This window comes from Bos grunniens, chromosome X, assembly GCF_055505025.1.
Source record: "Bos grunniens cultivar Pamir isolate PY7600 chromosome X, Bosgru_T2T1.0, whole genome shotgun sequence".
NCBI lineage: Eukaryota > Metazoa > Chordata > Mammalia > Artiodactyla > Bovidae > Bos > Bos grunniens.
Window position 1 is genome coordinate 50,088,618 of NC_141194.1, and position 72,089 is coordinate 50,160,706.

Sequence of the window (72,089 nt, forward strand, 5' to 3'; positions counted from 1 at the left end):
TACCTACAACAGGAAGAACAACCATCTGAAGGATCTAAATCTGAGCACCAAGTGCCTGCTCTATGCAAATTATGATACCATGCTGCTACTGCTGCTGCTGCTGCTAAGTCGCTTCAGTCGTGTCCGACTCTGTGCGACCCCATAGACGGGAGCCCACCAGGCTCATACCTAATATTTCAGCTCTGCTTTGAAACTTACTATCTCTGTGACCTTGGACATGACACCTAACAACCTCTGAGCCTGAGTATTCTCACTTGCAGTAAGGCAATGACATGTCAGTTGTAAGTATTAAATGATTCAAATAAAGTGTTTGCACATTAATACAGGCTTCAGAATGTTCATGCATGAACCACAGACTGCTCTGCACACAGCCTACCCCAGACAGTGGCACCCCATGCTCTTGGTATGCCAAGCTTGGGCAGTTCTCCAATTACCTTGCAGGCAAACTTGAGGACTTTCATTTTGCTGGTTTCATAATAAGAGCGCAGGCCCCAGAAGAACTCATATTCAGGGGGATTGCTATTAGGGACTCTGACATAGTCCAGGTACCTTGAAAAGAGAGGGTCAAAGCCTTTATGTCTATAAGACCACTAATGGCCCATTCATGCATTTAGGTGGCAAACTCCCCCACTGACTACTGCAGCTTTTCTTCCAATCTTCAGCCCTATCTCACTGACCCTACCCAGCAGCCATGTGGAGGTACAAGGGGCCTGTATAGAGTATTTCTTCATAGGAAGGCCACAAGTTTTGTGCCCCTGTCACAATAACCCAGATTCCTATTGGGTGTATTGCAAATAGAGAAGCCAGTTCTTTAGGCCCCCTGCTCTGAACACACCCCACCAATGGGCTCATCCGTGGCCTGGCTGAACCCTGGTACAGTCCATCCTAGGAAATGACTGTATGGGACAAAACAGTCAACCAAGAGCAGCGGATTCAATGCATACTCTCGAACATTTGTGTGTGAGCATACAGGTATGTGGGCTGGTACAGCTGCGTGAGTGCACACATGTTCTCCAAGGACCAAGAACAGGGTGGGACCTGGCCAGAAAAGTCAGGAGGACTGGGCTTCAGATCCAAATGGGTCCTTTACCAGCCAGGGCCATGTTCAGACTTCTACTCTCTGAGCCCCAGGCTCCTCAACTGATACTGGGGTTGGGATGATGGCAGCTATTCTGCAGAGTAGCTATGAAAATGAAATGAGATGTTCAAGTCAAGACTCCAGGACAGTACATTGCTGCCTAAAGCTACCATTCTATGGCATTTCTTTATGGAAATTAATTTCTATGAATCCCCAGCTAGCATAGTAAAAAGAATCAAGGTATTGAAGTCAGGATTTAAATACAACTCTTCTATCTGCTGCCTGTATAACCCTGAGCAAATTACTTCACCTCTGTCAGTTTCAGTTTCCTCACACATACAATACTGGTGATGACAATCCTTCCCCTGAAGAACTGCTCCAAAGGCATATATGAGAGCACAAGTAGGTCGGTAAACGTGTACTCATGTTCTCTGCCACTACCTCAGGAATAAGCTACCACTTGCATATGCACTTATATAACATGCACAGGCACATGCACATGCACCATAGCTTTATCACTCATTTCGAAGACAGGCAAAATGCATGGAACACAGCAACACCATACAGACTTACTTCTGCTTCACAAACTCATCAGTAATGAGCTTCTTCACATCTCCAAAAAGCGAATGATGTATCCTTACAGTAGAGAATGATAAAATAAATAAATACATACATAACTATATACACAGATAAATATAACTGGGGCTACAGCACTTCCCAGATATGGACAGAGACATTTCCCACATGGAAAAGAAGCTTCCAGCATAAGATGGAAATTCCATAGAAACCCAAGAGTCAGTGACATAGAGCAGAGTTCAGGACCATTTCCCCATCCACCTAGGTCAGAACCCTGGACCCAATCCAGCACCCCCGCCCACCCCACCAGACCACCAGGCTGATGCAATCCTGGGACCATCCTCTCTTGCCAAAGGACAACACGGACAGCAAGTGCTGACAGAGTCCAATCATACCCAGGGCGCAGCCCCAACTTGCGTAGCACCTCCCAGATGACAGCTGCAAGGGGAGGAAAAAGGAAACAGGGATAGAAAATGAACATGTGCAATTCTGACCATGACCCCCCCATCCAGCTGCCAACCCAGCCACTCACCCTCACTGGATCGATTTCCATTCATGAAGATGATGCTAAGAAGCACCATGAGGAGACCGAGCTTTGGTGAGTCCTTGGTCCTAGGAGAATAATGGGACAGAGAGAAGGTTTACATCCGGCAGCCATCTGCAAAAAAAAACTCACTAGCCAGCTCACTAGGCTAGCTTTTCCCAGATTCTTCAAATATGGGAGAATTCTGCCCAGTCTATGCTTCAAGCTCTATGTATCCTGGGTAAGGCACTTAAGATTTTGAGCCTAGTCTCCTATTCATAAAATGGGAAAAACACATCCTTCTCTTCCTGTGTTGCTGAGAGAATAGAAGAATGGTATGATCTGAGCACCCAGTCAACTCTGAGTCCCTTCTTACTCCCCTAGACCCATCAGTTTCAAGAAAATTCTAGGCATAGCCCCACTGATGCCCCTGCCCATCGAGCACCATGATCCACTCATACCAGGAAGCCCTCCTGTGAGAACTATTCTACCAAGGCCAATATGAAGAGACAAGTTATGACAAGTCTGCTTTCTTGGAAAGCTTCTGGAAAACCAGAAAATCTTACAGTAAGAGTGCTTCTACCCGAGGCTTCTACACGCTACAATCATAATCAGGTACCACTCCTGTGTGCAGGGCTCCAACTATGTGTGGATGATAGAAAAGGGGTCTGGGGTTCTGTCCTTCCTATTTCTTAAGGGGGTATAGGGAGAAGATAGGGATGAACTAGTACCATGAACGAAAGCAGATGCCTCCCTCCCATCCCAGCCCTATCCCAGCTTACGTTCCCAGTATGCCTGCATCAGTGGGCTCTAAGGTGCTGAGAAGAATGTACAAGTGATCATTCTTATCAATCTCCTTTAATTGGATCCCAAAAACCTGTGGATGGGGAGAACAGTTTGTGAGACCACAGAATTCAGCTTCCTTGGCATCCCATAGCTCCCCATGTACTCAGGAGTCTGTGTGTGTGTGTATGCTTGTATGTGTGTGTGTATGTGTGTGTGCATGTGAAATCAGTGAGATAATGCACATAAAGCACTTAGCTGAGTGGCCAGCACACAGCAAACAGACAACAAATGCATTACTGTTATTGTCATCTTTGTGATCAGTGGAATCCAGGGAGCCAGAGAGTGGGTAAAGAAATTGAGAAGTGAGTATCTGAAGTACATTACAGGACTGTCCAGCAGTGGACAGAGCCAAGACTAAGCTGGGTAGCTTGGGTTCTAGCTGTGCTTTTACCATGGACTTGCTGTGTGACCTCAAGCTAGTCTATGCCCCTTGCTAGGCCACTGTCTTCCCATCTGCACAGTGATGGGGCTGGATTAGTCTCTGTGGTGCCCCCCAGAAGAGACATGTACACCTTTGTTTGATTCAAGGTTTTCCCATTGCACCCATCCCCCAGGTCTGCCCCTTCACCTTCTCCAAGGAATAGCCTGCTCGTTCAATGATTTCAGGGTACACATCAGTGTATTCTTTGATGATGTCCTTCAGCATGTCTGCAAGGGGAGAGTGTTGCGAGCACCTGGGCTGAAGTGAAGCCAAGTGGCCCCCATACCCAAACTATACACCCTTTACCAACCCTGCTGTGGGTAGCACAAACAGGTTCTGAGCTAGTGAACAGAGATGCTACTACTGCCAAATTAGAACTTTGAGAGGGCATAAGTGGAAGCAAGAGAGCAAGAAATGCCCTCAGCATGTGGGGGACAGGGCAATGGAGGGCAGAGCTGGAGGAAGGAAGGGGTTAGTAGGACTCTACCTGAGCGTTTGATGGGAATCTTTGTCTGGTCTTTAACCAACAGGTACTTCACCAAATCGTTTGCCTGGGAGAAGTGGAAAAGATGGAAAGATCAAAATGTGTTTGCAAAAAACTTGACACAATGGCAGAGAAGAAGGCAGGCAAAGCAGAGAATAATGCAGAGTGGAGAGGACAGGGTTCTTACCCTCCCTTGCAAAAGGGCCACATCCCGGGGTGGTGGTGCTTCAGGCTCTTGGGATGACTGGAGCTTGGCAGCTCTGCGGCGAGCCTTGCCCCTACGGGCCTTGGGTGATCTCAGAGAAAGCAATGCTCTCCGGGCCCAAGCAGCCAACCGAGTCCTTGATGCCCTGCGGGCCCAAAATGCTATGGGGCCCCTTGAAGCCCTGCGGGCCATTGAAGCCATTAGGGCCTTTGAGATCCTTCGGCCACTTGTGGTTCCAGAAGCCTGACTCTGATCACTGCTGCCGTCCTCTTCCCCATTCAGATGCTTCACCTGCATCAACAGAGAGCAAACACAACATTGCCAGATGAAACAGATGGTCCTTTTTCCTTCATCTTCTCTCTTCCAGAAGTCCCCTCTAATCCCACCCTTGTAGTAACAGCCCGACTCACTAGATATTGGCCATGTTGAGTCTTGGATTCATCTTTCACTGGTTTCCAAGTAGGAGTTTCATCTTCCCACCAGGACAGGAGCAACCCAAGTGTAAAGCCTGAGGCTTCTCCTCTTCCTGTGTCCACCACTGATTCTGTTTATATCACCCTGGACAAGTCACTCCACCTCTCTGGGACTCAACTTCCTTCTCTACAAAACTAGATCACTTTCAGGATTTAATGAGATAACCTGTGTGAATATGCCTAGCTCAAGCCCTTGACATATGGTAAGCTACTACGTAAACATAAACTGCATTTTGTTTAGATTTCAGCTATGTGTATTCCTATCTCATGTCCAGTCTATGAGCTTTCTGAAGACAGGAATTATAACAAATTCCTCTTTGTGTCCCCCCACAGCTATTATCAGGAGAGGGAACCAACCTTCTAAAGGTTTACAGAACCAGGAACCAACTAAGAGAAGTAGAAAAGCAAAGATCTTACCTTTCGGGCTTTCTTGGCCTTGATCTTGGGCCGGGTATCCTGATTCTCCTGAGCCTGACCAGCTGCACCCTCAGGCTCAGGTTCATCTGCCAGAGCCTGAGAGGCAGTAGACTCAGTCTCCAGGGTCTTTGTATTGACCTTTGTATCAGCCACAGAGCTAACCTTTTTGGTCTCAGTAGCAGGCACTGTCACAGCCTGAGGGTCAGTATGCTGCATGTTGGTGTCAGCTGCCAGACTCTTCTTTTTGGCTGCTAGAAACTGGGTATCGGTCAGCTTAGTGGTAGGTGAAGCCTGAGTGGCAGATACCTCCTGAGCCTCAGTGGCCTTTGAGACACCTGCAGCATTTGAGATCTTCGTGGCCTTTGAGACCTCTGGTGTCTTTGAGCCCTTCGGTGTTTCTGAGGCCTCTAAGTTCTGGGTCACTGTCAGTACGGTCTGCATCTTCAAGCCAGGGTCCTCTTCTGAAGCTTCAGCCTGCAAGATGAAGCAGGGAAGCTCACAAACTTTCTCCCCACCCCTAGTTAAGCAAATGGCTCCAAAATTCCAGGGCCTCACTTCTCTTACCTATACTAATTCCTATTTGCGGTGTGCTCTGACCACCTCTGCCCAACAAGGCCTCTCCTGAGCAGAAAAGGGGCGGGCCCACTCTCCCTCTAGCGTTGCTTCCTCCCTCCTTCCTTCCCTCCTCCTTCCCTCTACTTGGGGGAGGGGGGCAGCACCCAAGCAAGGAGGTAGGTGGAGAAGGATTAGGATGGGAGGGGAGGTGCCAAGGGATTGGGGGCAGCAACAAGAGCTGGAGAGCAAAAGCAGCTAGGGAGAGGGCAGAAGGGCTTACCTGGAAGCGGGTTGGACCCGTACCACTCTCGCTTGTGTCAGACATGTCTCAAGTCGGCCTGGCAAGAGCTGAGCCTGAAGGGGAGAAAGCCTGGGTCAAGAGGCAAACCCACTGAACGTCTTCTCTCCCGCTCTGCCTGGAGGCTGATCCCCATCCAATCCCAAACCCTCCCACGCCCCCCACCCCCACCCAAAGACTTCGTTCTCAAATTCAGTATTCCAGAACGTCTAGGTCTCAATTCTCTGCAGCCGCACCCTCCCCTTCTCCAGGAAGATGTGCCAGCGCGGCAGCCCTGAGGACCCCGCCCCCTTCCCCAGTGCACCCCCCTCCCCAGCCGCAAGTCGACAATGCGCATGCGCATCCGTTGCAGGGCCCATCTCAGCCCCACCCGCTTTCCCAGCAGAAGCCCTTTCTTTGATGTCCACCCTGCACATGCGCACTCTGCAGCTGGTGTCTCTCCAAGCTGGCCCTTCTCTACACGCCCCTTTCTAGCGATCCATAGTGCGCATGCGTAATAGTCGAGGACTCAGTCCAACACCTTTTTTCCAACACGCCCCTCTCCAAGTTCATAGTATCATTCGGTCCCGCCCCCTCCCCAACAAACCTCACTCTCAAATTGTCGCAGTGTCCGTTAGTCCTGACTCCTCCCCTACTGAATACACCCCAAGTCCAGAACACCGCCTGGTCCCGCCCTTTTTCATAATATGCCCCCCCTCCAAACAGTGCCCAAGTGCATCTTGGTTCTTCCCCGTCCCTAATACACCCCCTCCTCAAATCAGTACTGAGCTAGTGATTCCATCTTTAGGCCCAGCCAAACAGGGTCCGGTCCCCTCCCTTCCTGACTGGATGGATCCGGTACGATCCGGTCCTTTAGAGTAGGATTTCTGCATATCCCAGAGGGTGGGGCAGATCCCTCCCGGGCTCAGATCCAGGGCTGCTCACCTCGTCCTTCTACAATTCCTGAGTGCGTCCACTCCCTCTGAGCCCCTCATAAACTCAGAGACTTCCCTCTCCGCTCCAGGCCGGAAGTGGCCCCGCCCCTTTCCGCCTCCCTAGGGGGGCCTCTGTCTGCCCTTCCCCCGCTCCCTACTCCTCATTCCTTATCCCCCACTTCGTACCAGTCCGTATTCCCTCTGCCTTGATCCCCGCTCCCTAGTTCTCCATTGACTTTCCTATTTACCCCACAGGATTCCTTATTTCCATTCCTCACACCATCCTCCTTCATGTTACTACTGCACTCCCTCCCCTAGTATTCCTTAACCATTCTCTACACTCCCCTATTTTCTTTTCTGAATTTCCAGTTCCCCTCAGCATTCCCCTTCCCCCTCATATTCCCCATTCACCATTCAACACGCCCAGTTCCCAGTTTTTCTCCCCTCCCTTCCTCAACTACTCTCTGCTCTCCAGTCCATAAACCTACTACTCTCTTGGTCGTCTTCGTTGCCTAAATCCCACTCCAAGTAACCTCTCCCCTAGCTGCAGTGGTGCAGTAAAAATTGCCCACCTGCCTGGCTCTATGTTCGAGAGGACTGGAACTACTGTCTGGAAAACCTCAATCTCAACGTCCCTCACCTTGTCCTCCAGCGAGTCCGGAATTTGTCTTCCGTCTCTTAGTCCCTCTGGAAGTCAGCGTCCTGGACTAGAGCTGCAGACAGCCCAGCCCAGCCCCTTTCCGCAGCCCCCTGCCACCCCCCTTCTCCTTCCTCGGGGGGTGGGGCAATGGGGCCCAGCTCAGGGCTGTCTGACGCCAAAGCCCGTGTTTATGCCACTGTACCAGGCTCGATCTGAAGCCATTCCAAACCAAAACCACCGCCTCAAAGCGATTCATTCATTGAATATATTTATTTTTATATCTTTATTTTTGTTTATTGCAAAAGTAATGTAGTTGTGAAATTTCAAATAATACAGAAATTTGTAACATACTTAGCTCATGCCCCAGAAATAGCCACTATTAATATTTTGATATACATTCTTCCAGATTTGTTTCTATTCATATACTGATTATTTGAGTTTTCTCCCCACAAATGGTACACTGTATCTGTTACTCTGTGACCTGGGTTTTTTTCCCAGTTGTATATTCTTTAGAATTAAGCTGTTTACAGCTTTCCATAGTGTACGTTTTTCTTAACTGCTCCATAATCTTTTTTTTTAAATATAAATTTATTTATTTTAGTTGGAGGTTAATTACTTTACAATATTGTATTGGTTTTGCCATACATCAACATGAATCCGCCACATGTATACACGTGTTCCCCATCCTGAACACCCCTCCCACCTCCCTCCCAGTACCATCCCTCTGGGTCGTCTCAGTGCACTAGCCCCTAATTTTTTCTGTATAAATGTCCCATAATGTATTTAACCAGTCCAGGGGTACATAGACATTTAGATTGTTTCCATTTTTTATTTACTGTTACAAGCAGAGCTGACTCCATTTTGATACACGAACTTGTCAGCTTACTCTAAAAAGATACACAGAATAACATTTCCACAAGCAATGTCTCTTGCACATTTGTGTGCTGCATATATTACAAATATCTTTCATGTTATTTATAATATTCTTAGCTGTACAAAAAGGTTTAATTATTATGTAGTGAAATGTATCAGGTTTTCCTTTATCGTGACTGATTCTGCTTCATGCTTACAGATGCTTTATAGACTTCTACTGTATAATAATCAGTTTTTTCCAGTTTTATGGCTCTATTATTTACATTTAAAAGTTTGATCACTCCAGCATTTGTATAAGGATTATTTTCAAAAAAAAAAAAAATGCAGCTTCTTCCCTACACCATGTGCAGATTCATCCATCGTTCCCCCAAATGATTTGAAATGGTACTTCTACCACATAACAGATTCATATAAGTAATTGAATCTATTCAGGAGAACAGAATAAGATGTATAAAAAATGGAAAGACAACATTATTATTAATTACAGAGTATATGAATGTAGAGCTGGACAACCTGAGAGCATCAACTGATATTATTAGAAACCATAAAAATTTCAACATAGTGGTCAGTTATAGAATTAATATTCAATGCCTTTCCTACATCCAAAAATAATTTAAATGGTTATGCCTTCTGCTTTATGAAGTCACCCTTTCCTCATTTAAGCAAATGAAATGTGAATCCCTATGTTCTGTGAACAATTCAACATATGTATACACATATACACACTTTATAGATATTCACAGTGGGTTTCTATTCTCCTGGTTTTTTCTCTAAATTGTTGCTTCCTCCAAGTTTGTGACATCAGCTCACGACTTTTCTGTCTCCTAGGTTCTCTCCCCCAGCTACTGCTGCTGCTGCTAAGTCACTTCAGTCGTGTCCGACTCTGTGCAACCACATAGACGGCAGCCCACCAGGCTCTCCCGTCCCTGGGATTCTCCAGGCAAGAATACTGGAGTGGGTTGCCATTTCCCTCTCCAATGTATGAAAGTGAAAAGTGAAAGTGAAGTTGCTCAGTCATGTCTGACCCTCAGCGATCCCATGGACTGCAGCCTACCAGGCTCCTTCATCCATGGAGCTACAGGGCTTTATTTTGCACTAGACACAGCCCTTCCATTCTTCCAGTTCCAGTACTCTAAATCCCCATTCCTTTCAAATCACGGCAAGCCTTGAATGCCAAGGTAAGGACTTTGTTCTTGATCTTGAGAACACCAAGAGGTTATTGAAGGGTTCTAGGCTTGGATACAGCATAGATTTGTTTTAAAGAAAGAACACCATTCTAGTTGCCTAGCCCATTAGAAGTATGAATTAGATGTCTTCCTGGAAAAATGGAGAGTAGTCATCCAGCTAAGCAGTGACTGTGGTTAGGCCTAGAATGGTAGCAGTGGAGGTGGTGAGAAATGGCTGAATTCAGAAATATTAAATTAAAAATGACAAGACCTTATGAATAATTGGATGTAGGAAAAGAAGTGAGGAGGAGGGAAGTGTCAAAGGGCACTCTTGGGAATCTAATTTGAGAGATCAAATGTGTAGAAGGTAACCCCTTTCAGTAATACATGGAATACTAATGGAGGGGACCATTGATTTTGAGGTACTTGCGCAACAGCCAAATGGAAATGACCCACATGCAGGTGAATATACATATCTGAAGCTTATAAATGAGGTCTGGACTGAGGTTACAGATCTATAATATGAACAATTCTTTAATCCATGGGAAAGAGCAAGAGCACCTGGGAAGAATGAAAACCTTAAGAAGAGAAGGAGGCCAGGGAAGAGCCCTGGAGGCCAGCAGTGACCTCAGCATATGCAAAGGAAGAGGAGCCCAGGAGAGAGACAGATAAGTAATGACAAAGGAGACTGAAAAGCAGGAGAAAGTAATGTCACAAAAGCAAGGGAAGAGAATATTTCAAAGGGAGGGAGGGGTCAATAGCATTGAATGCTACCCAGAGGTCAAGAAAAGGCCTGAAAAAATGGTTAGGGATTGTAGCAGTCAGGTGGTGGTCTGGTCTCTGGTGACCTTGGAGGGGATAGGTTCAGTACAGACACTTGTGGCATAGATTTCTAATTATTTACCTCAATATACACTCCCGTCTCCTTCCCTAGTGATAGAACATCTGATTTTTACCTGGACACAGGATGTCTTCTGGAATAAAGGCTCTGAGGACAAAGGTCATCACCCTAAGGATAGTGGAGGAGTAAACTAAAAAGAATAGGGACCTCTAACAATTTCAAATTGCCAACATCCGCTGGATCATGGAAAAAGCAAGAGAGTTCCAGAAAAACATCTATTTCTGCTTTATTGACTATGCCAAAGCCTTTGACTGTGTGGATCACAATAAACTGTGGAAAATTCTTCAAGAGATGGGAATACCAGACCACCTGACCTGCCTCTTGAGAAACCTATGTGCAGGTCAGGAAGCAACAGTTAGAACTGGACATGGAAAAACAGACTGGTTCCAAATAGCAAAAGGAGTATGTCAAGGCTGTGTATTGTCACCCTGCTTATTTAACTTATATGCAGAGTACATCATGAGAAACACTGGGCTGGAAGAAGCACAAGCTGGAATCAAGATTACTGGGAGAAATATCCATAACCTCAGATATGCAGATGACACCACCCTTATGGCAGAAAATGAAGAGGAACTAAAAAGCCTCTTGATGAAAGTGAAAGAGGAGAGTGAAAAAGTTGGCTTAAAGCTCAACATTAAAAAAACTAAGATCGTGTCCTCTGGTCCCATCATTTCATGTGAAATAGATGGGGAAACAGTAGAAATAGTGTCAGACTTTATTTTGGGGGACTCCAAAATCATTGCAGATGGTGCTTGCAGCCATGAAATTAAAAGATGCTTACTCCTTGGAAGGAAAGTTATGACCAACCTAGATAGCATATTGAAAAGCAGAGACATTACTTTGCCAACAAAGGTCCATCTAGTCAAGGCTATGGTTTTTCCAGTGGTCATGTATGGATGTAAAAGTTAGACTGTGAAGAAAGCTGAACACCGAAGAATTGATGCTTTTGAACTGTGGTGTTAGAGAAGACTCTTGAGAGTCCCTTGGACTGCAAGGAGATCCAACCAGTCCATCCTAAAGGAGATCAGTCCTGGGTGTTCATTGGAAGGAATGATGCTAAAGCTGAAACTCCAATACTTTGGCCACCTCATGCAAAGAGTTGACTCATTGGAAAAGACTCTGATGCTGGGAGGGATTGGGGGCAGGAGGAGAAGGGGATGACAGAGGATGAAATGGCTGGATGGCATCACTGACTCAATGGACGTGAGTCTGGGTGAACTCCGGGAGTTGGTGATGGACAGGGAGGCCTGGCGTGCTGCGATTCATGGGGTCGCAAAGAGTCAGACACGACTGAGCAACTGAACTGAACTAAACTGAACAATTTCATAGGGCCACCTCACCAGATTTGGACTGCCTAACTCTGAATTTCTTTTAGGTGAGATCAATATGTGTAGGCCTTATTGAAGCCACTGTTTGGGAATCTATGCCATATGGAAGGTTTCTTTTTTAAATTTTTGATGTTATGTTTTTAATACAATTTTGAAAGGCTACTTTCCTTTTACACTTACTACAAAATGTTAACTATATTCCTTGTATTATACAATATACCCTTGTAGCTTATTTTTTCCCTAATAGCTTGCATGTCTTAATCCCCTTCCCTCTCCCCACTGATAACCACTAGTTTGTTCTCTATATGTGAGTCATACAGCAGTTCTATGATTGCAGTGAGTTGAAATGTGAATTGCAGGTGAAGTATTCCTGACAGTGTGTATAAACTACTTTTTAAAGAAATGTCTGACTCTGATTCTGAGCCTCTCCCAAAATATAGCCCTGACTAGTTTTTCAGCCTTTTTCTTGCTATTTTTCTGAGTGCTGCCTATATTCACTATCACCAAACATGTCCTGCCTTCTCTTATGTAGGAGCCTTTGTTCATACAATTTCTCCCCGTGGAATGCCCTCTGTTACATCTACCTTCTGTTATACCTCCATCATTTTAAATTTCACAGCATTTTAAGTCCTGGTTATGGCCATTAGGATCCTGGATCCTAATTTAAAAGAATATAAAGTCAGACTCTTAGCAGTTATTGGACTCAAGAAACTCAGCCGAACTCTCAGTCCATGTCCATTGGAGAGGCATTCCCCAAAATTTTCAAAGTCAAACTTCCTAGACTTTGAAGTTTGTCTAGAACTATCACCACCTTCCTAGAAAAATACCATAACTGCCCTTATCTTATGATCTGGGGGGTCAAAGGACAGGATGAAACTTTATCAGGAGAGAACAAAACAAATTCACTTACAATCTTCACCATTTGACTAGAGAGATTCCCCAGTGACCTTCTCTCCTTGTGAACTCTTGGAATCTTTTGATCTTCAGCACCTGCTCAGAAACTCTGAACAAACCTACGTCACTGGGTCCCAGATGAGTTTCCAGCATTCACGGATCAGCAGGCAAATACCTGCAATCACATAGATCCTACACATTTACTTGGAACAAAGATGAAAAGCTGAGTTATTACCAGGTAGCTTTGTTCAGGAGATAAGGAAAGGCAAGCTAAAGACTGCTTAGTGCAGAATGTCAGGGAATGAAACTGCCTAACACTGGAGCAGTCAAGATTTCAGACCCCTAAAGTTCACATGGAAAGCCCAGAATATCCTCACCACCAGTCCTCTCCTAACACATTTCCCTTTCCCCAAACTATATAGAATCAGTACCTCTGAATGTTGGAAAATTCTCAAAGCTGGGAGCAAGTGGCAAAGGTTTCCTTCCAAGGCTACCTATCACTTCTTTAGTCATCTAAGTTGTACAGCACAGCATAGCAATCAAGTTAATATTGAACATCAGACTTTCTTGCTCTTCACATTTCCTAAGCTGTTCACATCACTGAGACAGGCTTCCTAACCAACCCTTCTCCTGGACCCCAATCCATATCTCTGTTGGGCTCTTTCTGTTCCCAACATGCAGAGAGAGGAGGTCCCCTCCTTTCCATTTCCAGGCTTATGTGCCCTCTCCCTTGAGCTGCTAGTGAACTCTCATTGTTTTCTCCCTTTTATGTACAGGGCAATTTAATTAAATTTGTATCACTTTAAGCCCTGAGAGCTATTGTTTCCACAACCAAAATGACTACATTTTGTTAAACCAAAGGCAAATTTCTCTTAGACAAGGAAACCAGCTACCCACTTTTGGACTAACACTCCTCCTCTTCTCTTAGCACACACCTGTGAGGCAGGTTCAGGCCTCACATGCAAACACTGAACACCAACTATATATTAGGCACCTCTACAGAGGTGGCTTTTTCTCTTCAGGGGCTTACATTTGACACCTCCACAGAGGTGGCTTTTTCTCTTCAGGGGCTTACATTTGACACCTCTACAGAGGTGGCTTTTTCTCTTCAAGGGCTTACATTTCTACTGTATGAGCATTAGCCTCACTTTCAGTTCAGTTCAGTTCAGTTCAGTCTCTCAGTCATTTCCGACTCTTTGTGACCCCATGAATCGCAGCACACCAAGCCTCCCTGTCCATCACCAACTCCCAGAGTTAACTCAGACTCATGTCCATCAAGTCAGTAATGCCATCCAGCCATCTCATCCTCTGTCGTTGTCCCCTTCTCCTCCTGCCCCCAATCCCTCCCAGCATCAGAGTCTTTTCCATTGAGTCAACTCTTTGCATGAGGTGGCCAAAGTACTGGAGTTTCAGCTTTAGCATCATTCCTTCCAAAGAACTCCCAGGGCTGATCTCCTTCAGAATGGACTGGTTGGATTTCCTTACAAAGGACAAATCGAGGATAAGGGAGGTAACTTGCCCATGACAGATCAACTAGTGAATGGCAGAAAAAGAACTTGAACCCAGGTCATTGTGATGCCAAATACCAGAGACTTTACCACTATATGGGATATTAAGTCCCATAATATCCTTTCCAACCCTCTTCATGAACATATGCAAGGCACATTACAGTATCATTTCCCTCTCTGGAGGGCAAGTCTAATTGGATATCCACATACCCTTTCTGATATTGTCATAAAGTATCATAGGATATATAATTATTTTGTTGTAAAATCATTATAAATTTTTAAGATCTTATTTTTATTAGAATAATGTGTATACAAGGCAAAAATCAAACAGTATGGAAGGAGAATGACCCTCCTCATCTCCGTCCCACCCCTTCAAAGCAAACTTTTAACAGTTCTTGCGCTTAGTTCTGCTGGTGGTTGCCTTACAACTCTAGATAACACCTATATACTTTAGATTTTGGTTTATAAAATTCAGACAATATCCTGTTGACTCCCAAGTATGACAATGAGGGCTTTGCTTATGTACACTGCCTCACTTTTCCCTCGACTCCCCTGCAATATTTAACACTGATATTCCTCTTTTGTTCCTAGTTGACTTTGTAACTTGAAAAGACTATATACTTAAACTTTATTCCATTTATTTTTGACAGTTAATTTTGACCACCCACTTTTTAAGACAAGGATATTAGAATCACCACCCTCCCTCTACCATTCAATGACCCACATTGTCAGTCTCATCTTTCCTTTACATTGTCTAGGTTATTAACATTTACATTCTGTTCTGCAGCCACATCCAGGTCTTCCCTGCTTTGTCCCCAGATTGACTTTAAAACTTGAAAACCAATAAACAGCATCTACACTATTATGACTATTTTTAAAAACCAAGGTAAGTGGTGAGCCAGGAATACAGTTACTTCTCTACAAGTCCAACATCACAATATCTGGGCATCTTAAAAGAGAATGTTTCTACTATTAAGGCCAGAAGGAGTCCCTCTTATATTCTATCAGCTGCTTATAATCATGTTGCATTTCATTTAGCTTTGTAGTTAGCCCATGATTTTCTTGAACAGTTACACACACACACAAACACATACACATGAATTTTCTAATAGCCTTTCTTTTTTCTTTGAATTGTTTGCCTTTGTTGTATTCATTCTTTCAACAAATATTTATTGAGTATCTACTATGTGCCAGGCATTGTTCTAGAATCTGAGGATACAGCAGTGAAATAGACAGACATCCTTGTCCCCATGGAGTAATATTCTAGCGAGGAAGAAAGAAAATGATCAGATAAATAAGTGAAATATATAACAAGTTTAAGTTTGATTAGTGCCATGGAGGAAAAAAGTGAGGGAAAAAAGGACAGCGAATATTGCAATTTTAAATAGGTTGGTCAGGGAAAGATTCACTGAAAAGGTAGCACATGAACAAAAACTTGCATGAAGTGAGAGAACTAGCCAAGTGGATACCGGTGGAAAGAACATTCCAAATAGAAAGAACAATAAATGCAAAGGCCCTAGAACAGGACTGTGCCTAGCATTGCCTCCTGCTCGTCATTTTTTGAAGAATATAAAAGTCAGTGTTGCTAGACAGGTGGAGGAAGGCAAAGAGGGAAGTAACAGAAAATGAGGCCAGATAGGTAATGAGGGCCTACTCTTATAGCAAGCCCCCCGCCCCCATGAAAGGCACAGTGGGATCCATAAGAGGGTTTTGAGCAGAGGTGGGAGAATATCTGACTTGAGTTTTTAAAGGTTCCCTCTGGCTGTTGTGCAGATATACTGGGGAAGTGGGTGGGGCAGGAGGTGAGGAATGACAAAATAGAAAACTTAAAGACCTGTGAGGGGGCTGTAGCAATAACTGCTTGGGTTGGATACACTGTTTCCTGGGTTCATTTTTCTGGGTTCATTTTTCTGGGGACTATTCTGGAGATCCTTCTTCAGCTTTGGAAAATTAACTTCTAATATGTTGTCCTTCATTTTTGACAAATTGTCCTTCATTTTTTCTGTTCCCTCTGGCTGAAACTCCTGTTATTCAGATGCTGAACCTGCTGGATTAATCTTCATCTCTTAAATTTTCTCTTGTACATTGTGTTTCTTTGTGTCTTTTTGCCCTAAATCCTGGAAAATTTCCTTAATTTTATTTCCCAGTCCTCCTGTTGCTTTTCTTTTAATTCCAGCAACTTACTTCCACTCCTGAGTCTTTCTTTTCTCTCATTGTTCCTGTTCTGTGGCATTTTGTTCTTGTTTTATTTCTGTTTTACCCTCTTGAATTTTGCTGAAGATCATTTCTTTTATGAAATTCTCTTTTCTTTCAACAATTTCCAAATTTCTCTGGGGTCAGTTGTTCTATTCACTTACTTCAGTCTTTTGCTTTCATGCTGCAGTTTCCCTTAATTTACCTGAGGACCCCTGGTTATCCATCCCAGTTAAGGGAAAAGGACTGGGAGCCAGTTGTTATATAAGCAAGACTGTGTTCTAGCTAGGGCTCTCTCCCATGAGGGAATTCTGACAGGAAACCTCTTGTGGACTTGGGAGAGGTGGCAATTAACAGGCCATGGATCACCCAAATACAAGAATGAGGAGGCCTTGTTCTGTGGTACCAAATGCCATAGTAGAAGTCTGAATGTTCCCTATGCAGTTTGTAAAATGTCATTAGAGATTTTGCCTGAAGGTAAGTGTTGGAGCTACATGTTCTCTATGTGGGTGGAAAGGGCAGAGAGATAGGGGTTCTGATTGATGCTGACCTCTTGTGTGCAAATCTTCAAGTAATTTTCTTTCTAGGCTCCACTTCTCACTCTTGCCCTCCACAATTCCTACAGACACAGTCCAGAGCACCTCTGGGTTCCCACAGACAGACTGATGCCAATCAACTCAGCATCTCCACACCCCTCCCCAACCTAGGTCTCCGGAGGGAGTTTCCCATACTTTTGAGCTCAATCAGGCCTCATCCCCCTCTAGTCCTAGAAGCTAATGTTCACTGAACACTTACTGTGTGTCAAGCATTCTGAAAGTACAACCTTAGTTAATCTTCATAACAACTTTATGAAGTAGGTGCTATTATTATTCTCATTGTATAGGTAAGTAAACTGAGGGTACAGAGCAATTAATTAAATTTCTCAATATTACACTGTCAGTAAGTGGCAGAATCAAGACTCAAACCCAGATGGTCTGAGTCCAGCAGTTCTATTTTGAACCATTATCTTATTTTCTCAGTCCTGCTCTAGACTGTCTTGGCCTCTGACTATTCTGCACATTGTAAGTTTCATGTCCATGAGAGTCTTAATTTTTATGGGACCATAAGTCCTTCCTGTCTCAAGGCTAATATCTGTGTCAGAAAGGACCGGGATTGGGACCTTGCCCCACCAACCCCTTTCTCATATCTGCTGCTGCTGCTGCTGCTAAGTCGCGTCAGTCGTGTCCGACTCTGTGCTGCTACCTTTTAAAGATGATCTGTGCTAAGTGACCTTTCTCTGGCCTCAGTTACTGGGCTCCTGTGGATGTTTATAGGAAAGAAAAATCCCACCCTGAGCCAACCCAGCAAACAGACAGCCCCAGAACTCCAGTATGTTTAGTTTCCATTCATCTTACATCTAGATGACGGGGATAAGGGAGACATGGAACTGGCCCCTCTCCAGGCAAGATGCCAGCCCCAGATCTTGGACAATCCTGGCTTATGTGTATTCAATGCCACATTCAGAGCCTTCCTCACCCTGCAGGATAGTCCCTCCTTCTCAAGAGAAGAGATACCTGGAGACTTAAAAGAACACAAGTTTGGAGATTGGGCTCAAATCTTCTGGACATGAACAACAGCACCAGGCCAGAGGTATCATCATGTCTAAGTGGAGATGCTTCATCCACATCAGCTTTTTGTTGACCATTCTCCTGGAACTGATATACCAGGGTCCTTCTGGGCCCTCCTCATCAAACACAAATGTTGGTTCTGGGGTGATGGAATAGAGCTTTTGGATTTGCAAGGAAATTAACTCTTTGAGGGCAAGAGGGGATGGTTATTTAGCCTGCTTTCTCAGTCCTAGGAATCTAGGGAAGAGTTAACTATTTTCTGAGCACATGTCAGTTGCTGCATCAGGGATTTTAGAGTTATTATTTGAGTCCTTACAGCTTCCCTGTGAGCTAATTTCTACTATTATCCCTGTCACATAGAGAGGGAACTGAGGCTCAGTTTCTGAGATTAAATACAGGAAGTGGCAAAACCAGAATTTGATTCTAGGTCCATCTGGTCACAAATGCCCTACTCCCACTGCCCCACACTGAGAATGAACTAGATATGTGGGTAGATGGAGGGATCATGGCTTCAGAAAAGGTGAGGAAGGAAATTGATAAGTTACTTGCTGTGTGGCCTCAGGTGCTGGGCCCAGTTAACACATCCATACAATATGAACAAAAATATTATGTAGCCCAGGGAGCCAAGGTGAGGATTAAGTAAGATCATGGGTGCCAAATGCTTATCTTGCTTTCAGTGCCTGATTGCACTTATCAGGTGCAACTCTTTTTTTCTCTCTGTATCTTTTGGCCATGCCTTGCTACAGGCTTATTTGCAGATTGAACTTCTATGCAGAGTACGTCATGCGAAATGCCAGGCTGGATGAAGCACAAGCTGGAATCAAGATTGCTGGAGAAATATCAGCAACCTCAGATATGTAGATGACATCTTAATGGCAGAAAGTGAAGAGGAACAAAAGAACCTCCTGATGAAGGTGTACAAGGAGAGTGAAAATGCTGGCTTAAAGTTCAACATTCAAAAAACTAAGATCATGCATCTGGCCCCATCACTTCATAGCAAATAGATGGTTGGGGGGGGGGGTGGAGAATGGAAACAGTGACAGACTTTATTTTCTTGGGCTCCAAAATCACTGTGGACAGAGACTGCAGCCATGATATTAAAATATGCTTCCTCCTTGTAAGAAAAGTTATGACAAACCTAGACAGCATATTAAAAAGCAGAGACATCACTTTACCAATAAAAGTCCATCTAGTCAAAGCTGTGGTTTTTCCAGTAATGTACAGATGTGAGAGTTGGACCATAAAGAAGACTGAGAACCAAAGAATTGATGCTTTCAAACTGTGCTGCTGAAGAAGACTCTTGAGATTCCCTTAGACAGCAAGGAGATGAAAGGAGTCAATCCTAAAGGAAATCAACCCTGAATGTTCATTAGAAGAACTGATGCTGAAGCTGAAGCTCCAATACTTTAGCCACCTGAGGTGAAGAGCTGACTCATTAGGAAAAGACCCTGATGTTGGGAAAGATTGAGGGTAGGAGGAGAAGGGGGTGACAGAGGATGAGATGGTTGAATGACATCATCAACTCAATGGACATGAGTTTGAGCAATATCTGGGAGATAGTGAAGGACATGGAAGCCTGGTGTGCTGCAGTCCATTGAGTAGCAAAAATTCGGACACGACTGAGTGACTGAACAACAACAATGCAACATGCAAGATACTAGTTTTCTAACCAGGAATAGAACCTGCATCCTGCAGTGGAAGTGCAGAGTCTTAACTACTGGACAGCTAGGGAAGTACTAAGGTGCAGTTCTTTACACTTGAGTTCCTAAAAAGGGAATTGAGAAAGGAAGTGTCAGTTGCTCAGTTGTGTCCGACTCTTTGCTACCCCATGAACAGTAGCCTGCCAGGCTCCTCTGTCCATGGGATTTCCCAGACAAGAATTCTGGAATAGGTTGCCATTTCCTTCGCCAGGGGATCTTCCTGAGCCAGGGATTGAGGGTCTCCTGCATTGCAGGCAGATTCTTTACCATCCAAGCCACCAGGGAAGACTTTAAAAAAGGGGGAATAGATTTGGTGATATAGAGCTAGACATGTATATCACAGTATCTTATATAGAGCAGAGCTCAATGAATGACAGCCACTCTGTTATATTCTAAAGCCTTGTTACTCAAAGTAAAATTCATGGAGAAGGAGCATCAGCATCACATGGGAGTTTGTTACAAAGTCAAAATCTCAGTCTCCACCAGAATCTGCATTTTAAAAAGATACAAGAAATTCATATTCGCGTTACAGTTGGAGAAGAACTTGTCCCTTGATTTGTGATCTTCTGTGAGTCTTCTGTTATGAGACTTTGCAAAGCTCACTCAAATATTAGGCAGATCCACCAAATGAATGAGAGAGTGTGTTTTCTCTCTTCTCTGGGCCTCAGTTTCTAAACCTGTACCTTCAGGCTTGTCCAGGAGCCCTGGGCCAAGGATAGAGTCTACCTAACCCAGCTTCCTGTTTTTCCCTCCGCTGTTGATGAAAAGCTATTCTATGCATTCTACCATGGTTTCCCACTATGCCCATAGCTTGGTCACCTCTGTTCAGGCCCCATGCCGAGGCCCATGAAGCCATCTTGGACCTGGAGCTGCCTCACTTTGCTTTTATCTCCAATTTTACCATGTAAATCTGCTTCCAAAATCACTGTTTTATTCATATGTGCAAACATTTATTCATTCTTTTGTTCATTCTTTCAGCAAGCATAGTGATAAAGAGCATGCACTCCTGAGTTTGAATCTTGGTCCTGCCAGCTATGGGACTCAGGACAAGTCATGTCACTTATCAGCATCTAATTTTACATATCTGTAAAATGGGGATAAGATTGAACCCACTTGTGAGGATTAAATTAACTAATTATATGTGAAAATATATGCTAAAATTAGTGGCAGGCAGATAATATGTCCTTGATAATATTTATTTGATTCTTTTTTAACCAAACATTTCTTGAGGCTGACTGTGTGACTTAAACTGGGCTTGGTATTATGAAAAGAGGAAGATTAATTGCAGTGGGCCTGCTCCCAAAGAGTTCACAATCTAATGGGGGAAATAAAAATGAAAACAGATAATTTTAATGAAGTATGCTGGGAGGAAAGAGAAGCAAGAATGTGGAATAATAGGAATGGTGAGGCCAACCAGGAGACACTGGTCAGTTCCCCTGCCCCATACCAATGACAAAAATGACACCTAAACTGAGTTTTGAAGTATGAGCTGTCATCAGGAAAACAAGGTGAGGGCAGGGCTGGGGAATCCAAGCAAAACGAGCACAGGAACAAATGTTTCCTCATTAGGGGAACTGGAAGGCCTTCAGTGTCACTGGAGTGTAGGGCACAAGCAGTGGTAGAGAGTGGTCAAAAGTGAGACTGGAGAGGTAAGGAAGAACTATGTGGTAGAGGGCAGCCGAGTACCTGGCACTTACTTGATGGTCTCCAAACCATCTTATCTGTTTGCACACCCATCAGAAAAAACTTGATCATGTACTTCCCAAGTATATATTATTTATTAATTTATATCATCTATAAATATACTACTCAGCAAATAGGTTTATCGTGAAGCATACAAAAATATAAGGCACTCAGAACAATGACCACATAAGAGCTGCTGAGCGCTAGAGCAGTGCAGTGGGCTGGGATTTGAGAAACCATAAAGAGGGAGAAACAACCTGGTGCACACATGTCGGGAGTGAGTAAGTAAACATAGAGGGTGCCCACCTGATTTTGGCTTGTCTGACCCAGTAGATGACAGTGCCTTCTTTGAGATGGTTAATGTGAGAGGAGGGGCAAATAAGAAGAAGCTTACTGGGGCTTCATTGGCTTATAAAATACCTTAATATGAATTAGAAAATGGCTCCTGGCTTGTAACTCAGATTTAGCAGATGAGTGAGTTCAGCACAGGCAGAGATTTGGCCTTTGCTCAGACCCCCTCATGAGAAGTGTGCTTTGTGCTATAAAGAATCTATAACCCTCTATTAACAGCAGCTCTAGGGCTTGAGCTCTGTCATTAGGAACCTCCTGGCCTTGGCAGACAGATGGCACTCCCCTAAAGCGAGGAAAGGTTGGAGGAGGTAGGCAGTGTGCACCTGCCTAGGGATTTTATGGGGAAAATGCTGAGGTATTAAAGAGGGCTTCCTGGAAGCATGATTTCCAAATAGGTAAGATTGGAAGGAACCAGGATCACTGTACATGGATAATTCAGGAAAATCGAAGGAAAAAAAGATGGCATGGGTTTGGCATATGAAGACTAACCAGGGAGGTTGCTGACCAAATGATGCAAGAGCTAAGCAGTCAGACAGAATGTGGATTTTTGCTCTAATAGAAAAAAAAAAAAAAAAACCTCCAAAATAATATTTTTTTTAATTAAGCAAACCAGGCTGGAGGAAATGCTCTTGGGCAGACTCCATGGAAAGTATGCTTGCTGGAGGCAGCACACACACAGAGGTCCCAGTGTGCTGCTGCCTGACTAGCTCCACCCTACACCCCCACAATCCACCAGGAGACCTTGGGGCAATGCCAGCTCAGCCCACCCCCACATGAGCCTAGCCACAGCAATAGTCTGTTTCAGCTGCCTAGAAACACTTCCTGCCTGAGGGGTCTCTTCTGCAGGTTGCAAATGCTCCTCAAGTGTTCCTAGAAACTGCTGCTTTGGGCAAATAAGTTCATTCTACCCCAACCACTTCCTGGTATCTGTGCATTAGTTTATCCATTTGTAAAATAGAAACTGTTGTTCCTGCCTCTTACAGAATTACAGTAATATTTTTTAAGACACTGAACTATCTATCACTCCTCAAAAACCAGGTCTGACCCATCCCCACTTCAAGATTTATCTAGGACTTCCATTCTCCATATGAAGTTGTCAGTGCCATATGAGCGCATTGATTCTGGTGTTCAAAGCTTTTTATTGTCTAGGCCTACCCAACCACTCCAGACTTCTCTCCATAACTCCTTTCCCTACCTCTCTGTTCCATCCAAATCTAACTTTTTTATTCCCTAAAACATGGTCCCTGTATTTTCTTGCTGTCTGTGGGGAATGCCCATTCCAGAAATAATTGCTGAATGCCCACTATGTGCCAGGCAGCATTCCAGGCACTGGGGATACAGCAGCAATTAAGACAGACAAAATCCCTGTCCTCAAAGAGCTTACAGTCCAGTAGAGAAAATAGATAAGGGAAAAATAAACAAAAAAGTATATGTCAGTTTGTGAATGAGAAGTGCTACAAAGAAACAGAAAGTAGAGCAAGGGAGATAAAGAGTAGAAAGATGCTGTTTTAGTGATCAAGGATGTCTCTCTGAGGAAATGACATTTGAACAAAGACCTAAAAGAAGAAAGAATATAAGATTTGTGAATATCTAGAGGAAGAGTGTTCCAAGCAAAGGCTTTTAAACAGGAGTATGCTGAAAAAATTTTCCAGAAACAGCAAGGAGGCCTTTGTGGCTGGAGAAGAATGAATAATGGGAAGAGAAGGAATAGATAGAGTTAAGGAGGTGACAGTAAGCCAGAAAGCATAGGGCCATGGAGGTCCTGGGAGGACTTTGGCTTTTACTCTGAGTTGAGACAAGAGCCACAGAGAGTTTTGAGCAAAGAAGGGACATGGCCTGACTTAGGATTTAATAGGATCTGTCTAACTGCTGTGAAGAGAACAGATAATAAGGCAGCAAGACTTTAAAGAGGGAGGCCAGTTAGTATAAATACTGCACTTATCCAAGAAAGAAAGAGCCTCCCTGGTGGCTCAGTGATAAAGAATCCACCTGCACTGAAGGAGATGTGGGTTCGATCTCTGGGTCTAGATGATCCCTGGAGGAGGAAATGGCAACCACTCCAGTATTGTGACTGAGCACACATGCAAGTATTCTTGCCTGGGAAATCTCATGGACAGAGGAGCCTGACAGGCTACACCCCATGGGGTCGCAAAAGATTTGGATACAACTTAGCAACTAAACAACAACAACAAAACAAGAAAAGTTGGTAGTTTAGACTAGAGTAGTAACTGTGGGAGTAGTGAGAAGTAGATTGTTGATGTATCTAAAGATAGGATCAAAATTCCCTGATGGATTAGGAGTGGAGCATGAGAGGAAGAAGGGAGTCAAACATGACTCTAAGATTTTCAGTGGAACAACTATTTCCTGAGATAAGGAAAACCAGGGGAGGAGTGGAATTGAGAGGTAGGGGAGATACAAGGAACTCAGTTTGGGATACCTTAAGCTTTAGGTGCTTAGTGGAAATGCTAGTGAAATGTAAAATAAACAATATATAGGTCTGGATTTCAGAAGACATGTCCATACTAGAGATACAGATTTGGGAGTCAACTGTGTACAAATGATATTTAAAGCCATGGAACTAGATGACCTCACCTACAGAGTGACTGTAGAAAGAACAGAGGAGAGGAAGGGGAGGTCTAGAATAGCACCTCCAAGTGTCCCAAAGATTTAGACTCAAGAAGAGAAGGAGCCAATAAAGGGGACTGAAAAGTTATGGCCAGGAATGATCATCTGTCCAAATCTTCCTTGATTTGACCTCCCACACAACCAAGGCTGTCTCCTCTAGGACCTTTTCTGTAAGACTTGAGCAAAGGCGATCCCTCCCTTCTTTGAACTCCATATATTTCACTACCTTCCTTAGAACAAAAAGAAAAATGTAGGTGAAACAAGTCTGAGTATCTCATCGGTCTCTGAGCCCCTTAAGGTCAAGGTCAAGCCCCCTAAGGTCAAGATCAAACTTAGATGCCTTTGCAGTAATTTGCATTCTGCTTTAACAATTTTTACTGCCTGTGCTACCCACTGTATTATTTACTTAGTTTCTTTAAGTAGATACACTTTTTAATATTACTTTTTCAGTTCAGTTCATTCGCTCAGTCATGTCTGACTCTGCGACCCCATGAAATGCAGCAGGCCAGGCCTCCATGTCCATCACCAACTCCCAGAGTTCACCCAAACTCATGTCCATCAAGTCAGTGATGCCATCCAGCCATCTCATCCTCTGTCGTCCCCTTCTCCTCCTGCCCCCAATCCCTCCCAGCATCAGAGTCTTTTCCAATGAGTCAACTCTTTGCATGAGGTGGCCAAAGTATTGGAGTTTCAGCTTTAGCATCAGTCCTTCCAAAGAACACCCAGGACTGATCTCCTTTAGAATGGACTGGTTGGATCTCCTTGCAGTCCAAGGGACTCTCAAGAGTCTTCTCCAACACCACAGTTCAAAAGCAGCAATTCTTTGGGACTCAGCTTTCTTCACAGTCCAACTCTCACATCCATACATGACCACTGGAAAAACCATAGCCTTGACTAGACGGACCTTTGTTGGCAAAATAATATCTCTGCTTTCCAATATGCTATCTAGGTCAGTCATAACTTTCGTCCAAGGAGTAGGTGCTTTTTAATTTCATGGCTGCAATCACCATCTGCAGTGATTTTGGAGCCAAGAAAAATAAAGTCTGCCACTATTTCCACTGTTTCCCCATCTATTTCCCATCAAGTGATGGGACCAGATGCCATGATCTTAGTTTTCTGAATGCTGAGCTTTAAGCCAACTTTTTCACTCACCTCCTTCACTTTCATCAAGAGGCTTTTTAGTTCCTCTTCACTTTCTGCCATAAGGGTGGTGTCATCTGCATATCTGAGGTTATTGATATTTCTCCCAGTAATCTTGATTCCAGCTTGTGCTTCTTCCAGCCCAGCGTTTCTCATGATGTACTCTGCACATAAATTAAATAAGCACGGTGACAATATACAGCCTTGATGTACTCCTTTTCCTATTTGGATCCAGTCTGTTGTTCCATGTCCAGGTCTAACTGTTTCTTCCTGACCTGCATATAGGTTTCTCAAGAGGCAGGTCAGGTGGTCTGGTATTCCCATCTCTTAAAGAATTTTGCACAGTATATCGTGATCCACACAGTCAAAGGCTTTGGCATAGTCAATAAAGGAGAAATAGATGTTTTTCTGGAACTCTCTTGCTTTTTCCATGATCCAGCAGATTTGGCAATTTGATCTCTGGTTCCTCTGCCTTTTCTAAAACCAGCTTGAACATCTGGAAGTTCACGGTTCACATATTGCTGAAGCCTGGCTTGGAGAATTTTGAGCATTACTTTACTAGCGTGTGAGATGAGTGCAACTGTGTGGTAGTTTGAGCATTCTTTGGCATTGCCTTTCTTTGGGATTGGAATGAAAATTGACCTTTTCCAGTCCTGTGGCCACTGCTGAGTTTTCCAAATTTACTGGCATATTGAGTGCAGCACTTTCACAGCATCATCTTTCAGGATTTGAAATAGCTCAACTGGAATTCTGTCACCTCCACTAGCTTTGTTCATAGTGATACTTTCTAAGGCCCACTTGACTTCACATTCCAGGATGTCTGGCTCTAGGTGAGTGATCACACCATTGTGATTATCTTGGTCGTGAAGATCTTTTTTGTAAAGTTCTGTGTATTCTTGCCATCTCTTCTTGATATCTTCTGCTTCTGTTAAGTCCATACCATTTCTGTCCTTTATCGAGCCCATCTTTGCATGAAATGTTCCCTTGGTTTCTCTAATTTTCTTGAAGAGATCCCTAGTTTTTCCCATTCTGTTGTTTTCCTCTATTTCTTTGCATTGATCGCTGAGGAAGGCTTTCTTATCTCTCCTTGCTATTCTCTGGAACTCTGCATTCAGATGCTTATATCTTTCCTTTTCTCCTTTGCTTTTCACTTCTCTTCTTTCACAGCTATTTGTAAGGCCTCCCGAGACAGCCATTTTGCTTTTTTGCATTTCTTTTCCCTGGGGATGGTCTTGATCCCTGTCTCCTGTACAATGTCCATAGTTCATCAGGCACTCTATCAGATCTAGTCCCTTAAATCTATTTGTCACTTCCACTGTATAATCATAAGGAATTTGATTTAGGTCATACCTGAATAGTCTAGTGGTTTTCCCCACTTTCTTCAATTTAAGTCTGAATTTGGCAATAAGGAGTTCATGATCTGAGCCACAGTCAGTTCCTGGACTTGTTACTTGTTAGGCTTATTCTAAGCAACAATATCTATGATCTCATGTTTTCAACATGCTAGTTATATTTTTAATACACATTATAGTCAATATATGGCAACTAAAATAAAAACGTTCAATTGTATTCCTCCTAAAGTTATTTTATGCGCCAAAACAACAAAATTCATTCAACACTTTTGAAAACATAAACTCCTAAAACCATTCCACCACATACCAACTGTGTGGTCTCTATTTCCCCACCTGACAAATGGAGATAATGATAACTGCTTCACCTGGTTTTATCTCCCTGGCCTCTCCTGGCCTCTCCTACTCTGGCTCTATGGTTCTATTTTGCTCTTTTTCTCTCCCCACTCCCCATCTTCCTCCTCTGTCTTCTTTGTATATCTCTCTTTATGTCTCTGACCATCTCTTTTTTCCTTTGTTTCTGTCTGTCCTTCCTCTTTTCTGCTCCATTAGGACCATCAACAATAAAGTCTACATTACAGAAGTCAAAAAGAAGGACCAGGCAAAGAAAATCTATGAAGAGAAGCCTATCAGCAAGGAAAAATAGCTGCTCATGTAGGCATCAGGTAAGGCTCCATTCAGTATGAAACATGACAAATTCATCTTAGATGTGTGATCAGGGGATTACACATGGTCTCACTTGGCCTCAACCCCTGCCTTTGTAAAGTGGGGACAGTGATCTCTACTTCATAGGATTACATGAAGATGATGTGAGTTAATGAATATCAAAGCCTATAAGACAGTAAGTGTTCAATAAATGGGAATTTATTCCTCACTTCCACCTTCCTCCCGCCAGCAGGATGTGGCTTATTTAAGAATTGGCATTTTCCAGTAAAGTTATGTTCAAGTGAGATTTCTCTAAATCAAATCCTGTTTTCTAACTGAGTTCTATTCTGCTGGCAGAAATGTATTGCCTTCCTTCAGGGTTTCCTCTTAGCCTCCAAAAGAGCTTCATCAAGGACAGAATAGGTTTGGCTATTGAATACTGAGGAATTAATGCCATGTAAATAAGTTTAATCTAAAGCATGGGGGAGGGGTGAGTGTGAGGAGTTATTTGAAGAGCAAGAGGTATTGTGTATAAATTGAAAGCTCATTTTGTAAAACAAATCATTAGCCTTTTATTGTTTTATTGTAGATTCAGATTTTCAATAACATAGTTTTGTTATGGGTAAATTGCCTGTAATAAAATTTGTTAGGCAGAATATTTAAAGGCGTGAATGAGGGAGAAAGACAGTTTTAAAAGTAGTTTTAAATACTCACTGTGGGCGAGGGACTTAGTAGAAGTCTGAAAAGTTCTGCTGGGGCCAGAGAGGGGGCAGGCAAAACTAGATCATCTAACAGCTCCCCTCACCTTCATGAGATCCTTTCTCTGGACCAGTACCAGCTGGTGGTGAGCTTGAGGCCTGGCCAATTGGTGAAAAGGCTGAGTGCAGAGGTTACAGTGCTGGAAAAGACAAGCATTGGATATGTTCATGTACCACCTCTGAGGACAACTTGCTTATGCACAAATACCACACAACTGTGGGGGCGGCACTATGGGTCAACCATAAGAGAAACCTTTCCTGATAAGGAACCTGCCCCTTTTCCATCTGCTTACCTTTGATACCACTTCTATCCTACATTCCTTTCCCATTCAAGGAGTAGAGGGCATGTTTGAAGTTGAAGATAGTTTGGTTACAAACTTGGTCTCATCTGAACCAGCTGTGTGAAATCATTAACTGTCATATTTCCACACTGGTAATTTCCCTCCAAAATTTTAAAAGGGGGGAAGGGTTTCCTGGCTTGGCTCCATGAAATAATATATTAACAAGACTAGGGGATTCAGAAGCCACACTTGCTTTCCTCTGGAATTACTACTGAGAATGGGAGGCAATGAGATGACAATGTTAAGGACAAGCTGCCCCAGAGGATATCTCAGGCCCTAAGCGTGGAGAAACATAAGGCTGCCAGCCTTGCTTCAAACTTCATCTCGAGGCATTTGAAGGCCACACTGGCTACCGCAGAATCGTTATATGAGCTGTCCAAATATGGATTCCTGGGCCTCACCCTACTGGAGTCTGCATGAGTAGGTTGTGGAGGGGCCCAGGAATCTATCTTTATAACCCATTTGCAAGTGAGCTTGATGTCCAATCATATTGGAGAACCAGTGATCTGGGCTAGAGGCCTCCTCTGAGGGACGAGCGGGACAGACACAGAGAAATCACCCATGTTATGGGGCCACTCTCACTAAACTGTTTATCTGCGAAGGTCCTACCTAATTTGACCCTGCTCACCCAGAGAGACAGTGTGGAATGTGGAGGGGGGAGACACAGACACAGACCTGGGTTTAAATCCCAGCTTTGACCTTCTGTGAAGGTGAGGCAGCAGGCAAATCACCCACTGGCTCTCCTTCACTTTTCCCATCTGCACAATGAGCATGCACAATCTTCGGCCCAGGACCACTGTGAGAATTTGAGAAAATTCCTCCCCACAAATCACTGGTACCCAGGAATGAAGACCTGATGATAATTGTAATCCTTAGCATTATCAAGAGATAATTATCAGAGAAGGCAATGGCACCCCACTCCAGTACTCTTGCCTGGAAAATCCCATAGATGGAGGAGCCTGGTGGGCTGCAGTCCATGGGGTCGCTAAGAGTTGGACACGACTGAGCGACTTCACTTTCACTTTTCACTTTCATGCATTGGAGAAGGAAATGGCAACCCACTCCACTGTTCTTGCCTGGAGAATCCCAGGGACAGGGGAGCCTGGTGGGCTGCTGTCTATGGGGTTGCACAGAGTCAGACACGACTGAAGTGACTTAGCAGCAGCAGCATTATCAAGCACTTACTAAGATCCAAGTATGGTTCCAAATGATTTACATAAATGATCTCACTGAATTTGCACTAACTTTATCTATGAAAGAGGAGCTATTATCCTTCCCATGCTACAGATGAGGAGTCTGAGGTGTAGAGAGTGTGAATAACTTGTCCAGGGGCCCACAGGCAGCAACTGAGTCTTTGGAGCCTGCACTCTTAAACCCTAAGCCATAAATGGCAGCTCCCTCCCCCCCACCCCATTCTCCTTAAGGGTTAAAACAGAGGGGAGAGCCAATCCTGTTGAGATCAAACAGAACAAAGACCTCTGAAAGGAAGGAAGCCAAGGGAATGTATGTAAGCAGGCACCTCAGAGAGTATGGGGGCTCAGTTTGCCCCTAAGCTTCCTGACAGCTGTAGCAGGAAAGGGGGTGGGAAGCAGAATTCCCTAGTTTCCATGTTCTGGGGTGGGGGGGTGGGAAAGGAGGCACAGAGGCATATCTAAATGGACATTTGTCTTGGACTGAAATTCCAGAGGAGTTGATCTTGTGGCCAGCTCAGCAAACATCCGGGACCAGAAATTCATCTGTGATTTCATGAGGCGCTAAAAGGCTTATTCACACACGTGATTCTGTGAGAGTCAAAAGGCAGAGGGGGAAAAAACATGAAATTCTATCTAGAAGAGAACCTTGCTAGACTGTAAGTTCCCACAGCAGTAAGGGGTGTTGGGGGAGACTGAGGCCCTGTCTGTGTATCAGTTTCTCTCTGCAACGCACAACACAGGGTCTCTCCAGGAGGAGATCCAGGCTCATGAGGACATGACACTCCTCCAGAGCCTGGGCTCCAGGATGGATGGCAAATGAGCCAGGATGAAGTTGTGAGTGATAGCCAGACTGCCAGAGCCTGGAAGCTGAGTGGAGGCTGGGTCTGTCAGGCTGGGCATGCTTGGAAGAGGCAGAGTAGGGGCAGCTGATTGTAGGTTTGGGAGAAGCATGTGGTATTTGGCAGGTGGGGTGGGGCATTGCAGGCAATGGAGCAGCAGGTGGTGCAGAGCTCACTTCTCATCCTCCCCAGATATTGCCCCTTTTGATGTCCCTTTACTTGGCTTTCTGCCTGGTGGACTCTTCTTACCACCACCCATGCAGGTGAGGCTGACTTGCCCCCATCCACTATGATTGAGAGGGGAGAGACCTGTGTCCGAATTACCTTCTGTCCATCACTGCAAGACCAGTCTGCCTTCCCCAGCTCAGGGATCATGGCCAACTTTGTGGTCCAGAATGAGGTAGCATTCGAGGACATAGTAGGAGACGTGCACGTGATAGGGCCAGCAGAATGGAAAGTGGGCTCAGGAGTCAGACAGTCCAGGGAAACAAGGCGCTGGCCTCCACGAGGTACTTGTTTGTTTCTCCCTGGGGATCAGTGAGGACTAGTGCATGCAGACAAGATGGTGTGTAGCAACACATGACTTCACAGCGGGGAGGCACGTGTACCCCAAAGGCTTAGAGACCTGGAACTTGAATTCAATAAATGGAACTGAACTCCAGGTAAACACGCTCCTAAGTGAAGCAAGCCATAGCCCACTCCTAACCAGTCCTTTTAGGAAGGGAAATATCGGCCAGTGATTAGACTCTCACACTTTCTGCAGCTCTGATACTCTCATGTTCTCTTGGGCTTTCTGGATGTCTCTACATTTTAAAAAGCCTTTTAGCCTCGCTTGAGCCATTTGCCTAAACTGGGAGCCCTTAAATTCTGAGCTCACACACTCACAAAGAACATGCCAAGGTCCCGTCCTCTTCCAGAGGAGTAGAGGCTGATCCGGGACGCTTGTCTTGACAACAATTGTGTGGCAGCCTGAGATGTCTGGTCCCAGCCTGCTTGTTCCACAGCACCTCTCACTGCCTCCAGCACACAAACCATCCTCCAGCTGCCCCCACACCATGACACATCACACACCGTTGTCCCAAAGCACCCGAACCTACCAAACATCTGTGCCTGAGTATGTGCTCCAACTATCTGCCACCTTGGGAATGTCTTCTTCCTTTCCCCGCTGGTGCGTGTCCTCCTTATCCTGAAGACTGTGCTTCAGTGCCGCAAGCTGACTGTGGCTCAGATTATGAACTCCTTATTGCCAAATTCAGACATAAATTGAAAAAAGTAGGGAACATCACTAGACCATTCAGGTATGACTTAAATCAAATCCCTTACATACAGTGGAAGTGACAAACAGATTTGAGGGACTAGATCTGATAGACAGAGTGCCTGAAGAACTATGAACAGAGGTTCATGACATTTTACAGGAGGCAGTGATCAAGGCTATCCCCAAGGAAAAGAAATGCAAAAAAGGCAAAATGGTTGTCTGAGGAAGCCTTGCAAATAGCTGAGAAAAGAAGAGAAGCTAAAGGCAGAGGTAAAAAGGAAAGATATACCTATCTGAATGCAGAGTTTCAAAGATGAGCAAGGAGATATAAGAAAGCCTTCCTCAGTGATCAATGCAAAGAAATAGAGGAATCAATGGAATGGGAAAGACTAGAGGTCTCTTCAAGAAAATTAGGGAAACCAAGGGAACATTTCATGCAAAAATGGGCTCAATAAAGGACAGAAATGTTATGGACCTAACAGAAGCAGATGATATTAAGAAGAGAATGCAGAGAACTGTACAAAAAAGATCATCATGACCCAGATAATCATGATGGTATGACCACTAACCTAGAGCCAGACATCCTGGAATGTGAAGTCAAGTGGGCCTTAGGAAGCATCACTATGAACAAAGCTAATGGAGGTGATGGAATTGCAATTGAGCTATTTCAAATCCTGAAAGATGATGCTGTGAAAGTGCTGCACTCAATATGCCAGCAAATTTGGAAACAGCAACAGTGGCCACAGGACTGGCAAAGGTCAGTTTTCATTCCATTCCCAAAGAAAGGCAATGCCAAAGAATGCTCAAACTACCGCACAATTGCACTCATCTCACACGATAGCAATGTAATGCTCAAAATTCTCCAAGCGAGGCTTCAACAGCATGTGAACCGAGAACTTCCAAATGTTCAAGCTGGAAAAGTGTTCAACTTTCCACATGTAAAGCTGCCTTTAGGAAAGGCAGAGGAACCAGAGATCAAATTGCCAACACCCCCTGGATTATAGAAAATGCAAGAGACCTCCAGAAAAACATCTACTTCTGCTTTATTGAGTACTCCAAAACCTTTGGCTGTGTGGATCACAACAAACTGTGGAAAATCCTTAAAGAGATGGGAATACCAGACCGCCTTAGCTGCCTCCTGAGAAATCTGCATGCAGGTCAAGAAGCAAGAGTTAGAACTAGACATGGAACAACGGACTGGTTCCAAATCGGGAAAGGAGTACGCCAAGGCTGTACATTGTCACCCTGTTTATCTATCTTATATACAGACTACATCATGTGAAATGCCAGGCTGGATGAAGCACAGGCTGGAATCAAGATTGCCAGGAGAAATATCAATAACCTCAGATACACAGATGACACCACCCTTATGGCAGAAAGTGAAGAGGAACTAAAGAGCCTCTTGATGAAAGTGAAGGGAGTGAAAAAGCTGGCTTAAAACTCAACATTCAAAAAACTAAGATCATGGAATCCAGTCCCATTATTTCATGGCAAATAGATGGGGAAACAATGGAAACCCTGACAGACTTTATTTTCTTTGGCTCCAAAATCACTGCAGATGGTGACTGCAGCCATGAAATTAAAAGATGCTTGCTCCTTGAAGAAAAGCTATCACCAACCTAAATGGCATATTAAAAAAGGAGAGGTACGAATTGTGAATAATTTATACCTATGGGTTTCTGAAGCCATTTCTTTAAAAATAAAAATAAAAATAAATAAAAAGCAGAGGTATTACTTTGCCAAAAAATGTCTGTCTAGTCAAAGCTATGGTTTTTCCAGTAGTCGTGTATGGATGTAAGAGTTGGACCATAAAGAAAGCTGAGCACTGAAGAACTGATGTTTTGAACTGTGGTGTTGGAGAAGACTCTCGAGAGTCCCTTCGACTGCAAGGACATCAAATCAGTCAATCATAAAGGAAATCAGTCCTGAATAATATTGGTGCTGAAGCTCCAATACTTTGGCCACCTGATGTGAAGCACTGACTCATTGGAAAATACCCTGATGCTGGGAAAGATTGAAGATGGCAGGAGAAGGGGACGACAGAGGACGAGATGGTTGAATGGCATCACTGACTTGACAGACATGAGTTGAGCAAGCTCTAGGAGTTGGTGTTGGAGAGGTAAGCCTGGCATATTGCAGTCCATGGGGTCGCAAAGAGTCGGACATGACTGAGCGGCTGAACTGAACTGATACTCCCATCCAGGGTGTGCTCTGATTCCTGCATCCCCAAAACAAGAACCCTTCAATCCACCTACCTACCATTTTGCTTGAGTATGCCTGCCTTTCAAAGCCCAACCCCCTCACTCCATGAACACCTAATCCGTTATGCCCACTACTGCCTGTGTTGGGAACCCTGAAGTGAATCACACACTGATCTTATTTACTGTCTCCAGGTGAAACAGAGACATGCAAGAATGACACAAGATGAGAAGTGCTTTGTCAATGACAGCTTAAGTATGATGGAAGCCATTGTGAGGGGTGAGGAGGTCAGAGAGTGCTCCCTGGAGGAAGTAAAGACATACTGTGGTCTTAAAGAATTCAAAGACATGTGCCAGGTTGGGAAGGACGCTCTCAGAGGCAAAGGCAATCTAGTAAACTGAGGGTTGCATGATACAAAGAATGGAGGTTGGAAAAATCCACGGGTGTGAAGGGAACTACAAGAGGATTGGAGCTCCTGAAGCGTTGATTTGAGGCTCATGGTATGTTCAGAGGTGAGCCTGAAGGCCATGAGTGCTGCAGGGGCTTGATAAGGAATATAAAATTTATGTTGAGAGGTTTGAGCCATCCAAGGGAATGGGTCCAGTGGTGAGTGGGTATGAATTTGTGGAGGGGGAACGAATGAAGAGCATTGGACTGGAGAAGGACTTGTGGGGTCAGCAATGGAGATCCATGGGTTGAATCCAAGAGAGCTAGGGAGGTGACCCAAGCAGAACGTCTAGAGCCAGAAGAGCAGATCTAGGATGGCAGTTGCTAAAGCAGAGCTTCCCAGTCTAGCAGCTATTGACCTCCACAACCCTTGGGATATCCAGCCCCACCAACTGACATTGGGCTGTTCAGGGTTCTAAATGCCCACCACTTCCCCCATTGTGCTACACAAATGTAATCATTTTCTTTGCATGCCACGACTGACAAATATTAGGCAACACTGCTTATGGAACACGGGGAGAACATGGAGCTGAAGAAAGAGACTGAACCCTATGGGCCTGAGAGCCTGTAGGAGAATAAGGAGCTTTCGTCATCTCTGAATCCCAGGGGACAAGATTCTTCTAAGGACCAGAAGTGATTGTCAATTGTGAACAACATCAGGCAGGTGCAGTCTGAGGAGAACTGAAGTACATCCAGTGAGTTTTCAAACCAACTAGTCATTGCTGCCTTTGGTGAGAGAAGGATCAGTGGTGAGGGTGGGAGCTAGGCTCCAGTAGGCAGCGGAGTAAACTGGAGGTGAGAAGACCGTTACAGCTGTGAGTTCGTTACCTCGGCATGCTACTGGGAAGAAAGGAGCTGGTTTGAAGTTTGTGTGGGATTGGGATGAATGGAGGTTGTCTTAGTGGATGGAAAAGACAGCAACATTTTTAAATTCTAAAGAAGACCCGGTCGGGTGCATGGGTGGGGTTGGAGAGTAGGAGTCTGGCTGGTGGAAGAGGTCCTGGAGGCTGGGCATGCATGGGGTCAGGGAAGGATTGTTTTGTCTTTCAGTAGAGGGATGAGGCATATAGGCATGTGGACCTTGTGCAAGAGTGGAGTGGGCAGTCCAAGGGACATGGCCTGGTGCCCTTACTGTTCTCCTGTGGAGGGAAGGGAGACGGTTCCTGAGAACAGCGTGGCATGATAGCTGAAGGGAGTGTGAGAGGTAATGCCGCTGGTTTATAAGATGTGAGGTGTGGCACCACCAGTGAACCTGGGTGCATGGAGAGGTAGGGATGTGATTTTCCCAGAAGCTCTCACCTACACACGTATGGGAAGAACATGGAAAGAGAGCTGGACTCTGCCTGTTGCTTGGGCAGTTGCAGGATGTTTGACTCAGGCTTTGGGGGACTGCTGTAGTGCGCAAGGGAAAAGTGCCTACAACACCTAAACTTGTGCTTGTGAATTAATTAAAAGGCTGGCATGGAGGAGAAGAGCAAGATGTCCTCCCACCTTCCTTCCTTCTCTCCACTCCCAGCTCCCGCCCTCCAAGAGGGGAGGAGATAGTGTGTCCAGCTTTGTGATCAGAGAATGCCTGAATGTCTGAGAGGAGAATAAGCTGGTTATCCTGGGGTAGAGCCTGCTGCAGGCTTCTGGGCAGCACAGACCCTCTACAAGCCTATACTTGCTTAGGCTGAGCTGCACTGGTCCTGGGGGCCCTCCCAATTTCCCTCTCCTTTTCCCTCAGCTGTCCCAGGCCCCAGGCTCTGCAGAAAGAGAGATGGAGTGGGGGATGGGGGTCAGCAGCCAATCACATACCTGATAGCCCAAGGCATCTGCACCTGGTCTAACCAATCCCTTCTGAACAAACTGCTCACTCAGACTCCGCTCCCTCCTCCCCTCCCTGCTCTGCCCAGCAACAGCAGAAAGCAGGCTGAAGGAGGAGAGGGAGGCCCTGCAAACTCCCAGCCCCTGGCAGCAATGGAGCTGGGCCTCAGACTCACTCTATAGAGAGAGGCTGAAACAGTACTTACATTTCCTGGAACCCAGGCAAATCGTCCCTAGGGGCCCTCAAGACTGTGCAAGCCCAGCTCTCACAGACAGGAACTCACATATTACAGACATCCTGATCCTTGGAGCCTTTGGCCTCAAGCCAGTCTCATTCTCTCCACACTCAGGGGCAGGCCCTGGGCTGGCAGTCTGACCAGCAGAGATACATAGTTCTGGTGGAGGAGACGGACATTGAGCAAGCAATCCCACAAATGCCTATTTAATGGCAACAGTGGTAAGGCCTAGGAAGGAAAAGAGTAGAGTTTTATGTAGCAAAATAAGAGAGGACTTGATTTAGATGCTTCACAGTTTTTGTTGATTTCACTTCTGTTTTCCTCAGATTTACAATGGCTATTTTATTTATGACTTTGCACCCAGAGGCCTTCCACCTGTTGGTAAAAATGTGGGGTTTGTTTTTGACATGAGTGGCTCCATGTGTGGTACCAGGATGAAGCAGGTAACAGGGGCCCTGGGGGTCTTTTGTAGCTTTTGATTTAGAAAGCTCAGAAAGCAGAGTGCTGGAACAGTGGTTCCCTGAGACCGGACTCCCTGCCATCCCATCACCCTTTGACCTTATAGGCCTAGGCGTACCTTAGTGTCTTGGTTCCTTGTCAATCAGAACCCCCATAGACATGGAGCCACAGAACCCTAGGAATACTGAAACATAGGACCACAGGGCCTGAGCCCATCGATAGCCTCCACCACAAGCCTCCAGGTCTCATAAGGGCTCAGAGTTAAAGAGCCTTTGAGCTAGAGTACTCTGGCATCATAAAGGCTGAGTCAAAAATATTAAAACTTTGATCATTTTAAACTCTGAACTGTCAAGGGGCCACAGCTTTGTTTTCTTGTTTTTTGACTACATAGCCAAAAGAGTACTGTGCCCTGGGCTTATAATTCTTAGGAGCCATAGATATGGAGCCAAGTATGGCTAATATGCTGAAGATTCTAATGGGAAAAGTGGACAACATGCAAGAACATATTGGAAATTTAACCAGAGAGGTATACTCTAAGAAAATTTATAAGAATGCTAGAAATATAAAACACTGTAACAATAATGAAAAATGCTTTTTATGGCTCATCAGGGGAATGAACATTGCCAAAGAAAGAATCAGTGAACTTGAAGAATGAGAATAGAAACTTCCCAAACTGAAAAGCAAAGAGAATGAAAACAAAAATAGAAAACCAACAGAATATCCAAGAACTATGTACTTATACAAAAGTGTAATGTGTTTAATGGTATTCCCATAAGGAGAAGAAAGAAAGTTGCATAAGAAATATTTGAAGGAATAACAGGCACAGATTTTCCAAATAACAAATGACATCTATCAAATCAGAGATCCTAGAAGCTCAGAACACACTAAGCAGGATAAATGCTAAAAGATGTGCATGGAGGCATATGCAGAAAATCAAAGACAAAGAGAAAATCCTGAAAAAGTCCAAAAGCCCACAGAAAATAATATCTTTCTTATAGAGGAACAAGGATAAGTATTACATTGAATTTCTCTTGAGAAACCATGCAAGGAAAAAGAGAGTATAGTGAAATATGTAAAGTGTTGAAGGAGAAAACCACCCAATTTGACAACAAAATTGCCCTTCCAAAATGATAAATAAAGACTTTATCAGCCAAACCAATATTGAGATAATTGTCACCAACCTGTCTTGCACAGCTAAGTTTAAAAAAGTTCTTCAGAGAGAAGGAAAATGAGATGGCTCAGATACTTGGATCTATATAAAGAAAGGAAGTTTGTTAGAGAAATAATAAATAAAGGTAAAATGATATATTTTATTTTTAAACTAATTGATCTAACAGATAACAATTCACTCAGAATAATTAGAGCAACTATGTATTCAGTGATTATAGCATATTGATAAGTGAAATTAATGATAGCAGTGGTATAAGGGACAAGAGAAAGGAATTGGACTACCCTGTCACAAGATACTTGAACTACGCATGAAGTCATAGAGTGTTATTTGAATGTGGACTTGGATTAACTGTAAAGGCATATTTTAAACTCTAGGGCAACCTCTAAGAAATTTTCTTAACGTAATGGATATGCTAAGAGACAAGAGAAAACAGGACCATATAAAACACTCAATTAAAATCAAAGAAGTCAGAAAAAAGAGTAGGAGACAAAGCAAAAAAGGGAAATGAAGAGAAAGCAGTTTTAAAATATAGCAAATATTAATCTAGCTATATCAGTAATCATTTTAATGATGACTTGTCTAAATATACCAGTTAAAAGATAGAAGCTGTCAGTGTCAATTAAAAGAAAACAAAACAAAAGAACCAACTATATGTTTTCTACTAGAAGCCCAGTTTAAATATAAAGACACAGATAGATTAAAAGTAACAGGATAGAATCATATGCTATGCTAACACTAACCCAAAGAAAGCTGAACAGCTATACTAATTTCAGACCAAGTACACTTCAGAGCAAGACAATTGTTAAGATTAAGAAGTGCATTATATTATGGAAAAAGGTTGAGTCTCCAAGAAGACATAATAATCTTTACTGTGTATTCAATTGAAATTACAGTGTCAAAATATATGTGGCAAAAATTAATAGAACTGCAAGAAGAAATAGAAAAATCATTAATATAGTTGGAGACTTCAATTTCCTTATATTAGAAATGGACATATCCAGCAGACAGAAAATACATAAGGACACTGTTGAATAGCACCATCAATTAATTGGATCTAACGGACATCTATACGATGCTTCATCCAACAATACACATTTGCCCCAAGCTCACATAGAACATTTGCCAAAATAGTCTACATTGTGGGTCATAAAACCCACCTTAACAAATTTAAAATAATATAAATCATACAAAGTATGCTCTCAGACTAAATGGAATAAAACTGGAAATCAGCAACAGAAAGACAGCTGGAAAATCTCCAAATAGTAGGAGATTAAGCAACATACTTCTAAAAACATAATCTGTCCCTGGATAGGAGATTCTTAGGAAAAGCCATCCTTTATGTGACAGTCCTCTCAATGGAAATAAGAATATGATGCTCAGCTTCTGATCCCAGAATGTGTGACCTATCCCATCTTATGGCAGGAAAACTTGTGACCTACTTAGGAGCACTCAAGCCATCTTCTATCAGTTTAAGATGTAGAGAGAAAGGCAAGCCACAAATGTTCTTCGTGTGGTTTCTAGAATCCACACCTATATAAAAGGTTATGCCTTAAATCACTGGATTTAACACCTCCAAAATACACATTTGAGGCCCTGGTCCATCAATGACTAGCCACTTCACTCTCTGATCCTCAATGTCATCACTTGTAAAATGAGGATATTATTAGCACTTTGTTTATTGTGTTGCTGTGAAGATAAAATGAGCTTATGCATCTAAACTACAGTGTCAGGAACATAGCAAGTATCCTATAAATGATACCTAATACTAGAACCTACATACTATATTCCTTGAGTCTAGCCCTATACTAAATACATCATGGAGAAGGGAGCCAAGGGGAAGTAGCATTCTAAGCCCTGTTCTCAGAGGACACAATATCTGTATGGAGGATGAAAATATTCCACATAAGATAATCAGCAAATAGCCAGGGACAGAGAATGTCTGGGTGTGAAAGGCATGGATCAGAGTAGGCAATCAAGGAAGGGCTGCCCAGAGAAAGAGCAACTGAAGTAACTGTGAAGATATAAATAAAGAGCAAAGTTGTGGAGATGAAATGGAATCTAGGTTATCTGGGGGCTGGTGAGAAGACCAGCCTGGAAGAAACAGGTGGTAAGGTAGAAGAACAGATTAGAGAGAACTGCAACCAAAGCATGCAAAATCATTGACGTGTTAGTCATCAGTCATGTCTGACTTTTTGCAACCACTGTAGCCCACCAGGCCCCTCTATCCATTTAATTCTCCAGGCAAGAATAATGGAGTGGATAGTCATTCCCTTCTCCAGGGGATCCAACACTCTTAAACTTTAGGGCAGCCCTGGAATCATTGAATCTTGGGTCACGGGGTTCAGAAACCATAGGAACATGAATCCTAGTGCTCTGAAAGCACAGAGCTTGAACCTTCTAGACCACCACAGTCCAGTAGAACTTTTTTGATGATGGAAATGTTCTAAAAGTATGTACTTTTAGATGTACTAATTTACTGTTGAATACAGTAGCTGCTGTCCACATGTGGTTATTGAACTCTTGAAATGTAGCTACTGCAAGTGAAGAAACAGAATTTTGACTTTTTCTTCAATTTTAATTAATGTACAGTTCGTTAGTTAAATATACTCCAAAGGTAAACAGTAGTTAAATGCTGACAAATATCAGTCTAGTCAAAGCTATGGTTTTCCCAGTAGTTATGTGTGGATGTGAGAGTTGGACCATAAAGAAGGCTGGGCACAGAAGAATTGATACTTTTGAACTGTGGTGTTGGAGAAGACTCTTGAGAGTCCCTTGGACTGCAAAGAGATCAAACCAGTCAATCCTAAAGGAAATTAACCCTGAATATTCACTGGAAAACTGGTGCTGAAGCTCCAATACTTTGGCCACCTGATGTGAAAAGCCAACTCATTAGAAAAGACCCTGATGCTGGGAGAGATTGAGAGCAGAAGGAGAAGGGGATGACAGAGGACGAGATGGTTGGATGGCATCACTGACTCAATGGACATGAGTTTGAGCAATCTCAGGGAGATGGTGATGGACAGGGAAGCCTGGCATGCTGCAGTCCATGGGGTCACAAAGAGTCAGATGTTACTGAGTGACTGAACAGCAACAACGTATGTTTACATTTAAATAACTACATGTGGCTAGCAGTTACCATTAGACAGTGCAGTTCTAGGCTTTGCGCCATTAGAGCCTATAGAGCATTTTGACTTAGGTCTTAGGACTTCTAGATTTACAGAGTGCTAGAATCAGAAAGGAGAAGGCAATAGCACCCCACTCCAGTACTCTTGCCTGGAAAATCCCATGGATGGAGGAGCCTGGTAGGCTGCAGTCCATGGGGTCGCAAAGAGTTGGACACGACTGAACGACTTCGCTTTCACTTTTCACTTTCATGCATTGGAGAAGGAAATGGCAACCCACTCCAGTGTTCTTGCCTGAAGAATCCCGGGGAGGGGGAGCCTGGTGGGCTGCCGTCTCTGGGGTCGCACAGAGTCGGACACGACTGAAGTGACTTAACAGCAGCAGCAGCAGAATCAGAAAATGTTAAAACCCTACAACACTTAGACTGCAGTACTTTGTATAGAAAGTGCCTTTCAGTCTTGAGCAAGACCTCAGGTCTTGGTCCATCTCCTTTACTTCGTCTATATCCTACAGACTAAAAAGGCAATGAATGTTATCCCTGGTAACCTGTGGGCCAGTGACTACTTCAACATCATCTCCTTTTCTTACACAGTTAGTGTCTGGAAAGCTGGAGGCTCCATCCAGGCCACCGTCCAGTATGTCCACAGTGCTAAGGACTACCTGGGCCATATGGAAGATGCTGGTTGTAAGTGTTAGACCTACCTACTCAAATCGGCAGACTCTGCTGACATGGGAAATTCTCCCATCATTCACCCATCGACTTTACCTCTCATAATGTCTGAAATATCACTTTTAAATTTTACACAAATATCTTCCTTCATCCTTTTGTGCTTCTTTGCCTAACAGAGCACAGCTTATTCTCCATGTATTTTAGGGCACATTCCTCTTTGGGGCTGAGTTTCCTCCTCCTTAAAGCATATACTCAGTTTGCTAAAACTTTCGTTTTGTATTTTATCAATAATCTAGATATTTATTTCTAAGTATTTTGAGTAAGTTTCTGCCCTGATTTTGGCTTTTGATCAATCCTCTCTCAGACAGTTACTGAAGAATCCCCCTCCTACCACCTCCTGACCACGCAGCCCCTTCTTCCCCTGTAGCATAGAGGTGGGGATGCTATCCTTGAGGAGCTGCCAATCTGACTAAAGAATGAGACATCCCCCCAGGAAACAGGCAAAGCAATCTGAGACAGGAAGTGATAAAAGCCAAGGACATGTGGGACCCACAGTCAGATCTCAGGGAGTTTGTGTGGGAGTGGGGAATTGGAAAGGATAAGCAGCGGAAACAGTCTGAGCAAAGATAAGGAGATGTGACTGAGCCTGGGAGGTTAACGAGGTGCTCAGTGTGTCTGGAATGGGGGTAGAAATTACTAGAAAAGGTAGTCTCACAGTCTGCTCTCCAATTAGAGACTGACATCAACATTGCTCTGCTGGCAGCTGCTTCAGTGCTAAAGCATAGCAACCAGGAGCTTGGGAGGAGCCCCATTGTGGGGGAGGATCCCTCTCATCATCTTCCTAACAGATGGGAGCCCACAGCTGGAGTGACAACTTCCAGTGTGATCCTCTCTAACATCCGTCAGGCACCGGGCAACAAAGTGACCCTTTTCAGCTTGGCCTTTGGGAATGATGCTGACTTCCCACTGCTGTGTTGTTTGTCCCTAGAGAACTGAGTAGCAGCCTGGCACATATATGAAGATACCAGTGCAGCCCCTACAGCCAGAGGCCTCTATGAAGAGATTTCCATGTCTCTGCTGGCAGATGTGCATCTGGACTACCTGGGTGGCTTGACTGGGGCCTCTCCTTGGGCCCTTTTCCCCAACTACTTTGGTGGTTCAGGGCCTGTAGTGGCAGGCCAAGTGCAGCCAGGCAAGAAGGAACTACACATCCACCTGAAAGCCCATGGCCCCAAGGGTCAGCTTCTATGGCCTGCCACAGTGAAGTGGCCGCCAACAGCAGCCAAAAGGTCTTTGGTTTCCCAGAGGAGCCAGCGCCCAATGTAGCCCACTTCATACACTGCCTTTGGGCCTACATCACCATTAGAGAGCTACTGGAGGCATGCTTCCACGCTTGTGATGCCAGCACTCACCACATGCTGGCTGCCAAAGTCCTCAGTCTGTCCCTTTAACAAAATTTTGTAACACCTCTGACTTTACTGGTCGTGGCACAGCCCAAAAAAGCCAGTGAGAAAGCCAGGAAACAGACTTCTACCACAGATGGACCAGGCACCATCATGCCCTTAGTCATGGCCTAGGGGCAGGCACAACCCAACCAACCTAGTGCCCTTTGTTTCTCCCAAATAAAGGCTTGTGAAATCAAAGTTCTACTTATCCTCAACTACTCTTGTCTCTACAAAGAAGATGCCCAGTTCCAAGGAATTAAGGCCACTGGGTCGGAGCCCTAGTACCCCATACACCATTGCATACCCAATGCCCCAAATTCCAGCATAACAGGATTCTGGAACCTTGGTTCAGCCAAAATTTAGGACAAAACCTGCTGTCCTTGTGCTCTCAAATTTTGGTGCCCTATTGCTCCTTAAGTCCAGCACACCATTACATCAGAACCTTGGTACTGTATTAGCCATGAATTCAAGACACAAGTCCCACCTCTGAATTATAGCATTCTAGCCCCTCCCCAAACTGGCCTTATGAAACATGCTACTCTGCTGCATTCCAAACCTGGTGCTCCATTACAAACTAAATGAGATGCCTCATCACTCCCACAACCTGGGGGTACTTATACCACAATCAAAAAGCCTGTCGCAGCCCGGGCCTGAATTCTCCACACATCAGATCCTTATATACCCACCACATACCACAGCAAGGGTTCTTGCTCCTAAGACCCCAAACAACATACCATATCCTAGACCTGGGATCCTCTTACCTAAGACCCCTAAAATTCCATCACCTCTTAAACCTAGTGCCCCACCTCACCAACCTTCCCTAGGTTTATCACTTTCCAATCTAGGACACCAACTCCTAATAAACCCAAAATCCCATTACCTTCCAGGCCTGCCAAGCTCAGGCCCCCACCTCCAGAGGCTTTGCATACTCCCAAGCACAGTCTCAAGTCCCACAAGTCCCAGCAGTACCATGACCATTTCTGCCCTTGGAGAATTCCTCACTACTCCTTTTCACCCCACCCTGCCCTCTCTGCTGCCCCCTGGAAGGCTCTGGCATCAGCATGACCTGTTGCCAGAGCCCCAAAGCACCACCTGTGTCTATGAACAAGAGGTCAAGCCACAAGGGAATAGAGAATAGAGAGCACTAAGAACCAGAAGCCCGTACAGATTTTTATGATTTAAGCCACTTGCTTGCTTGCTTTGAGACTTTAAATGAGATACTTAACTTCTCTGGGCTTCAGCACATAGGCACAGAATTAGAGGCCCTGGGAGAGAAGAGATGTTAAGACTGAAACAAACTGGTCAAGCTGTGGCTTTGACATTTGCTTTGTTGGACAAGAGAATTGCTTATACTTCACAAGCAGAGAAGGGATGTGGGGCTATAAATGGGAGCATCCCTGGGCAAGGTAGGTCTGATTCGTTGTTTTGTGCTCCATAAACACCCCTGTTTAATGAGAGGAATATAAAAAATGAGGAAGATGATGACAGTTGTCTTTAAATTTTCCAAAGGCTGTGAAATAATGTTTACATTTTTTTTATTTTTAATTGAAGGATAATTTCTTTACAGAATTTTGTTGTTTTCTGTCAAATCTCAACATGAATCAGCCATAGGTGTACATATATCCCCTCACTCTTGAACCTCCCTCCCATCTCCCTCCCCATCCCACCCCTCTAGGTTGATACAGAGCCCCTGTTTGAGTTCCCTGAGACATACAGCAAATTCCCATTGGCTATCTATTTTACATATGGTAATGTAAGTTTCCATGTTACTCTCCATACATCTCACCCTCTCCCCCACTTTCCCCATGTCCATAAGTCTGTTCTCTATGTCTGTTTCTCCATTGCTGCCCTGCAGATAAATTCTTCAGTACCATCTTTCTAGATTCCATATATATGCATTAGTATATGATATTTATCTTTCTCTTTCTGACTTACTTCACTCTGTATAATAGGCTCTAGTTTCATCCACCTCATTAGAACTGACTCATATGCATTCCTTTTTATGGCTAAGTAATATTCCATTGTGTATATGTACCACAACTTCTTTTTTTTTTTTTTCGTTTTTTACTTTTATTTTTTTTTTATTCTTCCAATTTTATTTTATTTTTAAACTTTACATAATTGTATTAGTTTTGCCAAATATCAAAATTAATCCACCACAGGTATACATGTGTTCCCCATCCCGAACCCTCCTCCCTCCTCCCTCCCCATACCATCCCTCTGGGCCGTCCCAGTGCACCAGCCCCAAGCATCCAGCATCATGCATCGAACCTGGACTGGCAACTCGTTTCCTACATGATATTTTACATGTTTCATTGCCATTCTCCCAAATCTTCCCACCCTCTCCCTCTCCCACAGAGTCCATAAGACTGTTCTATACATCAGTGTCTCTTTTGCTGTCTCGTACACCGGGTTATTGTTACCATCTTTCTAAATTCCATATATGTGCGTTAGTATACTGTATTTATGTTTTTCCTTCTGGCTTACTTCACTCTGTATAATAGGCTCCAGTTTCATCCACCTCATTAGAACTGATTCAAATGTATTCTTTTTAATGGCTGAGTAATACTCCATTGTGTATATGTACCACAGCTTTCTTATCCATTCATCTGCTGATGGACATCTAGGTTGCTTCCATGTCTTGGCTATTATAAACAGTGCTGCGATGAACATTGGGGTACACGTGTCTCTTTCCCTTCTGGTTTCCTCAGTGTGTATGCCCAGCAGTGGGGTTGCTGGATCATAAGGCAGTTCTATTTCCAGTTTTTTAAGGAATCTCCACACTGTTCTCCATAGTGGCTGTACTAGTTTGCCACAACTTCTTTATTCATTCATCTGTCAATGGACATCTAGGTTGCTTCCATGTTCTAGCTATTGTAAATAGTGCTGCAATGAACATTGGGGTACAAGTGTCTTTTTCAATTTTGGTTTCCTCAGGGTATATGCCTAGGAGTGGGATTGCTGATTCATATGGTGGTTTTATTTCTAGTTTTTTACATTTTTTAGCTCTTCCTATGTACAGGTACTGATCTACATACCGTACTTGTAGTCTTCATTTAATCCTCACCAAAAGCCTCTTATTATCTGGATTTTACTCATGGGGAAACTGAAGCACAGAGAAGTGACACCACTTCACACCACTAGTAAGAGATTTGAACCTACACACTTTGGTCCCATGATGAATGTGATTCACTACTTCATTATTCACCTTGCTGAGAGGAGTGACATTTCCTGGGTGATGTTATAGGGCAGGATTAGAACAAGTTGGTGGTGACAATAATTCACAGGGATATAAATTTGGGCATGACATTCTTGACATACCCCTCTCCTTCACCATCCTCCCTCCCAATATCCCATCCATCTTCAATACCTGACACAGTTATCTCTGTTTGTCAAATGCATCCACTTCTCACTACCCCAACTGTCACTATCTTAGGGCAGACTACCATTGTGCTTCACCTAGAAAACTGTTCCAGACTCATCACTGGTTTTCCTTCTTCCCTTTTTGAGATATTCTCTTGGACATTCTTCCCCAGCAAAGGGATCATTTAAAAACATATATCACTTCATGTCTCTTCCCTACTTAACTCCCCTCAAGGGTTTCCTATTGCACTTATCATTTCTTATCATACTTTTTAGAGTAAAGTTTAAAGTCCTTTTAATGAGCTCCAAGTCCCTGCATGACCTGCCCTATATCCCATACCTCTCTGACCTCACCTTCTCCCACTCACCCTCTGAACTCAGGCCACACTGGCCTCCTGTTCCACCAATAGGCCCTACCCTCTCCCCTGCCTCCACACAGGGACCTCTTCCAAGCTGTTCCCCCTGCTTGAAAATTGCTCTGACCTGCTTTGCCCTGATCCTGCCTACCACCCTCATTTCTTCCATTGTCACTCAAGCTCCAGATCATGCATTAAATCTCAACTCAGATGTCCTTCTTACCTCTTACTACTGCTTCAAACTATGTTGAGTACCTGCAACTCTCTCGGTCAATCTATTCTTTTTTTCTTATAGCATTTGCATAATTGGTAATTATAATTTCATTCATGCCTGCCTTCCCAACTTAAATATGAGCTTCACCACATCAGAAATCATGACTGACTTTTTCACCACCATGTTCCTGATACTTAAACAGTACGTGAATGAATAAATAAATGATCAAGTGAATGCATGTCATAAATGTTATACTGCTGCTGTTGCTGCTGCTGCTAAGTCACTTTAGTCGTGTCCGACTCTGTGCGACCCCATAGACGGCAGCCCACCAGGCTCAGAATTTTGAATGTAACTGAGCTTGCACTCATCTCACATGCTAGTAAAGTAATGCTCAAAATTCTCCAAGCCAGGCTTCAGCAATATGTGAACAGTGAACTTCCTGATGTTCAAGCTGGTTTTAGAAAAGACAGAGGAACCAGAGATCAAATTGCCAACATCCGCTGGATCATGGAAAAAGCAAGAGAGTTCCAGAAAAACATCTATTTCTCCTTTATTGACTATGCCAAAGCCTTTGACTGTGTGGATCACAATAAACTGTGGAAAATTCTGAAAGAGATGGGAATACCAGACCACCTGATGTGCCTCTTGAGAAATCTGTATGCAGGTCAGGAAGCAACACTTAGAACTGGACATGGAACAACAGAATGGTTCCAAATAGGAAAAGGAGTACGTCAAGGCTGTATATTGTCACCCTACTTGTTTAACTTCTATGCAGAGTACATCATGAGAAACGCTGGACTGGAAGAAACACAAGCTGGAATCAAGATTGCCGGGAGAAATATCAATAACCTCAGATATGCAGATGACACCACCCTTATGGCAGAAAGTGAAGAGGAACTAAAAAGCCTCTTGATGAAAGTGAAAGAGGAGAGTGAAAAAGTTGGCTTAAAGCTCAACATTCAGAAAACAAAGATCATGGCATCCAGTCCCATCACTTCGTGGGAAATAGATGGGGAAACAGTGCCAGACTTTATTTTTCTGGGCTCCAAAATCACTGCAGATGGTGATTGCAGCCATGAAATTAAAAAACGCTTACTCCTTGGAAGGAAAGTTATGTCCAACATAGATAGCATATTCAAAAGCAGAGACATTACTTTGCCAACAAAGTTCCGTCTAGTCAAGGCTATGGTTTTTCCAGTGGTCATGTATGGATGTGAGAGTTGGACTGTGAAGAAGGCTGAGCGCTGAAGAATTGATGCTTTTGAACTGTGGTGTTGGAGAAGACTCTTGAGAGTCCCTTGGACTGCAAGGAGATCCAACCAGTCCATTCTGAAGGAGATCAGCACTGGGGTTTCTTTGCAAGGAATGATGCTAAAGCTGAAACTCCAGTACTTTGGCCACCTCATGGGAAGAGTTGACTCATTGGAAAAGACTCTGATGCTTGGAGGGATTGGGGCCAGGAGGAGAAGGGGACGACGACAGAGGATGAGATGGCTGGATGGCATCACTGACTCGATGGACATGAGTCTGAGTGAACTCAGGGAGTTCGTGATGGACAGGGAGGCATGGCGTGCTGTGGTTCATGGGATCACAAAGAGTCGGACACGACTGAGTGACTGAGCTTGAAAAACTAAGATGCCATGGGGAGCATAAGGTCTCAGTCTTGGCAATGTTCAAGGTCAGATTGGGAAGCCAATGAAGACTCTCCTAATCAGAAGGAAGGTATGCCTTTTGGTGGGCTGGAGACCTCTTTGCCCTCAGAGTGTGAAGGATTTCTCCTATTTCTTTTACACTTGGCAGGGAATCTTCATTGGGACAGCAACTCTGAAGAGATCTGTGGAGGAGATGGAGGCAGCATGAAATCTCAGGAAAGTTCTGCAGTACTAGCGAAAGGTGAACAAAGAGCTCCGCTGACAAAGACCCCCAAGCTTTCATTTCCACTTATGTTAATAATATATAACAAAGTTCTAGAAATCTGCAGTAAGAAAAATGAGGACAATCCAATTGAAAATTGACTTAAAACCAGCACTTCAAAACAGAACAAATGTTCAACTTCTTAAGTCATAATGAAAATGCAAATTAAAATATTAACGGGACTTCCCTGGTGGCACAGTGGATAGGAATCTGCCTAACAATGCAGGAGACAGCAGTTCGATCCCCGGTTTGGGAAGATCCCACATGTTGTGGGGCAATTAAGCCCATGTGTCACAACTACTGAGCCCACACTCTAGAGCCCACATGCTGCAACTACTAAAGCTCACTCACTCTAGAGTCCATGCTCTGCAACAAGAGGAGCCATCACAATGAGAAACCCATGCAGCACAAGTAAGAGTAGCCCCCACAACTAAAGAAAGCCTACACACAGCAAGGAAAAGCCCCAGGTGCTTCAACAAAGACCCAGTGCAGCCAAAAATAAATCAATAAAATTTTAAAATAGCATTTGAGCTGACCTAGAAGAATGACTAGAAATTGATTATTACTAGTTAAAAGAACGAGAGCATTCCAAGTAGCAGGAGAAATAGAAACAGTGGGGTCACTAGCAAGATAAGGCAAGGTACCCATAAGAATATTCAGTTCAGTTAGGCTGGAGCATACAGAGAAGAGTGGAGAGCTAGGCAGGGACTAGATATCAGAAAAGACTTAAGTACTGAGCTCAGGAATTTGGGGTGACTCAGAGGCCAGGGGGCCACAGAGTTACTAGGAATGTAATAATCAGTCTCCTATCAACACAGTCCTCCTATCTTTTGCAGGCATGTTGCCAAGCATCTTCACTTTCTCATCCTTAGATAAGCCAGCCACCCTTGCTGACTTGAGTATAGGACAGCTTGTGCACTGGGACTGGGGCTGAACTGTCTCTCTGGGGAGATAAACATGGCCTCCTATCTTCCCCTACTCTCTCTTTCCCTCTCCTCATCTCCCATACCTTCTAAGGCTATAACTACAGAGTTGTGCCTCCTGCCTTGCAATAAATGGGACCCCCCTTTGTGATCCACATCCCACACTCAGAAGAGAAGATCTTCTTCACACTGGATGAGCATCCAGGAGAACTACTACAACTCATAGATGACCCAAAGGCAGGGGAGAGCACCAAAGACTCTATCTCATAATAACTCCACAGCCAAATACACAAGTCAACACCTCCAGACATTTGTGGACTAATACAAACACATAACAGTGCACCTCACAAACACACAAGTGCATATTCAGACACATTAAAACACAAATACACTCTAACACCAAGACACTCATAGATACACATACACATACCAGGGCATGCAGTAAACTAACAAAAACACACACCCAGGGACATATATTTTGACACTTTCCACACCTACAAATAGTAACATACAAATATGCATCTAGACACATATTGATGCATAATACATACCCAGATATACACAATGACACATTTATCAACATACATACACTGATAACCCCAGATTCATCCCAATTCACAAGAATTTAACACACACAGGCACACACACTCTGCTACTCTAGATACATAAAACACACCAATGCACACAAATTCCATGATACACAGACAGATGCATACTCAGTAACACCCCAAGATACATAATATTTACCAACACACAACCAGACACACACGACATAAACTATTCACCAAGATTTATAACACTAAGATATCCAGCATGACTCCCAAGTCTATTCAGTCGTGTCCAATTCTTTGCGACCCTATGAACTATAGCCCACCAGGCTCCTCTGCCCATGGAATTCCCAAAGCAAGAATGCTGGAGTGAGTTGCCATTTCCTCCTCCAGGGAATCTTCCCAGGGATCGAACCCCAGTCTATTATGTCTCCTGCATTGGCAGGTAAGTTCTTTACCACTAGTGCCACCTAGGAAGCCCAGAAACACATATCCAGAGACGTATATAAACATACAACCAAAAAAATATACATTTTACCATAACATTTTTCCCAAATATACAGATGCACTGATATGCCCAGAGATATTCAGATGAATGGAACTAAACCACACATTTACACATTCAGAGGCAAACACACATGCAAACAGCCCCACTGGGGTAAGCATGCACACATATACATACATGCTCACACACTGCACAGGAAGGAGCAGCTGGATAGGCTATGGTAGAAGCACTATCCTCAGGAGCTAGCATTCTAACCACAAATCTGCACCACTTCATCTGAATTTCAGGTACTGAGACTTCACCCTTCTTGTGCTATGGGTGACCATGTGAATGACCATGTGAAACCCTGTGCTCCTGGTAAGCATTCTTCTCCCCGCAGGGCTGCATGTGAGTAGACAGCTTCTTGGGACACCATCAAGGCCAGGGCACAAGGACCAGATCTGTACCTACTTCCAGGTAGGTCTGTAGGCCTGTACCAACCCTGTGTTGGCCCTGTAGACCCCTGTATACCCTGGGCCTACACTGTTTCCATTACCCACATTTCCATATCTGTTCAAAGTAAGGGTACCTTGCTTCTATCCTGGGACCAGCCTGCACTACTGAAAAGGCCTTAGCTGGAGCTCCAGTGTGACTGCTGCAGCATGTGAAACCCTCTACGTTGGACCTTACCTTGAATTCCTAGGTCTCCAGCACCACTACCAGAACCCCAGCATCCTGCAACTACCACACCTGGGGTTCTATGTGGTCAGTGGCTCAAGTCTCAGCCCCTTGGCCCATGGCCTACTGGCTAAGTGTTACTGAGGCTGATAGTGGCCAGGGAGCACCAGTCCCAAGAGAAACTCTGCCACAATGAAAGGTCAGTTAGCCCCCAGCATCTTGACCCTCAAACCACAAAGAAGAATCAGAACCAAGCTCTGCCCTTGGAGAGCTCCTGATCTAAGAAGAAGACAGACCCAGACATGGATAGTGATCCCAGTGAGTATCAGTGCTAGACAGAAAGCAGTCCAAAGAGCTGGAGGAATCCAGGGTGAGGCACCTTGCCCAGCCTTGGAGCTCAAGAAAGATCTCCTGTAGGAGAGAGACCCACACTGAGTATGGAAAGCTGAGCAAATGTGTAGAGGAAAAGAAAGGAGATTGGAGGAGATGGAGCTGGAGTAGTCAGACCAGAGTGCCCGCATGAAGAATTTGACTTTTCCTGAAGACAATAGGAGTCATGAAAAGACATAGGCAGGAGAAAGTGAAAGTGAAAGTTGCTCAGTTGTGTTGGACTCTGAGAACCCATGGACTGTTGCCCATCAGGCTCCTCTGTCCATAGAATTCTCCAGGCAAGAATACTGAAGTGGGTACCCATTCTCTTCTCCAGGTGATCTTCCCGACCCAGGGACTGAGCCTGCATCTCTGCATTGCACACAGATTATTTACTGTCTGAGCCATCAGGAAAGCAGGAGAAAGATACAGTCAGATCTGAGTATTACAAAGATCCCTCTGGATGTAAAGGGGTTTTGCAGGAAGCCAGACTGTAGGTCAGGAAACACTAGCAGAACCTGAGGCCGAGACCCCCACCAAAGAATTTGGGCAGTGTTGGTGGATTGAACAGATATTTTTACTTCCTTTGAACCTCCTCACTTCTCTAATCTAACTTGTCATCTCCTTCAAGCCAGACTATACCCTATCTGCTGCCATCTCATCCACTTTGGCCCTCTACTTTCATGCTACACTCCTGTCCCATCTGACTCCTCCACAAATCACACAATGCTCAGTCTCTTCCCTCCTCCAGGCCTTTGCTGCCTCTTCTCCCTCCTACTTTTCTTTCAAGGTTCCCTGCTTTAGGATCCTCTCAGAACTATCAGTGGGACTCAGGACACTGATCTGACTGGTATTCCATCTCTCTCCCTCAGGACAGTTCCAGCATGCAGACATCAAGCTGGTGGCAGGGCTTATGGGGCCAAATCTGAGAAGGCACCAGGGCCCAGATGTGCCTGTGGTCATAGGCAAGAAGCTGCTGAAGGATTCACCAAGACTGTTGCCCCACTGAGCTTCCTACTGGCTGGTGGGATGCTCTCATGTACGGTGGTTTCTGGGCCAACCCTACATTGCTTATGTCCTGTGATGGTCCCTGAACCCCACAGCCAAGAGACCTGATGACTCAGAGGCCAGGGCAAAGGGTTGACCAGGAACAAAGCCCTGAGGACATGAAAACACACAGGGACACACACATTAACACAGGCACTAAGTGGTACATTCACCAGAACACATACACAAAGATATGCAGATCTATGGAACTAGAGGCTTTGAGACTCCTGCCTCCTCACAGTCCTTACTGTCTCCAGTCTCTACCCTTTTTAATCCATAGTCCAGAGCAACCTTAGAAGTGACTTCTTTAAAACAAAAACCTGAAGCACCAGTACTCCTCACAACCTTCTCTGGCTCCCATGGCTTATTTAAAGCTCTTACAGTTCCCCTAGGGTTTCCCAAGTGACTCAGTGGTAAAGAATCTGACTGCCAAGGCAGAAGATGCAGAAGATGTGGATTCAGTCCCTGGGTCAGGAAGATCCTTTAGAAGAGGAAATGGCAACCCACTCCAGTATTCCTGCTGGGAGAATCCCATGGGCAGAGGAGCCCATGGGCTACAGTCCATAGGGTCACAAAGACTCAGACATGACTGAGCGACTATGCATGCACACAAACATGCCCACCAATCAGCCCTTGTATGTACTTTTCCTTCTATGTGGGATTCCCTTCCTTGGCTTCATTCAGGTAAATGTTACACATTCTTCAAGTCTTAGTTGTCACTTCCTCTAGGAAGTCTTCCCTGACCCCTCCCATAGATTGAGTTTGGTCCCCTGTGTTCCCACAGCCCACCCCCATTCCATTCAAATTCATCTTTCATACTATGTACTTACTTGTACATACTGTGTGCATACTATTTACTTGTCTGGATCCCTTACTTAGACTGTGAGCTACTTGAGAGCAAGGACCTTTTCTAAATCATCTATGTATCCCCAGTTCTTAGCACTTAGTAGGTGCTTAGTAAATATTTGCTGAATAAAGAAATGAATGAACAAAAAAGGATCCCATGACACAGCAGAAGGCACACACATATACTACTCACAACCAAAGTCACAAGATCACACACAGAAACAGCAATGAGGACACAGATATGAATTGGTAGAGATAGAGACATATGGAAATACAAGGATTTCAAAATAAAGAGAATAGACATAGGGGCATGTAGACGTACAAAGATGGGGGCAGGAAGCCAGTGTGACAGCATCAGGTACATAAACCCAGAGATACAGATGCTCTCTGGCTGAGCTTCTATATCCCCGTTTTGAGGTGCTGTCTCTGTCACAAAGATAATGGCAGAGAGACAAAAATGGGTCACCCAGAAACAGGCACACAGTGAATAATATGAAGACACTGAGACATAACAACATACAAAATGAAAAGATAGAGATTCAGACACAGGGACACAGAGGTAACCAGGGAGACATTGGTCAAGATCCTAGTCTTGGTCTTGACATTGACCAAGACCACAGTCTTAGTCTTGTTTTTGGCCAAGATCACACCAAGGACAGAAAGGTAGAAACACATAGACATGATGGCATGCAGACATGGGATGTGGGATAAGAGAACACAGAGACACAAGACCCAAAACCTATAAGGACATAGAAACAGATTCAATGTTACACAGATACAGACTTGGTGATAAAGACCCAAAGACACACACACATGCAGAGGAACACACTAAGAATGAGACAGAAACATAATTTATATAATTAGAGATCCAATGACAAAGACATGGGAATGCAGACATCTCAACCATGACAAACACCATTGAAGAGATAAGTTTCAGATCAGGTAACAAACATAAGGACAGGCAAGATAAGCCCAGGAATAATGGGGATATTGTGACACAGTGACAGGGATACAGGAATTCAGAATGAGAAATCTTAGAACAAGTAGACATGGGGATGTGAACCCACAAACACAGTCGTATAGAATAGACATAGGGACAGAAACATAGACACTTCTGGAAGGATCAACATAGGAATAAAGAAACCTAGACATAGAGAAACAAACACACAGAACATAAGCAAATGGGTAAAAACACTGAATAAAGATACACCTGGGGATGCCCAGAAATAGAGACACACAAAAAAGGAACCAAGGCCACAAATGAAGAAATAGGGACAGTGAGTCAGACCCAGGGACACAGAGATAGTGGGTAAAAAATAAAAAGACATGGATCCAGACACTAGACACAAATAGAGAGACAGTGACACAGACATGGTGAGTCAGATCAAAACAGAAACAGGGACAGAGAAAGACAAAAAGAGGAACCAATACAAAGAAACACCCTAACAAACAGACCCACAGAAACAAGAACACAGCCATGAGAATCTAGATAAAAAGATCTATGGACTAGGAAAGAATGGTATTGAGGCACAGAACAACTTAAGACACAGCCATAGCAATATCAAGAAACTAATACAGAAACATTGGCAAAAGTTGCAGAAAATAAATGGAGAAGTAGGGTAAATGCTAAATCACAGACATGGAGAGCCAAGCCCCAGAGATGCACAGACTCAGGGATTCACCAACAAAGGGCACGTGGAAGGAGGCATATGCAGATTCGTGAGTACAGACACTAGAACACAGAGGCTCAGAGAGAGACCCAGAACAGCAATACAGAGATTCCAGGACACACAGTGCATCATGAAAGTTCAGGGATATGCAAAACTTGAGGATGCAGAAAGATAGAAACACACAGATACTGGAACACACAGAGGCTCATGAACGCCCTGACACAGTGATGCACAAACACTAGATCCTAGATCACATGCAAAGACTCAGGGACATGCAGATTCAAGGAGGAGCAAAGACACAAGGACACAATAAAGACTCAGGAAAATGCAAAGATCCAGGAACATGTAAAGATTCAGGAACACAAAAATTCAATGATGAACAGAAAAGGGGATGCACCAACACTCAAACAGAAAGGCTCATTGGATGCCCAGACACTAATATGCAGAGATCCATGGGCACACAGAGACAGGGAGATATAGACCACTAGAGCACAAGATATGCAAAGGTTTAAGATATGCAAAGACTCAAGTACATTGAAGAATAAAGATACACAAATACTAACATACAGAGATCAAGGACACACAGAAACAACAGATAGAAGCAGGAGAATACAGTCAGAGACTCCAAGAAACCCAGAGAGGTGAACATACAGACACTGAAATAAAAAGACCAATAGAGTGTATAAGACAGGTGCATAAAGAACAGGAAACAGAAACTCACAGAATTATGGGGAACCAAGGATATGCAGATAGTGAACTACAATATGCAAAGGAAACCACAGACACCAGAACACAGAGACATTGAAACACAGAAACCTTGAGAAACTAAAATATGTAGACACTGAAACACAGCCAAACACTTGCTCATACATACATTAAGAGGCACATAGCCATTGGGAAATATAGCCAACCAATAAAACACAGAGAGACACTGGAATATACTAATGCAACACACAAAGATACTAGAACAGTCATCAGAACACACTGGGATGCTGGCACACAGAAACAATGGGACCAGACACTGCCACACAGGTACTGGTATACACAGACACTGGGATATACAAACAGAAGGATACATAGAACCTGGGACACACACACACACTGGGACATAGCACCACTGGGACACAAGGAAACTGAGGCATAGAGACTTAAATATGAAAAAAATGAAACTCAGGATCATACAGAGACTAGAATACACAAAAATAGAATACAGATATTGAAGCACAGAAACATAAGGACATTTAAAAACACTAAGACATACAGACACTTTACCTCACAAACAGTGGAACAAGCAAACACTGGAATATACACACACTGAGGTACACTGACATCAGAACACACAGAAATTGGGACACATCCTGGGACATGCAGTTATTGAGGCACATACAGACATGGAACCGTCATAGAACCACCACAAAACTGGATCAAACAGATGTTGTGACACACAGACACTGGGCTACAGGTACTGAAGTATACAAGCACTGAAATTAAGAGACATACACAACATGCAAACAGTCACTGGGGTTCACAGGCCATGGGACATATAAAAAATCTGTGCATCTCTGTGTCAGGGCATTTGTGAGCCTCTGTGTGTTCCAGTATCTGTGTTTTCCTATCTGTGTGCACAGATATTGGAACATACACAAACATAAAGACACACAGATACTAGAACATACAGTCATTAGGGCATAAACAAATATTGGGACACCCAGCCATTAGAGTACAGAGAGGCTGTGATCTATAGGTACTGGGAACTATATATACACTGTGACACACAGTCATTTTTTTAATATAAATTTATTTATTTTAATCGGAGGTTAATTATAATATTGTATTGGTTTTGCCATACATCAGCATGTATATATACACTGTGACACACAGTCATTTTGACACACAAACTGTTGCACAGTCAGAAGTAGACAGAAATAAGGACTTGTAGATTAAAATACATAGACACTGGGATACATAAACATTTAGACACAGCTACTTGGGCGTATAGACAATGGGACACAGCCCCTGACACACATAGACACTTGGATATACAGAAACACTGGGAGATACAGTCACTAGGGACACTAGTGAAATGTGAAGGACCTAGACACTGGGAAACAAGGTACATAAACACTGAGAAAAAAAATCACTGGGACATACAGACACTGAGACACACAAACACTGATACATAGAGATGTGTGGTACACAATGGAATACATAAACATCAGGGTCCTCCCAAACTAGGACATACAGACAGCAGAAAACATACAGACACTGGCATACACAGTAGCAAACACTTAAGCCTACAGATACTGGAACACACAAACACTAGGACATACAGTGTGATATAGTCATGAGGCACACAAACACTGAGACTCAGACAGACTACAACATGCTAACGAAGGGACACAGTCATTGAAATATGTAGACACTGGGATACACAGACTCAAACACACAGAAACAGGAATACAGTCACTAAGCACACAAAACACTGAAATACATAGACACACTGAAACATGCTTACTCTGGAACACACAATCACTTTGGAACAAAGTGGGACAAATACTGGGACAAACAAACACTGACACAGATAATAGAACATACAGTAAATTGGCACTTGCACAGACACTAGGATACATACACACTGGAACTTACAGACATGGGGATATACTGACACTGGGACAAACAGACACTCTTTTCACAGATACTGAGATACACAGACACTAGTACAAAAACACTAGGGCACATAGAGTGGGATAGACACTGTGATTGAGGCACACAGAAACACTGAAACTGAGCTATACAACAAACATGCTGGCACACAGACACTGGGGCACATGGACACTAATGCACTAATTTACAGAGATAAAGAGAAACTGGTATACATAGACATCATGGTACACAGATACAGACAGAACTTAAGATACATAGAAACTTTGATATATAGTGAATTGGGGATATATAGTCATTGTGACAGACACTGGGAACATAGATAATGGTGCATAGTCACTAAGAGACAGACACTGGGATATACAGGCGCTGGAACACATGGATATCAGTGCCTACACATGAGGTACACATACATTGGGACACACTAACACTAGCACCTTTTCCAGTCCTGTGGCCACTGCTGAGTTTTCCAAATTTGATGGCATATTGAGTGCAGCACTTTCACAGCATCATCTTTCAGGATTTGAAATAGCTCAGCTGGAATTCCATCACCTCCGCTAGCTTTGTTCGGAGTGATGCTTTCTAAGGCCCACTTGACTTCACATTCCAGGATGTCTGGCTGTAGGTCAGTGATCACACCATCGTGATTATCTGGGTCATGAAGATCTTTTCTGTACAGTTCTTCTGTGTATTCTTGCCACCTCTTCTTAATATCTTCTGCTTCTGTTAGGTCCATACCATTTCTGTCCTTTACTGAGCCCATCTTTGCATGAAATATTCCCTTGGTATCTCTAATTTTCTTGAAGAGATCTCTAGTCTTTCCCATTCTGTTGTTTTCCTCTATTTCTTTGCATTGATTGCTGAGGAAGGCTTTCTTATCTCTCCTTGCTATTCTTTGGAACTCTGCATTCAGATGATTAATTTTTCTTTTTCCCCTTTGCTTTTCACTTCTCTTCTTTTCACAGCTATTTGTAAGGCCTCCTCAGACAGCCATTTTGCTGTTTTTGCATTTCTTTTCTCTGGGGATGGTCTTGATCCCTGTCTCCTGTACAATGTCACGAACCTCATTCCATAGTTCATCAGGCACTCTATCAGATCTAGTCCCTCAAATCTATTTCTCACTTCCACTGTATAATCATAAGGAATTTGATTTAGGTCATACCTGAATGGTCTAGTGGTTTTCCCTACTTTCTTCAATTTAAGTCTGAATTTGGCAATAAGGAGTTCATGATCTTAACCACAGTCAGCTCCCGGTCTTGTTTTTGCAGACTGTATAGAGCTTCTCCATTTTTGTCTGCAAAGAATATAATCAATCTGATTTCAGTGTTGACCATCTGGTGATGTCCATATGTAGAGTCTTCTCTTGTGTTGTTGGAAGAGCATGTTTGCTATGACCAGCGCATTCTCTTGGCCAAAGAATGCTCAAACTACCGCACAATTGCATTCATCTCACACGCTAGTAAAGTAATGCTCAAAATTCTCCAAGCCAGGCTTCAGCAGTACGTGAACCATGAACTTCCAGATGTTCCAGCTGGTTTTAGAAAAGCCAGAGGAACCAGAAATCAAATTGCCAACATCCACTGGATCATGGAAAAAGCAAAAGACTTCCAGAAAAACATCTATTTCTGCTTTATGGACTATGCCAAAGCCTTTGACTGTGTGGATCACAATAAAACTGTGGAAAGTTCTTTAAGAGATGGGAATACCAGACCACCTGACCTGCCTCTTGAGAAACCTATGTGCAGGTCAGGAAGCAACTGTTAGAACTGGACATGGAACAACAGACTGGTTCGAAATAGGAAAAGGAGTACATCAAGGCTGTATATTGTCACCCTGCTTATTGAACTTATATGCAGAGTACATCATGAGAAATGCTGGGCTGGAAGAAGCACAAGCTGGAATCAAGATTGCCGAGAGAAATATCAATAACCTCAGATATGCAGATGACACCACCTTTATGGCAGAAAGTGAAGAGGAACTAAAAAGCCTCTTGATGAAAGTGAAAGAGGAGAGTGAAAAAGATGGCTTAAAGCTCAACATTCAGAAAACTAAGATCATGGCCTCTGGTCCCATCACTTCATGGGAAATAGATGGGGAAACAGTGGAAATAGTGGCAGACTTTATTTTTGGGGGCTCCAAAATCACTGCAGATGGTGATTGCAGCCATGAAATTAAAAGACGTTTGCTTCTTGGAAGGAAAGTTATGACCAACCTAGATAGTATATTCAAAAGCAGAGACATTACTTTGCCAACAAAGGTTCGTCTAGTCAAGGCTATGGTTTTTCCAGTAGTCATGTATGGATGTGAGAGTTGGACTGTGAAGAAAGCTGAGCGCTGAAGAATTGCTGCTTTTGAACTGTGGTGTTGGAGAAGACTCTTGAGAGTCCCTTGGACTACAAGGACATCCAGCCAGTCCATCCTAAAGGAGATCAGTCCTGCGTGTTCTTTGGAAGGACTGATGCTAAAGCTGAAACTCCAGTACTTTGGCCACCTCAGGCAAAGAGTTGACTCATTGGTAAAGACTCTGATGCTGGGAGGGATCGGGGGCAGGAGGAGAAGGGGACAACAGAGGATGAGATGGCTGGATGGCATCACCGACTCGATGGGTGTGAGTTTGAGGGAACTCCGGGAGTTGGTGATGGACAGGGAGGCGTGGTGTGCTGTGGTTCATGGGGTCACAAAGAGTTGGACACGACTGTGCAACTGAACTGAACTGAACTGAACACTAGGACATTCACAGATTCTACAACACACAGACACCAGGAATCACAAGCATTGGGATATACAACACTTGGGCCTACAGCTATGAGAACCATGGAAAGTAATGCTCTTAAACACTGAAATACATTGTCACTAGGAAATATACAACATTGGAACATATAGTAAATAGGATACATAGACACCAGGAAACAGGAATTAGTATATACTGACAATAAGAGAGCATATTAAAAAGCAGAGACATTACTTTGCCAACAAAAGTCCATCTAGTCAAGGCTATGGTTTTTCCAGTAGTCATGTATGGATGTGAGAGTTAGACTATAAAGAAAGCTGAGCACCAAAAAGTTGATGCTTTTGAACTGTGGTGTTGAAAAAAACTCTGAGAGTCCCTTGTACTGCAAAGAGATCCAACCAGTCCATCCTAAAGGAAAGCAGTCCTGACTATTCATTGGAAGGACTGATGTTGAAGCTGAAACTCCAATACTTTGGCTACCTGATGCAAAGAACTGACTCATTTGAAAAGACTCTGATGCTGGGAAAGACTGAAGGTGGGAGGAGAAGGGGACAACAGAGGATGAGATAGTTGGATGGCATCACTGGCTCAATGGACATGAGTTTGAGTAAATTTCAAGATTTGGTGATGGACATGGAGGCCTGACATGCTGCAGTCCGTGGGGTTGCAAAGAGTTGGACACGACTGAGTGACTGAACTGAACTGACAATAAGAGGGACAATAAGAACAATTGACTGGGACACAAACACAGGCACACTTGGCCCATGGGACACACAGAGACCCTGGGATACACACACTGGGACACACAGAGTAGGACAAACAGTCATTGGAACATACCCAGACCTTGCAATTCACAGACCTAGGAAACACAGACATTGAGGTATACAGCCACTAGGAAATACTGAAACTGTAAAAGCAAAGATTCTGAGGTATACACAGATGCTAAGACAAAAACACTGTTTAATATAGTCATTGTGACATGTACAGAGACTGGGGCACAGAGACACTGGCATTTACACATAAGGGTAAATACCAACAGCAGGAAACACAGATGCTGAGATATCCAAACACTAACCCCAAGACACATAGATACTTGAGCATACAGAAAAGCTAGGACATACAAACACTAGGATATACTAACACTGAAACAGAAAGACACTAAGGCATAAAGACATTAGGACACACAGAAGCTAAAACATATTGACACTTGGGCATATTGTCACTGGGATATACACAAACATTCTGATGCTCAAACACTGAGACACAAAGACACTGGGATATACAAACAATGGGAGGCATAGACAGAAATGGGACACAAAGAATCTGAGAAACAAACAAAAAAAAAAAAAAGAAACTGAAAAACACAAAGAATCTGAGGTGTTTTTGATGTCAGGCCTTGTAGGAATTTTACCATTGCTTTACCATTAACAAAGAGGAGGAAAGGAAAGACGAGGAGAGGGTATGGTCTGATCCTGAGTCTTGGGACAGGGCTAAGCATGAGAGTGCTCTTATGAAGAGGGTGATGGATGACTGGAGAGGAAGGTGGATGGAAGGGTAGAACAAGAGAAGTGAAAAGAGGGAGTGTGGATGAGAAATGTGAGTTTTCTTCCAGGCCAGTGGAACCAGTGCAGCTTGGGGCAAGGGATGAGGTATTTGAAGCCCCACTAAGGAGCTTGGTCTGATAGGATGGGAGGAGAAGAGTAGGGAGAAAAATGCCTTTCTGAGTGTTAGTGGGTGAGAATGAACAAACACAAAGCTTCTATCCTTGACACATATTCACACTCCTTTTCTTAAAGCTGATGTATAGTTCATTTACAATATTATATTAGTTTCAGATGTACAACATAGTGATTCAATATTTTTATAGATTATACTCCATTAAAAGTTATTATAAAAATGGCTATAATTCCCTGTTCTGTACATTATACCTTGTTGCTCATCTATTTTATACATACTAATTAGTATCTCTTAATCCTATACCCCTAACTTGCCCTTTCCCTCTTCCCTCTCCCTGCTGGTAACCACTAGTTTATTTTCTATATCTATGAGTCTGTTTTCTATTTTACTATATACATTCATTTGTATTATTGTTTTAGATTCCACATATGAGTGACATCATATAGTATTTGTCTTTCTCTGTCAGTTATTTCACTTAGCTTAGTATTCTGTAGGCTCATCCATCCACAATATTGCAAGTGACAGAATTACATTCCTTTTTATGGTTATGTATATAAATATATATATGTGTGTGTACTTATACATATATAAATTATAACTTCTTTAGCCATTCATCTGTTGATGGATACAGACTGCTTCCATATTTTGACTATTGTAAATAGTGCTGGGATGAACATAAGGTGTGTGTATCTTTTGAATCAGTATTTTTGGTTTTTCCAGATATATACCCAGGAATGGAATTGATGGATCATATGGTAGCTCTATTTTTTAGTTTTTTGAGGGACCTCCATACTGTCTTCCATAGTGGCTGCACCAATTTATATTCCCACCAACAGTGTACAATGGTTCTCTTTTCTCTATATCCTCTCTAGCATTAATTATTTGACTTTTTAAAATAGTCATGCTGACAGATGTGGTTTGATATCTTGCTGCTGTTTTGATTTGCATTGCTTTTTTACTTAGTGATGTTGAGCATCTTTTTATATGTTTTCTTTGGAAGAAATGTCTATTCAGATCTTCTGGCTCATTTTTTAATTGGGTTTTTTGATTTTTTGGTGTTGAGCTGTATGAACTGTTTATATGTTTTGGATATTAACTGCTTATCAGTCATATCATTTGCAAATATTTTCTCTTGTTCAGTAGGTTGTCTTTCATTTTGTCAATGGCTTCCTTTGTTGTGCAAAAAAAATTAAGGCTAATTAGGTCTTATTCCTTTATTTTTGCTTTTATTTTCTTTGCTGTAGAAAGACCAAAAAAAAAATTGCTACAATTTATGTCAAGGAGTGTTCTGCCTGTGTTTTCTTCTAAGTGTTTTTTTGGTTTTACATCTTACGTTTGGGTATTTAATCCATGTTGAGTTTATTTTTTGTGTATGGTGTGAGAGAATGTTCTAATTTCATTCTTCTATATGTAGCTATCCAGTTTCCCAAGCACTACTTACTGAAGAGACTCTCTTTTCTCCATTAAATATCTTTTCTCTTCCCTTGTTGTAAATGAGACCATAAGTGTGTGAGTTTATTCCTGGGCTTTCTATTCTGTTCCACTGACCTATGTGCCTGTTTTTGTGCCAGTATCATGTTATTTTGATTATTGTAGCTTTGTAGTATAATTTTAAGTCAAGGAGTGTAAATACTTCTAGCTTTGTTCTTTTTCTTCAGTATTGCTTTGGCAATTCTGGGTCTTTAATGGTTCCATATAAATTTTAGGATTATTTGCTCTAGTAATTTTCTCTGAGTAATTTGATAGGAATCACATTAAACTTGTAGATTGCTCTGGGTATACGGCCATTTTAACAATATTAATTCTTCCAATCCAAGAAATAGTATGTCTCTCCATCTATTTCTGTTATTTTTTATATCTTTCATTATCATCTTATATTTTTCAGAGTAAAGATGTTTTATATCCTTGGTTAACCTACCAGATAAAAAGAATGCTAACTGAATTAGGGGAAAGAATAGATGAAATCAGTGAGAATTTTAACAAGGAACTCAAAAATATAGAAAGGAACCAGTCAGAACTGAAGACTACAATAATTGAAATGAAAAACACACTATAAGAAATGCCAGCAGACTAAGTGATATAGCAAAATGTATAAGTGATCTGAAAGCATAATGGAAATCAACAACACAGAACAGCAAAAAGAAAAAATTGATCAGCAACTATATGCCAATAAAATGGACAACTTGGAAGAAATGGACAAATTCTTGGAAAAATATAACTTTCCAAAACTGAACCAGGAAGAAATAGAAAATCTTAACAGACCCATCACAAGCACAAGAAATCAAAACTGTAATCAGAAATCTTCCAACGAACAAAAGCCCAGGACCAGATGGCTTCACAGCTGAATTCTACCAAAAATTTAGAGAAGAGCTAACACCTATCCTACTCAAACTCTTCCAAAAAAATGCAGAGGAATGTAAACCTCCAAACTCATTCTATGAAGCCACCATCATGCTGATACCAAAACCAAACAAAGATGCCACAAAAAAAGAAAACTACAGGCCAATATCACGGATGAACACAGATGCAAAAATCCTTAAAAAATTCTAGCAAACAGAATCCAATAACATATTAAAAAGACCATACATCATGACCAAGTGGGCTTGATCCCAGGGATGCAAGGATTCTTCAATATTCACAAATCAATCAACATGATACACCACATTAACAAATTAAAAGATAAAATCTGCATTGATAGAGAGAAAGCCTTTCACAAAATTCAACATCCATTTATGGTAAAAAAAAAAAAAAAAACCCTCCAGAAAGCAGGACTAGAAGGAACATGCCTCAACATAATAAAAGCCATATATGATAAACCCACAGCAAGCATTATCCTCAATGGTGAAAAATTGAAAGCATTTCCCCTAAAGTCAGGAACAAGACAAGGATGCCCACTCTCACCACTACTATTCAACATAGCTTTGGAAGTTTTGGCCACAGCAATCAGAGCACAAAAAGTAATAAAAGGAATCCAGATTGGAAAAGAAGAAGTAAAACTCTCACTGTTTGCAAATGACATGATCCTCTACATAGAAAACCCTAAAGACTCCACCAGAAAATTACTAGAGTTAATTAACAAATACAGTAAAGTTGCAGGATATAAAATTAACACACAGAAATCCCTTGCATTCCTATACACTAACAATGAGAAAACAGAAAGAGAAATTAAGGAAACAATTCCATTCACCATTCCCAACAAAAAGGATAAAATACTTAGGAATAAATCTACCAAAAGAAACAAAATACCTGTACACAGAAAACTATAAAACACTCATGAAAGAAATCAAAGATGACACAAATAGATGGAGAAATATACCATGTTGATGAATCAGAAGAATCAATACAGTGAAAATGAGTATACTACCCAAAGCAATCTATAGATTCAATGCAATCCCTATTGAGCTACCAATGGTATTTTTCAGAGAATTAGAATAAATAATTTCACAATTTGTAAGGAAATACAAAAAACCTTGAATAGCCAAAGCAATCTTGAGAAATAAGAACTGGAGCAATCAACCTGCCTGACTTCAGGCTATACTACATAGCAACAGTCATCAAGACAGTATGGTACTGGCACAAAGACAGAAATATAGATCAATGGAACAAAATAGAAAGCCCAGAGATAAATCCACACACCTATGGACACCTTATCTTTGACAAAGGAGGCAAGAATATACAATGCAGAAAAGACAATCTCTTTAACAAGTGGTGCTGGGAAAACTGGTCAACCACTTGTAAAAGAATGAAACTAGAACACTTTCTAACACCATATACAAAAATAAACTGAAAATGGATTAAAGATCTAAACATAAGACCAGAAACTATAAAACTCCTAGAGGAAAACATAGGCAAAACACTCTCTGAGATAAATCACAGCAGGATCCTCTATGACCCACCTCCCAGAGTAATGGAAGTAAAAGAAAAAATTAAAAAATGGGACCTAATTAAACTTAAAAGCTTTTGCACAATGAAGGAAACTATAAGTGAGGTGAAAAGACAGCCTTCAGAATGGAAGAAAATAATAGCAAATGAAGCAACTGATAAATAATTCATATCAAAAAAATATACAAGCAGTTCCTGCAGCTCAATTCCAGAAAAATAAGTGACCTAATCAAAAATGGGCCAAGGAACTAAACAGACATTTCTCCAGAGAAGATATACAGATGGCTAACAAACACATGAAAAGATGCTCAACATCACTCATTATCAGAGAAATGCAAATCAAAACCATAATGGGTACCATCTCACGCCGGTCAGAATGGCTGCTATCAAAAAGTCTACAAATAATACATACTGGAGAGGGTGTGGAGAAAAAGGAACCCTCTTACACTGTTGGTGGGAATGCAAACTAGTACAGCCACTATGGAGAACAGTGTGGAGATTCCTTAAAAACCTGGAAATAGAACTGCCACACACTCAGCAATCCCACTGCTGGGCATACACACCAAGGAAACCAGAATTGAAAGAGATGCATGTACCCCAATGTTCATTGCAGCACTGTTTACAATAGCCAGGACATGGAAGCAACCTAGATGTCCATCGGCAGACGAATGGATAAGAAAGCTGTGGTACATATACACAATGGCATATTACTCAGTTATTAAAAAGAATGCATTTGAATCAGTTCTAATGAGGTGGATGAAACTGGAGCCTATTATACCGAGCAAAGTAAGTCAGAAAGAAAAACACCAATACAGTCTATTAGTGCATATATATGGAATTTAGAAAGATAGCAATGATGACCCTATATGCAAGACAGCAAAAGAGACACAGATGTAAAGAACAGACTGTTGGACTCTGTGGGAGAAGGCGAGGGTGAGATGATTTGAGAGAACAGCATTGAAACATGTATATTATCGTATCTTATATAGATTGCCAGTCCAGGTTCAATGCATGAGGCAGAGTGCTTAGGGCTGGTGCACTGGGATGACCCTGAAAGATGGGATGGGGAGGGAGGTGGGAGGAAGAGTATGGATGGGGAACATATGTATACACCCATGGCTGATTCATGTGAATGTATGGCAAAAACCAACACAATATTGTAAAGTAATTAGCCTCCAATTAAAACAAAAAATTTTATATTAAAAAATAAAATAAATTAAAAAATAAATTTTACAAAAAAGAAAAAATTGTTTTAATGAGAACAGTTTAAGGGATATTTGGGATAATATCAAGCATATCAATACTTGCCTTGTAGCGGTTCCAGAAGGAGAAATGAGAGAGAAGATAGTTGAAAATGTATTTAATGAAACAATGGGTGAAAGCTTTCCAACCTGAAGAAACAGTTATATAAGTACAGGAAGCACAGAGGGTCTCAATCAAGAGGAACTCAAAGAGACTCACACCAAGACATGGCATAATTAAAAAGGAAAAATAAATATAAAGAGAGAATTATAAAGGCAGCAAGAGAAAAGCAAAGAGTTATATACAAGGGAACCCCTACAAGGCTGTCAGTTGATTTTTCAATAGATACTTTGAAGGTCAGAAGGGAGTGGCATAATCAAAGTATTGAAATGGAAAAACCTGCAACTTAGAATATCCTGGTGGCTCAGGTGATAAAGAATCTGCCTGAAATGCAGGAGACACTGGTTTGCTCCCTGGGTCAGAAAAATCCCCTGGAGAAGGTAATGGTTACCCATTCCATTATTCTTGCCTAGAGAATTCCATCTACAGAGGAGCCTGGCAGGCTACAGTCCACGGGGTCACAAAGAGTCAGACACAACTGAGCAATCAACACTAAAATACTCTACCCAGCAATATTATCATTTAGAATTGAACAATAGATAAAGAAGTTCTCAGACAAGCAAAACCTAAAAATGTTCATCAATACTAAACCCATCTTGAAGAAATGTTAAAGGGTCTTCACTAAGTAGAAAAGAAAAGACTGTAACAAGTAGTAAGAATTTATAGAAAAGAAAAAATCAGAATAGTAAAAGCAAAGGACTGATGTTCAACCAATTAAATAAGCTAGCATGAAAATAAAATGATAAAAATTGTAAAACCAACTACAACTACAATAAACATTTAAGGGATAAACATGAAGATATAAAATATGACATCAAAAATGCAAACTGTAGGGGTAGGCAGTAAATGTGTTTTAGAATGTCAAACAGGGAAAGGAGTACGTCAAGGCTGTATATTGTCACCCTGCTTATTTAACTTATGTGCAAAATACATCATGAGAAACGCTGGGCTGGATGAAGCACAAGGTGGAAACAAGATTCCCGGGAGAAAACCAATAACCTCAGCTATGCAGATGACCCATGCCTATGGCAGAAAGCAAAGAAGAACTAAAGCGTCTCTTGATGAAAGTAAAAGAGGAGAGTGAAAAAGTTGGCTTAAAGCTCAACATTCAGAAAACTAAGATCATAGTCTGGCCCCATCACTTCATGGGAAATAGATGGGGAAACAGTGGAAACAGTGGCTGACTTTATTTTGGGGGGGCTCAAAAATCACTGCAGATGGTGACTGCACCATGAAATTAAAAGACACTTACTCCTTGGAAGGAAAGTTATGACCAACCTAGACAGCATATTAAAAACCAGAGACATTACTTTGCCAACAAAGGTCCATCTAGTCAAGGCTATGGTTTTTCCAGTAGTGAGAGTTGGACTATAAAGAAAGCTGAGTGCCGAAGAACTGAGCCTTCTTAACTGTGGTGTTGGAGAAAATTCTTGAGAGTCCCTTGGACTGCAAGGAGATCCAACCAGTCCATCTTAAATGAAATCAGTCCTGAATATTCATTGGAAGGACTGATGCTGAAGCTGAAACTCCAATACTTTGGCCACCTGATGAGAAGAACTGACTCATTGGAAAACACCCTGATGCTGGGAAAGATTGAAGGCGGGAGGAGAAGGAGATGACAAAGGATGAGATGGTTGGATGACATCACCAACTCATGAGTTTGAGCAAACTCCGGGAGTTGGTGATAGACAGGTAGGCCTGGCATGCTGCAGTACATGTGGTTGCAAAGAGTCAGACACAACTGAGCGACTGAACTGAACTGAACAGAAACAGAAATAACTTACTTACAAAACATAAAGAGACTCACAGACTTAGAGAATGAACTTATGGTTGCCGGGGGGGTGGAGGGTGGAATGAAGGGAAAGTTAAGAAGCTTGGGACATGTACATTGTTATATTTAAAGTGGATAACCAACAAGGTGACAGAGCGATATCTTTACAATTCTGAAGGAAATGCAATTTCCAACTCAAAATTCAAATTATTGATCAAGTGAGAGTATAGGAGGAAAAAAAACATTTTTCTTCAGATAAGGAATCAGCAAATTTATTTTCCACGTGTTTTGTATATTTTTCTATTGCTGCTGTAACAGTGTACCACAAACTTGCTGGTTAAAACAATATACATGTATTGTCTAACAATTCTGGATGTCAGAAGTGTAAGATGGGCCAGCAGGGCTATATTCCTTCTGGAGGCACTATGGGAGAATCTGTTTCCTTACCTTCTAGATGTTTCTTGCATTCCTTGGTTTGTGCTCCCTTTCTGTATCTTCAATACTGGTATTGCATCCAGCGTCTTATCTGTTCTCTGACTTTCTGCTTCCTTCTTATAAACACCATTGTGTTTACACTGGACTCACATGAATAATGCAGGATATTCTATACATCTCAAGGTGTTTAACTTAATAATATCTGCCATGTCTCTTTTGTGATGTAAGCTAACATATTTACAGTTTTCTGGGATTAGGACATGGGCAACTTCGGTGAGTCTGTGAAGGCTGATTTTGTGTGTCAACTTAACTGATCCAAGGGATATCCAGAAAGCTGGTAAAACATTGTTTCTGGGTGTATCTGTGAAGGTGTTTCTGGAAGAGATTATTAACTTTTGATTCAGTAGACTAAGGAGATCTGCTGTCACCAATATGAGTGGATGTCATCAAATCTATTGGGAGCCTGAATGGAACAAAAAAGTGAAGAAAGGTTAAATTATCTCTTTCTTCTTGAGATGAATGTCCATCTTCTCTTGTCCTTGGTCATTGGAGCTCCTGGTTCTTGGGTCTTCAGACTCCAGGACTTACACCAGTAGCCACCTGGCTTACAGACTTTTGCTCTTAGACTGGAAGTTACATCAGCAGTGCTCCCTCAGCCTTCAGGCCTTGTATTTGGCCTGATTTATCCCACTGGCTTTCCTGGTACTCCAGCTTGCAGATTGTCGGACTTCTTGGCCTCTACAAACATATAAGGCAATTCCTTTAATAAATATCCTCTTATGTCTAGATCTCCAGAGATACAGGTATAGAAATATCTTTTTTGTTCTGTTTCTCTGGAGAACCATAATATAGGGACCATTACTCTGTCTACCAGATACTCTTTCTTATGAAACTACCAAAACATGTGTTTCATGAAAATGAATCTGCAAAGCAAAAAAGAAGAAGAAATGGGGTGCTAGAAAGAATGGGCTCAATAAGGAACCAAAATAAAGAGAATTCCCACAGTAACAATAAACAAGTTGTCAAACTGAAGCAGGCTCTGAGAGAGGGCTCTCAAGGAAAAGTAACTGATGTGCTTGAGTAGATAAAAGCACTGATAGATGTGTAGCATAAATGTTCTAGCATGTGGGGTGAAACTTAAGGACAGACAAATAGAAAGCTAACTAGCTAAATGAAAAGGTGACAGGAAAAATGAAAAGTTCTACAAGAAAGGAAGAGCAATCACAGTACACTACATAACACAATACACTATGTAGCAGTATTTACTTGTGTGCATGCGTGCTCAGTCATTTACAACTCTTTGCAACCCCATGGACTACAGCCTGCTAGACTCCTTTGTCCATGGAATTTTCCAGGCAAGAATACTAGAGGGGGTTGCCATTTCCTACTCCAAGGGATCTTATCAACCCAGGGATCAAACCCACATCTCCTGCATTTCCTGCATTGGCAAGAGGATTCTTTACCACTGAGCAACCGGGAATGCCCATTTATATATTTATAATAATATAAATACAAGTTATTTACTCAATAAAAATTTAAGGTACAACACTTATAAGGGATAAAAGAAGGGGGAATGTGGAAAGGGGCATGGGATATACAAGTCCTCATTTATCAAGGATAAAGTCTATGATTGATAAATCAAGAAATAGAAGTACACTACAGATTCAATGAAATGCATATCAAAAATCTCAGCTAGTTTTTTTTTCAGTGATTGGAAAAATGATTCTAAATTTCATAAATTTAGAATGACTGAATCAACCTTGAGAAAGGGATAAAGTTGGAGGACTCCCATTTTCCAATTTAAAAACTCACTAAAAAGCTAT

The 72,089-nt window shown here is 42.8% G+C and overlaps 2 protein-coding genes and 1 non-coding gene across 7 annotated transcripts in view; 1 reads left to right on the forward strand and 2 right to left on the reverse strand.

Annotated features, from left to right (window-relative positions):
• Positions 1-7,486, reverse strand: part of MAGED2 (MAGE family member D2) — an 8,209-nt gene extending 723 nt beyond the window's left edge. Inside the window, exons 1-12 of one of the 5 annotated variants that reach the window (XM_086388545.1) lie at positions 7,431-7,486; positions 5,859-5,932; positions 5,024-5,497; positions 4,116-4,424; positions 3,932-3,995; positions 3,592-3,671; positions 2,960-3,054; positions 2,187-2,266; positions 2,050-2,092; positions 1,652-1,714; positions 435-549; positions 1-3 (exon numbers count right to left, since the gene is read on the reverse strand). The exon at positions 1-3 is cut by the window's left edge and continues 404 nt beyond it. In XM_086388545.1, the coding sequence (XP_086244671.1) occupies positions 1-3; positions 435-549; positions 1,652-1,714; positions 2,050-2,092; positions 2,187-2,266; positions 2,960-3,054; positions 3,592-3,671; positions 3,932-3,995; positions 4,116-4,424; positions 5,024-5,497; positions 5,859-5,903 (1,371 nt within the window). In that variant the 5' untranslated portion in view covers positions 5,904-5,932; positions 7,431-7,486. Of the gene's footprint in view, positions 4-434; positions 550-1,651; positions 1,715-2,049; positions 2,093-2,186; positions 2,267-2,959; positions 3,055-3,591; positions 3,672-3,931; positions 3,996-4,115; positions 4,425-5,023; positions 5,498-5,858; positions 5,933-6,041; positions 6,136-6,800; positions 6,857-7,362 lie in introns of those variants that run through there. The other 4 variants (XM_086388547.1, XM_086388544.1, XM_086388546.1 and 1 more) reach the window with 4 other exon arrangements.
• On the reverse strand, positions 711-838 carry LOC147340303 (small nucleolar RNA SNORA11). The gene has a single exon (XR_015159973.1). It is a non-coding gene; the product is annotated as a small nucleolar RNA SNORA11 (small nucleolar RNA).
• Positions 7,487-17,930: 10,444 nt separating the features above from the next.
• ITIH6 (inter-alpha-trypsin inhibitor heavy chain family member 6) lies at positions 17,931-53,268 on the forward strand. The gene is given in 27 exon segments (XM_086387118.1): positions 17,931-18,031; positions 20,354-20,419; positions 20,421-20,504; positions 27,301-27,367; positions 27,370-27,413; positions 27,515-27,557; positions 28,118-28,356; positions 30,777-30,957; positions 36,794-36,910; positions 41,734-41,905; positions 42,624-42,706; positions 42,708-42,741; positions 42,744-43,136; positions 43,139-43,450; positions 43,453-43,485; positions 43,488-43,802; positions 43,805-43,938; positions 43,940-44,174; positions 44,177-44,264; positions 44,266-44,429; positions 49,069-49,161; positions 50,019-50,058; positions 50,240-50,352; positions 51,538-51,618; positions 51,657-51,784; positions 51,786-51,951; positions 53,057-53,268. Coding segments are annotated over 27 exon segments (3,738 nt in total).
• Positions 53,269-72,089: the final 18,821 nt, after the last annotated feature.